The 72,089-nt window shown below is 42.6% G+C and overlaps 2 protein-coding genes and 1 long non-coding RNA gene across 7 annotated transcripts in view; 1 reads left to right on the plus strand and 2 right to left on the minus strand.

Annotated features, from left to right (window-relative positions):
* Positions 1 to 4,670, minus strand: part of LOC128143164 (uncharacterized) — an 8,035-nt gene extending 3,365 nt beyond the window's left edge. Inside the window, exon 1 of the long non-coding RNA XR_008235661.1 lies at positions 2,775 to 4,670. This is a non-coding gene — a long non-coding RNA (uncharacterized LOC128143164). The remainder of the gene's footprint in view (positions 1 to 2,774) is intronic.
* A 2,496-nt stretch (positions 4,671 to 7,166) lies between these two features.
* RIMKLB (ribosomal modification protein rimK like family member B) lies at positions 7,167 to 57,325 on the minus strand. 5 transcript variants are annotated; one of them, XM_052790126.1, is made up of 7 exons: positions 56,957 to 57,325; positions 55,075 to 55,588; positions 48,518 to 48,738; positions 16,459 to 16,689; positions 14,471 to 14,557; positions 11,316 to 11,519; positions 7,167 to 9,865 (listed from the first exon to the last, which is right to left on the minus strand). In XM_052790126.1, the coding sequence occupies exons 3-7, from the start codon at positions 48,690 to 48,692 to the stop codon at positions 9,402 to 9,404; spliced, it is 1,161 nt and encodes a 386-aa protein (XP_052646086.1). In that variant the 5' UTR covers positions 48,693 to 48,738; positions 55,075 to 55,588; positions 56,957 to 57,325; the 3' UTR covers positions 7,167 to 9,401. The 5 variants fall into 5 exon arrangements, with proteins under 5 accessions (XP_052646086.1, XP_052646085.1, XP_052646084.1 ...); XM_052790125.1 differs by lacking the exon at positions 56,957 to 57,325 and adding an exon at positions 56,936 to 56,954; XM_052790124.1 differs by lacking the exon at positions 56,957 to 57,325 and adding an exon at positions 56,720 to 56,897.
* A 13,422-nt stretch (positions 57,326 to 70,747) lies between these two features.
* Positions 70,748 to 72,089, plus strand: part of MFAP5 (microfibril associated protein 5) — an 11,951-nt gene continuing 10,609 nt past the window's right edge. The window contains 4 exon segments of the mRNA XM_052790418.1: positions 70,748 to 71,059; positions 71,062 to 71,210; positions 71,213 to 71,249; positions 71,651 to 71,713. Coding sequence (XP_052646378.1) covers positions 70,936 to 71,059; positions 71,062 to 71,210; positions 71,213 to 71,249; positions 71,651 to 71,713 — 373 coding nt within the window. The 5' untranslated portion in view covers positions 70,748 to 70,935.

A 72,089-nucleotide genomic window follows, 5' to 3' on the forward strand; every position in this document is an offset into this window, starting at 1 on the left:
AATGCTCAAGATAAGCAAAAGCTGTTTTACTGCCTCATCTCCCTCTCTGCTTAGAGACTGACATATGCTTCAGACTCCTTTGCCTCTACGACCAGAATTCACTTTCCCTCTTTCACATCTCCAGTCTGACTGGATTTAAAAAAAAACTCTCCATGAGCTTCATCTCGTATGTAGACTTTGCTCATTGTTGTATTTAACAAAACTCTCTTCAAATCTCCATCCAAAATATTTTTCACTTTGCACATTTGATCTCCTTTCACTTTGCAGTAACCCAGTTCTGGGATTTCCAGCCTGTGGTCCACATAATACTTTTAAAGGCTGTATGAAAAGTGAGAAGCTACTGAGAAAAGCGCACCAGGTGTCCATAGTCCTAAGTAGCACCTAATGCGCACTGGAGACTATTTAGTGGCCTGAATGTCAAAAACTCAGATCCAGCTTAGTTCCCATAATATAAGCGTTGTTCCTGATTTTAGTGTGACTACCCCAGATAACTACAGGAAACAGAATTTGAAATTTATCAACTAATACTTAGCTGTAAGTGAACTAGAAACACTTATCAAAGTACAAAAACTACTGCTGTGTTCTGCATATTGGTACATATTCTGACCACAGGTTTTTTTCCCCAATCCACTTGGACGCGTTTCTCTGCATTTTCAGTTGATCCAGTTTCAAACTTCCCGTATGCCAGACCATTCACCAGTGCTTCGATATCCAGCTGTTCTTCCCTTTTTACTTTCTTTTCAGAAAGAAAAGTCATCCTACTAGAGGTCAGCATTTTAATCTCTGGTAGGAGACTTACTTAAAATGGAGATATTGTTATGATGGAACATACTAATCACGTGTGCAACTATAATTCTTTAATAACGTCTAGATCAGTGTTCTCCAAAGCAGAGTGCACGTTCCCCAGGGGGTTACGCAAGACAATCCATAGGACTGGAGGAAGAAAATTTTTTTTTGCACCATTAATAAATACAATGAAATAAATGTTTAAAATAACGTTCATTTCATCTTTATCTCATCTTCTTTAATTTCTGTTTTTGTATATGTTTTATAACGTACATAGTAGTACATGTATATAACTTATAAATAAACATACATTGGGGTGCATGCTCAAAATGTTTTTACTGATAGAGATGTGCAATCAAAAAATTTGAGAGACCACTGGTCTAGATAACTGAAGAGGTGGTTGAAAGTACTAGCTGTTAGCCATTAAGTCAGAAACATTATATACTTTGTGTTTCCCGTTTTCAAAAAGAATTGTAGCTGTTGGTTCTTGAACATTTTTTCTATCTTGAGATACATGAAGTCTGCATAAAGAACACTGTCCTTTACTATCATGGTGTTTCTAAGGCATCTATCATTTCATCTATATGGCGCTCTATGAATACCACTACAATGTAATTAGTATCTACATAAAATTCACAGAAGGGAATAACGGATCTGGGTTTCAGCTTTTCCTGGTTTAGAGTTTTTACTTAAATTTCCAGGTTTGGGACTGATAGCATTTGGGTGCCTGAGAACATTCTGTACTTTTACTTTGTTCCTCTATCAATATCTTAACTCCCCCTTACATAAAAATCCTTTAACATTATGTAGAAACAAATTTTTCTTAAGTGTTATGTAAAGATATTTGAGCATCTCAATTAATAAGTTGTCCTTAAATCCTTTTCATTATATTGTAATGGGCTAATGACTGGTATGAACCTAAGAAGCAATTTATCTTCTGTACTTACCAGTTTGGATTTACTCATATGACTACTTAAACTAATCAAAAAAAGGCCAGGATTCAGAAACAGAGAGGAAAGTCTCAAAGAGGCTTTTTATAGATAGGAAACTTCACACCAGATTTTTTAAAAATTCATCTAGATTCATTTGACTAAGTGTGCACCATTGTGCCCTGCCAGACAAAATTGAGATGATTTAAGGATATGATTTAGACTTAATGCCAAACCTATTTATTTGTTATAGGTGAATCCCTGCTGTTGTCCCTAAATCTCAAGTAACCCCCATGTACCATGTGAAAATTCTGAGTTCTGAAAGTGTCATTACAGCATGAAGCTGGTTGCTTGTTATATGTATTTGTAAACTATGCTCCTTGCACAAAAAGAATGCACGCTGACAATACTAGGATAGAAGTTCTTCACACTGAAAGTGGTACCAGGCTTTAGATTCAAAGGAACCAACATTTGATGTGAAATGTTAAATTTATGATTATCACCAAGTAGCACTGTAATAAAATACTGAAGAACATTTCAAGAAGAGACCTATATGTATGAGAAGTACATAAGAGAATCACCCCAAAAGTAGGATTAAATAGCAAATGGGCAAAAAAGGAAGTAGCAAAAAAAGCAGATGGGCTCTCAGCCTATGAGGTTGACCACTGGCTGACAGTAAGGATGCTTTTTACCTTCATAAAATAAAATTCCATAGGTAAAGACTGCAGAATCTTCCTCATTTATTCCTTGGTTTTTATACCAGGTTAAAACAAACATGTCACCAATGGCATAACTGACTGATCTTCTGTGGGGCAGAGAAATGGATGGACTAGATAAATTCCTTCCAGTCTTGTTTTCCAGTACTCTTAAGATGTGGCAATTTTGGTGAAGGTTAATTTTTAAGGCATATACTGTGCCTTATAGGGGCAGTGGGGAAACTGGAATGTTGAATCAAAGATCAGAATTAGGACATCAGGTAAGCAAACACCAGATAGATCAATGTGTCTACTGTACTACAGCTAGTCTTTTGATGGTTAGAATTCTGTAAATTAGACTCACCATTCAAAGAGACAGTTCAGGGACTCTGCCTCTCTCCTCCGTCCCCCTTACTTCAGTTAATATTTTGCAATCCATTTCTCCCAGTACTGGAGGTTTGTCAGGTCACAGTCACATGAGTTTCTTCTGCTGCTGCTGCCACCTACCAGTTTTATTACTCTGTTGCAGCAGAAGGGCATACAGAAGAAGTTCTTGTTCAGCACGCACATAATCACCATCCTCTGTCTAAGATGTCATGGCTTATTCAAGTTCTACAACATTTCCCCATACGCTAGGCAAAGCACTGGGCACAACCAAGATCAATACAAGGATTTGAAAGCCATTCCGTAAAGAGGAAGGAGCATGATATGTAAAAAACCCACCTTTCCAGCAACATTAAATATTAAGACATTAACTTCTGCAGAATGCAGTAAATTTTGATCAACTCTCCCCACCAAAGGTAATTTGCAGACACTGCAAAGAACTAGCATTGTCTTTCTTTCAAGAAAATCTTCATGTAATATATATAAAATCAGGTCAGAGATGCAAAACTGTGAGCCAACATGAATTTGTTCAACAAATTTGAGGAAATGAAATTCTTTTTTTTAGACATTATTACAAACCCAGAAATCTTTCCCCCAAAAAGACACCCAACCACATGCCTGAAAGCGTTACACCCGTGTCCTATAGCAGCTGATGCACAAAAATATACACAAATAAAGGAATAGGCCTGCCCAGTGCTGAGACGCAAGAAGTGGGTGTGTCTGAAAGGAAAAAGCATTGGAAACATAAGTATAACAGGTCTGTAAAATTATCTTGCAAGTAAAATTAAAGACACAAATTAGACACTCAATTATACCAGTCAAATTGGATATCACTCCACTGACTTTCACAGAGCGATTCCAGGTTTATCTCAGTGTAATTGAGAGCAAAATTTGGCTCTAAAATTATCCCCTCCCACCTTAATTTGAAGCTGCAATTTATGGTATTGCTGATAAATTTGCTGTGTTTCAGGAAAATATAAATTGAGAATATGAACAGTAGACTATTTTATGCTGATATAGAAGAGTTATTAATGTACACAGAAAAAAGTCTGAAACAAGTGCTAATTCTTTACAGGTGTCACAGGAAATAAAATACTGCATCAGGAAACTTGGAAGCCTGTCTGTAGGCTCCTATTCTTCCACTTTGAATGGTATTCCAATTGTCTGATATTTACCTCTGACTAAAATACAGATTCTCCTCCTTAGACGAAGTAAAAAAATATTAAGTTCCCAGCACTTTTAAGTGGTTTGAGATTAAGGGAGGGAGTTACCAGAGAAGGATAAAGTGTACAAGTACTTAGATATAGCAACAAGGGCAACATAAAACGTGTCACCCCATCCTCCACAGACAGAAGTAATCAGCCCCACAGTCTTTTTGTTTAGCACACATATTTTCCCATCTGTCCTCTTTACAGGATCCTGCTCAATTGAATTTTAATAGATTTAATTTAATATTCTTAGTAGTAGTTTAGTTTTTCATACCTATCAACTCCTAATTGATGCAGTTATATTTTATGTTCACTTGGCAACTGGAAAGCATCATATCTTTCAAAAACCTAAGCTAAAATAGTACACTTGAAGGCAAACTACCTTGAAGTGATAAGGAGGAGGTGGAATTAATGTATTACAAAACTATCCCTCATATACTTACATGAGGGGACTCATTTTTGTCTCACCTGAGTAAAGCAAAGGACAATGACAGTTTTCTTAAAAGGTCAACATATATAAGGAGGGGAAATAAAGAAGAAAAGTAGGATTTTCTCTAAATACCGCTGTTAAAGAAATCATTCAAGAAGTCTCACCAAAATGAACTGATGGGAAGAAAGGAAGGCAAACAAGTTAGCAAACTTATGAAGGTTACAGTAAAAGCAGAAAAGAGTCAATTTACCTGACAACAGGTCGGTTTTGGATGTCACCAAACTGCTGCGTTTACCATTTTACCCGCTTGCATTACTGGGGGGAAAAGTTTAGGAAGGAACATTCTCAAGGACTTTTCATAAGTTCTCACTCTCGCCATCAGAAAGGGGAGAAGGGAAGGTTTTCTCTGGATTGTTTGACTTTTTTGGCTCCTGAAAAGTTTTGCAAAGAACAGTAACAAAGTGTGAACTGTTAGAACACATTTCTGTAAAAAAAAGGAGAATAAGTCACACAAAATAGAGCAACAACAAATCCCACCCAAAATCCACGCATCGCATTTGTGTCATTGGTTTAAACAAATAAACAAAACAAAAAACTTTGCAACTCAAACTGGAAATATGAGAGGCTTGGAGGCTTCCAACAGCAGGCCAAGATCCACCATCAGAATGCTCCAAAAGTCACCCTCAAAGGTTAAGAAAGATTTAAAGAAATAAAACAAAGGAAAAGGCAGCAAACATCTGGTTATAAATCCTGCAGTGTTCAGTTTAAAACAATTCCTAGAACAGTGAAAAAATTAAAAATGAAAAAAGACAGTAACAACAGAAGTTACCTGTCCGAGCACCTACTATTCCATAGAGAGAACAGGAGTGGGTCGTGTGTCTCACACCAGCCATAAAGCCCATAAACCTTCTCAAAAAGAGTCAGCCATGAGAAAGATACTGTACACGCGATTTGTTTTCAAAGTCTCTCTAAGCCCTTAAGGTCCCTTATGTATTTAACTGACAGATTTTTGCAACAAGGGAGAGAAAAGATTTAGCAAACGTCACTCATTTCATTTGTTGGATTTTGAAGTCCAGTAGAATATCTGAAGGAGTATCTCCTTTGTGTCTGACATACACAGATGTTCCAAAGGTTATTTCCTGAGTAAGTATCACACATGAAAGATAGCACACGAAGTGGGAGAAAATGCTCCAAGAGTGACCATCAGCTCAGAACAAAAATGTTAACAGTCCACATATGCACCAAGCATTGACATTGTGTTACAGATGAGGTGTTGTAACATTTCAAGAAAAGATTTTATAAAACACGTTAAAGCATTAAATACAAGGCTTAAGATACAATCCGTACATTGACATAGCAAGACATCAACATCATAAACATGGCAAGTTGAACAGAAAAAAAATCTGCCGTGTTACAAAGAAAAAAATTTCATCAGATGTAGTTCAGAAGACTTATTCTTGCAAACAAGAGTTTCTAACTGGCTCTTTCAAACATAAAAATATACAAAAATAGTTTTATCACCATTAGCTGTATTAGTACTATTGTAATCCAGCACTACATTGACCATTTTTTCAGCACATGCTTCCAAACCCACATACGGAGGTAGTGGTAGTGCAACTGTATGAAAGTTTAGCATGTGTTTTTCACCATACAGAACTGAAGGAAATACAGTGTATAAAGCTGATGTCTGTAAAGTTCACCTTCAATGAGAAACACTGCCCGGTTGCCACAGGCTAGATTTGTTGGCTTTTTTTTCCTTTAAGTAAAAACAAGACACTCCCCTCGCACCCCCAGCCCATTCTATACATTTCACTATTTCAGGAGCAATGGATAAGTAGGGAGTAATACACGAGACAAGTGTGCCCATTTGTACCAATGAACCCTCAACCGAGGTTTTCATGCAGTATCAATACGCAGTGTCCGAACAAATGTACATGATGTTTCAAATCCTGTCTCCCTCCCTGAACACCATGCATAGACTTATCTCCAAACTACAAATGGAAGCACCAATCACAGAGGAGCATCTTATGCCAAAGGAGCCAAACTGTAAACCTCTCAATCCACTGTTTGTCTTTCAAAAAATCTGATGTTTACTTCACAAATTTTACTGCTGTGAGGTGTAACCTGGACATTCTGAAAGGGTGATAGAAATGTAAAGTTCCTGTGAGCCACAAAGTACTATGGAGACTCAAAACTCAGTCCAGAATTTTCAGTTACTAGCTCTTTCCTCTAAAAGATATTTCCTGTGATAGAAATACAGAGGTCCCACTATACCAACTAGCACATGTTTACTCCCTGCTGTTATTCCACATGTGCTCAATGCGTGCCACAGCTGAAAAGGGAAGGATTGACACTATCAGCCTCTCAAAGAGTGCAGGCACCTACCAGTAAAAAAACAAAAAGAAAAAACAAACTAACAACAACAACAAAAAAACCCCACCCAAATAAAACCCCAAACCACACCACCACCCAAATTCCCCTTAAACAAGCAAGGGGAGAAGAGCCTCTGGAAGAGACAGTTTACTGCTCAGTGACTATCAAATTAGGTTTCTTTCATGTTCTGTGGTTCTGCAACTCTTCATGGAAGTTAAAGACCTTTATATTCTTCAGGTATAACCTGTGCGCTTGAAGGCTCAGGAAGAAAGATTTGAAAATACCTTTACTGCTGAAGCTCCTTTTGTTGCTGGACCAGGTGGTCCACTCTCCTGCTTAACACCAACAGTCAACCTTTCACTTGATTTTAATAATAATATTTAATTCTACAAAAAAAAGCCATTTTATTACATTCCTTTTAAAATAAAAAAACCAAACTGTACAAAGAAGCATGATCAAACCTCCATAAAGCAGGTTAATACTGTTCTGTTTATTGCCTCTTGAAGACTCTCTGCATAGTGTCCGTGAGTTGTGTTTAAGGTCCAAGTGAAGATAAAACAGCAGAGCAGCAGAGAGGTGAGGAAGGGCCACAGAGGTGGGCAGTGCAGAGCTTCAGAGGGTACATGGGACATGCTCCATTAAAGTATCCAGAAAACAGCAGCATTGCACACACACAACCCCCCTCCAAACAAACCCTATTTTCACAAGATTATTTTTCAATTGTAAACGTTTTACTTTTTGTTTTTAAAAAAAGAGGCTTATCTTTTTATATATATATATATCTCTATAATTCCAGGGCTTTATGAACCCAGAGAATGAGAAAGGAATGAAAAGGGAGGGAGGAGAAGGAGGAGGAGGAAAAGAAGGGGGAAGATAGGGACTGAAAAATGGACTCAGTATCTGTTTTGGTTATCTGTTTTCCAAAACAGCTCAAGGCTAATGAGAAAATGCACAGCCAGAAGGACTAAGGAAAATCAGGCAGCCTGGAAAAAAATTAGGAGCTAAACAGCCAAAACCCAAAAAGAAATAAAGCAAAGCAAATGCACACACACAAACACACACAAGTGTGTGCACTCACACCACACACACGTAAGGGTCCAGGATTAATTTTTTAATTGTTTGTGGACCTAGGTTATATATTTTTTTTTTTTTTAATTCTGGCTGAGCTCTCTTTTTTTTTTTTTTCCTTCTTTTTTCCCTTTTTTTTTTTTTTTTTTGATTTTTCTTCTTTAAATCTGCTGCATGTTTCCCAAAGCTAAGAATTGAGTATTTCTCCCCAGTTATACTCTTTGGATTTCTGCCAACATCAGCTTTTATGTTCAGTGGGGAAAAAGTAAGCCTGGTAAGTATTGTATAAACTGCAGCTTTAGCATAAAGTACCTCTAGATATTTAATCATTTTTAACCAACTTTTCCATCCTCCATACCTTACCACGTTTCCCCCCCCAAAAAAGCAAAAAATAAAAACAAACAAACAAAAAAAACCCAGAAAAACCCACCACCCCACCAATGTACAGGCTTTAACTCAGTGTTTTCTTAACAATACATCTGCAGTGTTTTCACTTTGGCCACTGTTAAAGATGCAGGCATAGAGAAGGGAGTGTTGGACTAGCATGTATTAAAGAAAAAGGAACATTAACATTGCAGATCTCTCTCAAAAAGACTAAAACACTAACAAATACAAGTCGATGCACGTTTGCTTTAAACTAGTGTAATTCTTTTTCACATTGGATTAAACATTTGTATACCAAACATTACAGTGCTGTTTATCTCCTCCAATCATGCAAAAAATAGTTAAAACGTGCCACTTCTGCCACAAATAGAATATGACCAATCCCCAATCCCCCTACATACCTTCCAAAATTAGGATTTGAAATGAGAAGAACTTTATAAAGAAATATAGACACAAAGCTGCCAATTAATACCAAGATGGCACAAATTACAGATTTGTACAGAAAGCTCACGTTAAGTCAACTGACACTTCTCTCAGCCTCATCATTTGAAAGGCCATAATCCTGCAAGGTCAGAAAGTGGTGACTCTCAAAGGATCCTGAACTTACAGCTCCCATCTACAGCAGTAGGAACAGTAGGTGTCCAGAACTTTAAAAACCTGGTATTTAACACCTTCAACTCACGTTGAGAAATTGAGGCACTCGGCAGTTTACAGGATCAAGCCTTACAGAGGTAGAAAAGACTTAACTGGTGCAGTAATTCACAGAAGTTTCTAGAGAGCTGCCAGACAGCTTTCCGAAAATCTTCCAAGTGTGAATCATGCTTCAATGCTTGCCTGTGAACACACATGAACTGCAATATGTCTGGGGACCAAAGCAGCATCCAAATAAAATTCCCACTTAGGCTGTGAACTGAGCATCTTCATTAGAAAACTGATGCTGAAGAATGAACACAATTTTATGTTCTGCAAAAAAGGGCAGCAACCACAGCACGTGTGCCTTTCACTCTTGCTCTCTTGATTGACACATACCCCCCCCCCTTTCCTCATCCCTCTGAGCTTCTCTGATAAACAGCATTGCAAGTTGGTTTAAAAAAAAAAAAATTTACAAGAGAGAGTTCTGTTGGTCATCTATTTACATGTGGCATCACTCCACCAGAAGTTTGATCTCATTGGCTAATAGCTGGTTCATGTTGAATAGAGCCCCCGGGAGCTTGGTGAGCAACTCTCTCTCCGTGGTCTCAGGGTCGCTGTCGACAGAGCTGGAGCTAGCACTCATATTGTCGACAGCGGCACTAGCTGGAGGGCCCAGCTCTGGCTCGCTAGTCTCGCTTGCCGTGGACACCACAGAGAGCAAGGACATGCGCCGCGTCAAGCGACCGGGGGTAAGGAGAGAAGCGGCATAGTCCGCTATGATACCAGCTACATCTAGATTACAAGCCTTGTCAAAGGCAATGAAACCTACATTTGCATTGGCCTCGCAGACGTAGAATGAACCGTCGTCCTTCATCAGCAGGTCAATGCCACACACGTCCATCCCCAGGATGTTTGACACTTGGACTGCCAACTGCTTGCCTTGTTCACTCAGTGAGCACATCATCCCTACGCCACCTGGAAAAAGTGGAAAAAAAAACTTGCTGTCTGTAGTCTGGTCACAGGTGACTGACATCCTTCTCAACTGGTTGGTTCTTTTTGGTTCGGAAGCTCCAAAGCGAGCTTGCAAGCATATTGCTGCTGACTCAGAAAGCAACCTCCTTTCCACAGTGACTACTAATGAACTTGAAGCCACAGCAGGATTTCAAAAGATTCTGACCTGCCAAAGCCAGGTCAAGATTATGACTTGTTTAAAAAACAGTTAAGTGCTGACTTTTTAGTCCAGAAAGATATCATATATTTTTATGATCCTGGGATATTAAAAAGATGACCTAACAAACCACCCTTGTTCCTTCTAAGGCAGAGGCTTTCCGTACATATTTCTAAGTTATCACAAGAAATCTTTCAGCAAAATTAAAGCAAGTGTTCCTGACAAGACTACAGCTCTAACAAATATAATAGAGAGGGATGGGGGCTGAGACATTGTCATCTGCTCATGTCCCTCTCAGCTTGCTATCATAGGTTGCTGTCTCTAAAGCAAGAATTAGGGATCATATGTGTCCGAACCTCAACTGGTCCCATTCACAGTCTGTCGTCTAAGTATTAACCGACTCAGACTTCATCTATCACAACACTTAAGTTTAAAAAAAACAAACAATAACAAACCAAAAAACATTTAGCAGAAAAATCTTTCAGGCTGTATTTCCTCAGCATCAAGTAGTAACTAAAACCTCTCAGGCATTTTGACTAACCAAAACTGTACTGCACATGAATACATTTTATCCCACCCCTGGTCAGGTTCCATACAGCTTCAGCCAGGCAACCTCAACCCTCCCTCCTCCTTCTACCCCCAGAAACTTGCTTGTCCTACATCCAAAGCTATGCAGAAACACAGTTCTGAGTATTCTACAATCAATGCAGTAATCTTCCTCTTCCTCTTCCTCTCAGACACTGTCTTTGAGGGAAAGGGTTGCAGGCAGGAGCCTGACAGACATAAGGCAGCCCAGCAGCTGCACAATGCAATCCATCTCTTTATTGCCTTCAACAGTTTCCTCCCTTAACACTCTCTTCCACCCTCTTGCCAACTGACTGTCTCCTCCACCTCCCTCAGTCTCGTCTTCCATCTTCCTTCTTTTTCTGTTCCTCTTAACAGGATGAAATGAATGGTAACACGGCATTAGCATGACATTGCCACTACCACATCGGTTGCTCCGTTCGTGTTCCTAGAACTTTCCCCTCCTTTTCATCAGTCCTATCCATCTAATATTTTGGGCGGAGATTGTCTCTCCTTCCATGATTGCTCAACACACATCTCACTTAATCCTCACTCTCGTGTTTCCTCTGTAAACCTCCAACAGTGAGCACAATTAATACAAAATAAAACCTGCAGCTTACTTCAGTTGGGTTTGTGATTTTTCAACTGGATTGAAAAATTCTGATCAAAACTATGAACAATGATTTTTCCTACCAAGTGAGCAGTTACTCTGCATCCTCCCATCTGTTGAGCAGCGGAGCATGGTGCCCACCACACGGCCTCCTACTACGATGACACGTACATCCTTGCCATGGGACTCTTTAACGTATTTTTGAAATAAGTAAGGGGCATCATGACGAATCAAATGGCTTAGGTCTGCCAAATGGTGCTTGTCTCGTGCCAGGAACACAGCTTTACCTGTATGAAGAAAAGAACATCGGAAGATTGGAAGAAGCTATGGATTTGAGCTGTGTCAATAATTCAGCACATAGAAGTAAAACCTCTGACCAGTATGCTGCCCGTTCTCACAGGCCCCATCTGTAGCTTATACCCATTTACAAATTCTTCTGTGGACATCAGTGTTCCACTGCTTCAGTGCATTTAAGTGTTCAAGTACTGACAGAGTTGAGGAGGCATATGAAGAGTGAAAAAAAAAAAAAAGAAAAGATAACAGCTTTAGATAAAGGACGTGGTCTTGTAATTTCAACTCCTTTTGGTACAAGTCCTTAATGAGGGGGGAAAAGGAAGAAATACTTAAAGAGCAGCAGACATTTAATTAATAACACAGTTTTGTTCAGGCACAAGAGGACTGGACCCTCAGCCTACAGCTTTCACACACAGGAACGAGTGACATGAAACTGTTAAACACCAGGCAGCTAAGAACTCTGAAGTCGCTAGTGTGCCACTGCAGAACCAACTGCCTCTCTGCTGCGAAGTTGCTGAGAGCTGCTCTTCCCAGTACTTACAAGAGCTCACAACTCCAGAATGAGGCTTTGCAGTGGAACAACTACATTCAGAGGAAAACACTAGACTCCACAATATGCAAGATAATTTAGCAGAAGATTCCACAAGACACAAACTGAATGGAACGTACTACAATTTTGGAAAAAACTCTTTAGAAATCACTAGCTTTTCTGCAAGCAAACATCTCAAGGACTTGGTTTTTTTAACCTAAAACAAGTCATTTCATTCCCCTTCATTTCTAGAGCACACCAAAGACTTCTTTGTTCTTTTCCAATTTGACTAATACTGATGAAAGCCACTCCTGAAACAGACTCTACCACTTTCCACCTCATTTCTAGTCTCACAAGATGGCATCCCTTTCCATCTTTACCTACATTTCCCAACTCCTCTTCCCCTTTCTTAAGGACTCTTTCATGTGTCATATTAGATTTGTTTTGCAATATGGCTGCACAATTTTTTTTGTGGCAGAATTGTCACTCAGTTTTGCTACAATGCTAACAGAGTACAAAAATCAATTGATAAACTGCCTATCTTAACTAAGGCAACAGAAATGCAGCAGTAGCAGAACTAGGAGAAATAACGTGTGAAGAATAATTCTACCAAGTGCTACAAAGCCCAACTGGAGCAGCCTCTGCTTCATCAGGATTTAAGGTCTCCGTAACACAGAACACTGCTTAAGGAACATGGAAGTTCTCATCACAAACAGTATCAGAATGCAAACTTAAAAATCATGACAAGAAAGCAAAAACCTCCATGTGCTTTCTCCCATTCCCAACTTTAGCTCTCCTACAGGCACTTAATAATCCTACTGTATTCATAAAATGGGATAGGAAGAATGATGCCTTGCAGGGGAACTACTTAGTTCTTGGTAATTATGCAGCATCATGACATCTTGGCAAAAAAATAAGATTGGCACATTTGCTGCAGCAGCAAACTACATAGAAAATGGGCCTAGAAGAGTATGACTTTTATTCATCAGCCAGTACCTATGACCATGTTTGCCTGTTGTTTTTTTTAAATACCATTTGCAAATGGCTGCTCTTCAATTAATTTGAAAGCTTCCCCAACTCTCTTAATGTGAAAGGGTATGTACTGTGCAGAAATTTGCCCTAAAACGCCTGGAATTTAGAGTGCTCTACAGTAAAACTTGTAAATGGAGATTTACATGAATTCTGGCTAAAAAGGGAGAAGAAAGTCAATAGCTCCAAACTCTGTAATTATTTAGTAGATCTTAACAAGAGGCAGTATCAAGTCAAATCCACTGTCTTGGATACTCCACGGTTGTCAAATTCAGCTTGCTGCAAAGTCAAACTCCAGCTTGGCTTCATACCTCCACAAGCACTTTAAAACCCTATAAACAGGTATTACTGCCAACAGAAGCAGGTCTAACCTTCCTCTGCCCCAGCCTTTTGCTCTCTTCCATTACATCAACACAAGCATTGTGCAAGTAAATGATAATTCATGTAAGTAATTAAACCAAGTAAAAATAACCCAACTAGATTCATTCAACATCAGTTCCTGAATCCATTTACTACATGGCTACAGAAGCACTCATGCTAGCAGAAGAGATGCACCAGAGCAGCACAGAGGGGGAACAAACTGACAGACAATAAGAAGGAAGAAGTGGCGTCTTTTTGTTACGCTTTTGTTTAAGGTAACTGCTGGTTTATGTGCTTAAACTTCGGTTTCAGTCTCTTTTTACTTCTAGTATTTATTAAATTGGTTTTAAAGTAAATTAAAAACACTGCAACCTCCTGTGCAAATAACCTCTGAAATGAATTTTAAACCTGGTTTCCTTTAGTAGATCACTATCAAACATTAAACGAAATTGATGTATGGTTTCATATTCAACACTTAAAACAAAAGACTGATAACAGAACAATTTAATCTGAACCTGCTGTATTATCACCAGCACTGTCAGAGATCTTTTTCTGAAAAAGAGATCATTTGACAAACAATACATGAGATTTTATTTAAATCAGAATCCTAATTACAGACAAAGTCAAGTAGAAAAAACGTCAAATTAAGACTGAATTAACTAAGATTTCATTTCTTATGCCTATTTAGAAACATCCCTAAAATCCACATAGGCTTCTCTCTACTTGCTTAAGGCCAGAACTTCCATTATTCCAGTTCAAAGTTTTCCTCACAGAAGTCACCAATGCACCACAATTTTGAATCCCTATCCCCCCTGCTATTGCAAGACTAGATTCTACTAAAACTGCTTCCCATTGTTGCAGCCTACTCAACATTCAGAAGTCGAAGGATGGTAGAATTCAGATGTACCGCAAAGAAGTCCAACACCTAATAGAAGACCTTCTTAACTATCATCCCTTGACGAGACAAAATCTTTAAAGAGTGCTGCTCAGAATACTCCTTGCCCTCACCCCTGACCTCACACCCACCTCGGTGACCCCGCGTGTTCTTCACCACCATAGGGAACTCCAGCACTTCCGCCTCATCAATCATTTTGGCAAAATTCTCATGACCACCTGGCAAAAAGAAAACCAACAACATTATGTGCCACCCATCTGGTGTGGCCAAATTGGGGATGTAATTGCCACACATTCCTCCCACCCCTACAGCTTAGATAATGCAGAAAAAACTATCAGTTAAGAGGAACTTGGTCATGGAGCATGATCAGAGTTTGGAGGTGTTTGTGATCTGTGGGATACTAACTCCTACTTCCTTTGAAATGGAAGACACAAGTTGACAAAGGCCTCTTGATCACAACCCCAAAAGGCTCAATCCAATCTTCCAAATCTGAATGCCCCGATTCTACCATCTCATTCCATTTTATCCATTTTACTTTATCAACTCCCACCTTTTCAAGTGTCTAGCAGGAAAATAGCACAGATGTAACACCAGTAACAGTTCCATCCAAACTACTAACCAGGAAAGCAACATGGAATACAAAGACAAGGCATAATCCAGACAGCAGCAACAACCCAAATCTTGTCACTCCACCTCCCCCATTTCCAAGGCTTAAGTCTCCTGCATCTCATTCTCCCTATTTCCTGAAGTAGTACTTCAACCTTTTCGTCTCCTTGCATCTGTAAGGACCTTAGAGAGTAGCTTTTAACTACCATTCACATGATTACGGTTGATACGTCGAGGTTATTTGAGTTCAGTTCAATTCACAGAAGGCTGACCACAGTACAAGAAATACAGAAGAGAAAGTCAGCAGACAAAAGGGATGAGACTCCTCTAACAGCATGGGCAGTAAAGCGCGGAAGTCAAGCCAAGACACTGGTCACAAAGCCAGCAGCAGCCATCACTACCCTGCCATGGATTTTAATGCGTGTCATGGAATAACATGTCATTCAGCACATCCTGTTTTTCTTGGCAAAGCCAGCTCTCACTGATAACTTGATACTTGTGTTAAAAAAATAAAAAGGTCATGCTTCTGTCAAATTCCAGAAGCAGGCATTAAAAGAAGTGGTAGGGAGTTATGAACAGAGATGTTCTGCAATTACCCCATCATTCGTGGTCTCCCCTTCCCCCCCAAAAAATTAAAAACTCATTCCTTTCTCAAAGAGCTAGAACAACCACATCTATAAAGAAAGGGTATGTTTCTTCTCAAATGTGTTTTCAAAGTAATTGATGGGAAATAGTAATTCATAGTAATTGATGGAAACCCATGTTTGTGTTTTTATCAAGTTGTTTGTGTTTTTGTCAAGTTCCCATTACAAAAAGCCTATTGCTGCAACCACACAAAGGGGAGGAAAGCACTGGTATTTCCCAAGAAGGATATCTTCAATTCTTTAATATATTGTAATTAAAAACAGAAATAGCATCAGGGTAGCTCAGGCAAATGGTTCCTCTAATCTAGCACTCTTGTCAGGAACCACAGACTCCAGAGGCAGGCACAAGAAACATTAATAACTAACTTCTCTGGTGGGAAACAAAACCTAAACAATTGTTAAAAGTTGAACACAAGGGCTTGTACTCTTTCTGTCCTTTCATAACTAATATATTCGCAGATATTTTTATTCACATAAAAGTTTAACCTACTTTCAGGTTTTACCAAAGTCTAGATCTTTATAGTATCCTGTGACATTTAGTTGCCCAAGTTGTTGGCTGCTGTTGCGGGCAATTGGAAAAAAATAGTTCAAAGTGGTTTAAGCCAAAATTAGTTGCTTGGGAGGCTGAGGTACAGTTAAAGTACTCTTCCCAGAGCATCACAGCTAATAAACAAAGCCAAAAACACCAAAAATAGAATCTGAGTGCTGTGACTTTAATTTCCTTTCCTGGTTACTGAACACTTATCTGTGGAACTAGCCTCATGCTATTTAATTTTGTGGATTTCCAAAACTTGACTCATCTCTTCTGCACTGCAAAAGCATACATTATGGTAGGTAACTATGCTATCCTTTTGATCCAAAAGCCTTACCATATGAAAAAGTGTCTGGAAGAGGCACACCATGACCAGCAAGTTCTTGAAATGTCCAGAACTTGTTGACACAGTTGAGGATGGCTTGGGGACGATTCATCAATCGACAGCCCATCTTCTCTAAGTGGCGAAGGACTGTGATATCGCTGTCACTCTGGACCCAAGGTGTTGGTACACGCACAACTACCACTTGCGGGTAAGCAGTAATGAGCTCCCCATTCACCCGGAGACCTAAAGAAGGAAGAGAAAAACACCCCAATCAACTACAAGGTCTTCAGGAGAAGGTAAACAGGCAAAGAAATACTGCACAATATGTGATCACAACAGAGATACCAGACTTCAACAGTGAGCATTAAAACAGCACAACTCTCCCTAAAATGCATCTCATCAGTTGTGCTGTTTCATACATGTCACTCTTAACCCACTTAAAACTAGGACTAGGCAAAGGACAGACTGTATTAGGGCACAGAATCTTGGCCTCCTTCCTAAGGTGAAGGAATTTTTTTATAGGTTGACACATCATCTTTTCTATGGGTGTTAGCTGCACACTACATTCACATCAGCAGTATCAATAGCTCAGGAGGTTCCTGCCTCACACTGCTGGTTCTTGCCTACATGATACAGTTCATACCTTTCCCCATTCCAACTGTATTGATCCCTCTGTTTGTGGTACCACGTTACACAACATACTGCCAAAGTAACAGAGATTAGATATGACCCTTAAAAAACAAAACAAAACAAAAAGCTGCAATATTTTTAACACAGATAATTTCAACAATCTGATTTATACTAAGTAAGTACTCAGAAATAACTTTATCAGCTAACAGGGCAGCACCCCATGACATTAAGGCAGGAACTAGAAGGAAAGCCAGCTTTGCCACCAAGACCAATGTATTAATCATGACCTATAGTTTTACAGACTATGTCTCTGAAAAAGAAACACTGAAAGACAGGCTGCAGGAATGGGAATACGATAGGATTGGACGGGAAGGCATCAAGCTTGATGAAGACAGCCTGGCATCTGAGGATGGGAAAAGACAAATAGGATTTGATATTCACTTTATTTGCCTTATGTTCAAAGTAAAGCTTTCTGACTTCAGTGTAAAATACACAGCTCACACTGTTGTCAGCACCTTAAGGGTTAAAAAGAAAGAAGGTGAGCTGAGAAATCACAGTGCATCTGCATTTCTGTGCCTATGAAAAGCCAGCTGTAACTATTCAGAACTAGCCCAAATTAATTACCCGATTAGTTCTATTCCAAAGATTTTACTTTTCAAATACAGACTTGCATCTACTCAACGTGAAGACACATACTACCAAGCAATATATTTCATTTCAAGATGCATTAAAGGCCAGGGGGGGCAAGAAGGAAGGGTGTCCCCCTCTCTGTACTTCCCCTTTTCTTCTCCCAGCCAGGATGTATTTTAGAGCTTGCCTTAAATATAATGAAGCAACCACCTAACTCCCAAAAGGGAAGTAGAAATATGCCACCCAGTCCTCAGGAGTACACAGAACCACACTCTGGAAAGGCCAAAACAGAGCCATATCCAATCCAAAACCCTTTTTCCAATCCCCATTGCCATAATTGTACAGAGATGAGAAAACATAAGCAGACGGGTGCTCTGGCTGCTCACCTCATTAGCACCAAGCACTGCCGCATTGCAGCTGACATGACTTGCGTGTTTAAGCAAGCAGGATTCAGACACACGCACAATTTTAGAGAGGCATCTCAAGCAAGATTAAAAACAAGACACTGCTAAAAAACCTAAGCAAAATGTGAACATCAGGAAATGGACTACCATCTCCTTTAGCCAGAAAAGGAGTACAGATTCAGCAAGCAAAAGATTTTTAACTTATTAGTCAGATTCCACCTTACACATGTATTTTCTCGTTTAGGTGCACACTCAACTACACCCACTTTTTGCCACTGTAATTGCATGCATGTCCTGATCCACATGCAAGCTGTGTAATAATCATTTTAAAAAGGACTGCATTTTCTACGGAGCTCCAAAATTGCCACTGTATCTTTGTTGTGAACCAAAACTACATAGTTTTCTAATTCATGATCTGTCAGAGTCTATTTTGTTGTTTTGCTTTAAAGTCACACCACATGCTGAAGTTTTGCACCATGGAGCCTGAAAAACAGCAGTTTGAGGAGATGTATATGCCTCACCTGGGATTCTCCTGAATACCTGCATTAGACTTGACCATCAGACTGGTGTAAATTCAGCCTGGCCACCATCCCCCCTGGAGTGACTTTGGAAGTACAATGATGTTATCAACAGAATAATCTGAGCTTTTGTTCCAGATTCAATCATTTTCTCTGGTCTGGATAGTGTTCTCCCCAGAACAAAAAAAAATTCTCTCCCCTCATAAAAGGCAGTTTACAAACAAAGAGAAAAGCTACTCAATGAAATGTATAATTTGAATCACTACTACTGACATGCGCCATAAAAATTAGCTGCAGTCTCCCAGCAACACAGCACTGCAAACAGAAGCAGCTTCATTACAGTAAAAAGGAGAGCCAGATTCTGCCATTTTGGAACAAGCTTGTATTCAGCATTCCATCTGAGACCCAGCAGTTAACAATCAGGTTAATGGTCATTATTGCCGAGTGGGCTGATAAAATATTATTTATTCACTACGATGTGCTGAAAGCAGTAACACAGAAGATATTAATGCATACAATTAATTTCTTTTCCAAAGAACCAATTCGTGAATGCAAAGAAGGAGGAAGGAAAAAAAGAGATGTTACAGAGATGTTACTTAAAGAATGGTTAAGAGGTAATTAAACTTTTTTTGAAAATGGAGATGAATGAATTCTCTTTCTTCCACAGTAACAGTACCATCCTGGTCCCAGAACAGTAGTAGTGAGGTACAGTCACAGTTGCCTGTGGACAATGAACCGACCTCACAAACACGCAGAAGGCAGATGTTCAAATCATACAGAATTACCTTGACAACAAGTTGGTCCATTTGTTGGCTTTCTCAATAGATGCCCATGACATTGCACACACGGCAAAGAGACAGCTATACAGTCCTCTGAAATACCAATACTGACAGCCAGGAAAGGGAGATTTCATGTTCTCTAATACTACACTAACTTTACCAACATAGAACAACCATTTTACCAGCGCCTGGGGAACAATTTCTTAGGTTACCATAAAACTTTTGGGTATTCTTTGGCCCCATGAGATAGACTCCTGAGTTAGAATATCACACTATAAAAATAGATGTAAATCCTGCACTTGAACAAGACCTGTTCTTTCACTCAGTACTAGCTTTCTTTGTTCTTCCTCTGCAAGATGAAACTCTCCAAAAAGAACATGGTAGACTTTTTAACATTATACAGCAACCATCACAGTATTCAGATGAAAGTGCAAAAGGAGTTTTTGCAATGTGAGCTGTAATCATTTGGGAATGAACTTGACCAGTTACATCACATCCCTCAAATAAAGCCGAAAAGCCTCAAGATAGCTCAAAGCAGCACATGATAGAACTGAGTGGGTAAATGCATGATTCCTCATCAGCTGGCCCAACTGGTCCTGCTGCTTGTCATTCCCAAAGAACAGCAGGTGAGCTTGAAGTACAAAGTAGCTGGTCTCTGCTAAAAAGGCTTATTTTGACCTAAACAGATAGAAGCCATCACATGAACCTGTGAAGTCCACAGAAAACGGACGCAGCATTAAACACTAGTGAAGATGGAAGAAAGAGGCAGAAACTTCTACTGCTGCTACCAGTGAGATCAGAAGACATGTATCTCTACCCTAAGAAAGTTCTTGAGACAGTAATACCTAACATGGCAGAGCCTATTTGCATAGCAAGATACTCAGGATGACAGTTGCCTCTCAACAACCTGATTTAGTACAATTTTAGGGTGGATACACATACTTCAGAAACAACACAAAATTCTGGAACTTCCCAGCCCTCATTCATACATGTGGGGATTTTTTAGTACCTTCTGTCTTCTTCCCTATGACAAATTTATCTCACAATCACAAAAAGCCTACCTCTTAAGCGGGTTATCATTTAGGTGGCACACATTCCAAATGAAATGCCTCAAAATACAGACATACAAATGAAACAGTTACCATGACTTAACAAGTTGCTGCCTGTCAGCTAAGACTCCTAAGCTGACTATTTGCTTGTTCCCACCCTACAGCAAAACACAAGGCAAATGCTTAACCTTAAGGATCAGTAAAGGTATTCTACAATAATGGATCTCACTACACAACTGGGACAAGCTAAGTGCCCAAACACAGGCATTGTAACAATACCCCATAAAGCTTGCAAGCCAAACACACTTCTGCAAGTCAATCACATCCACAGCCAGAACACGTAAATTCTTAAACTGCAGCCTCAAACCTGTTACAATCCATAAGCATTGGTGCTTCATCTACCCAGTGATCCTACTTTCTTGTGCTTTAGCAACTCTAAGAAGCACTTCTGCGATGATGGCATTCTGTGGCTTCTGAACATCTTAATTCACACCTGTCCTGGTTTTGGCTGGGATAGAGTTAATTTTCTTCCTAGTAGCTGGTACAGTGCTATGTTTTGGGTTCAGTATGAGAAGAATGTTGATGACACACTGATGTTTTCAGTTGTTGCTAAGTAATGTTTAGACTAAGCCAAGGATTTTTCAGCTTCTCCTGCCTAGCAAGAAGGATGGAGGGGCACAAGAAGTTGGGAGGGGACACAGCCAGGGCAGCTGACCCAAACTGGCCAGAGGGACGTTCCATACTGTGTGATGTCATGCCCAGTATATAAACTGGGGGGAATGGGGCTGGGAGGGGTCGCTGCTCAGGAATTAACTGGGCATTAGTTGGCGAGTAGTGAGCAACTGCTTTGTTCATCACTGGTTTTGTATATTATAATTCTTTTACTATTATTATTGTCAATTTATGACCATTATTATTTTCTTCCTTTCTGTCCTATTAAACTGTTCTTATCTCAACCCACAAGTTTTACTTTTTTTTCAATTCTTTCCCCCATCCCACTGGGTGGTGGGGGAGTGAGCAAGTGGCTGTGCAATGCTTAGTTGCCAGCTGGGGTTAAACCACAGCACCCAAGCAGCATTTTAAATTGCTAGACATTTTTTAAACTCATTCTGTTCAGTTTGCACTCTACACAAATCCCTTCCAATCTCTACAAGAATCAGTTCATCAGCAGAGTAACAGCTACTGCAAAGCAATATCTCATGTCCAGTTCGCATGTTATGAACAATTGTCCTTTCAGCTGAAACAATGCAAATGTTTTCACAGAAGGAACATGGTTTCAGGAGATAGGTCTCAAACCTCAAAGATTTGCAATGACATCAAAAATAATTACAGAGCTTTTATAGCTCTCATTATAGCAAACATTAGGCATTTTTAACGAAAAATAAATCCCAGCACTATCAAATAAATTGATAAAAGTATTTTCATTCCAAATTATAACTTTGGATAACAGTCAAAAAAAGCAACCTGAGTCACCAAGACCACAAAGAACTTAGGAGTCAAATTCAAGTCTTCAAGTACAGTCTGTAACCGTAAGAACCATAGCCAACTTCTTCAATAAAATAGTATGACACAGAGCTAAATGCTTGAAGTATTTAATACACAAGCAGAAGGAGACCTGGGTAGGCTTACATGTAAATCAAATTACTGACATCAAGCTTCTATTTTTATGCAATTTCAATTATCAGTATTAACTGATAGACTATGATAGATGAAAAGACTAAGGTAGGTGGAAATGTCAGAAGCTATGGCCTGGGGAAGAAACCGAACGGACATTGACATAAGAGTAATGAAGAAGAAACTTTCTCAGGGAGAATTACTACATTTACTTTTACTTCTATATGTACATTAGAAAAACCTAAATCAGTAAACAGGTTTCCATGATGAAAAACACCAAGCCTTTCAATCCATGCCTGAAGGCAACTGATAATTGTCTTGCTACCCGTGGAAGTTCATTCCTACCATATCACATTTCTGATCAAATGGATCAAAAGAGCAGGAATGATGTACAAAAGGTGGGTTTGCAGATGTTCCCTGTTCAGCGCTGCCATGAATCCAGCAACATGAAACATTCTAGTCATTAAGCCTTCTTCTTTCAAACTGATTTCCAAACATACACATTTTACAGAATTTATCTGAGAACTGTGTGACTATAAGAAGTGCCCAAACGTGACAACAAAGTTTAATTATTCCTTGTGGAGCATGGATAGCTACAAAAGGCATCCTTGCCTCTGCGGCCCCAGCTGCCATAAGCAGCCACTTCTCAGAAGAATCTAACTTCAGTGACTGCCTCTGTCTTTGGCAAAACCCCTAATAAATGCCAACTGCTCTGAAACATGTAAGTAAAACAAAGCAGGAAAAAAAATGTTTCAGTATTCAGACAGCTCCAGTATGTGGAATACATTTCTAACAGGCATAGCAAATGAGTGGAATAATGCATGGTCATTGTGCATGCGGCATTTGAAAAATAAAATTTGAATCAAATTTTCAAAACCACCAAACATACACTAGCTCCCATCACATTCCCAACAGGAGCTAACGGGGACTGAGAATTTCCAAAAATATTACTGAGATTTTTCCGCGGAGATCTGTATGCTACCCTGAAAGTCTCCAGCTCTCTCAACTTCGTTACACCAATTTATTCATCCATCCATCCATGGAGTTGCTAACGTTTCCCAAATGAACAGTCACTCAGCAAGCAGGCTATAATGAATTCAACTTAATTCAGCTGGGAAAAACAGGCTAGCCTTTCAGCACACAAACCTTTCCTCATATTTTGAGGACATCACATTCTGCTACCTGCTTTTCCCAATTATCAGTTGTTCTAACAAAAATCACTGATTTTTTCTACAAACCTAGATTCACACCTGTTCTCAAAGCAGTGCATTCTTATTTTTGGTTCATTCATCCTCCCGACATCCATCAGCCGCAAGACACTGCATAATATTTGTGTTAAAGTTCTAAAGTGTTTAATAATTACTTACAGCCTACTTGCAGAAAATTAAATGTGTTTCATCCTAATTGCCACATAAAAGCAATCTTAAAGCACAAAAGGGAAATGCCCAAACTTTAACAGCAGATTACTGGCAATAACAAGACATGCACTCCCTCACCAAACTCAAACAGAACTAGACCTCTAAAATTTTTCAAACTCAGCATACTTCAAACATACATTCTGCTAAGAGAGTGGCAGAATTTAGGAATAATTAACAAAGTAGAATTAACATTAACAAAATACTATTGTATACCTCAAAAGCCTGCTGCAAAATGTTGATTTAACCTTACATATCTATCTTATAAAACAAATGTAAGCAACATAAATGCCCACAAATTGGGTGATAGGTAGTAAAATACAGCACTTAAAACACAAATTTATTTAAACTAGAACTTAACCTTTGAAGAGCAGCTAAGCGCTGAATTTTTAGAAATTCACCAATTTACTAACACCAAACTAAACTTCCCCCTTGGGAGTTGCACGGGCATTTTCTCCTCTGCATCACTCTACCACCTCACAGCCACAGTTTATTAGTCTGAACACTAAGTTGTCACAGTTTCTCCAAAATTTCACTGCTATGCAAAAGCCCCTTTGGTATCCAGTATTACCAAGCTATTTTTTTACTCTACACAGAAACAAGATTTCTACAATAGTTCTGTGCTGGGTGTTTTAAGTTCATATTCTCTCCCTTTCTATCCTACTTACTCATTTTTCAAACCAAATTAACAAGTTCTGGCACTTAACCCTATGGGTTTAATACGACCTCAATCTCCTCCTCCACACAAACTTAACCAAAAGGGCTTTCTCGCCAAGATACACTTTCATAGCTCAGCAGTTCAAATGAAATCACACGTAGCAGAGACAAAACTGATCTCTCTAGAACAGTACTACGCCATTCTATTCTGAAACAGAAAGCAGAGAAATAAAGAGGAGCAGCTTCAGCTTCAATTCATAAATTCCTAACGCAAGCATTGTGAAAACTTTCACAAAAGACCACTGCTGCAGCTCCAAACAGAAGGCAAGCAGGTACCCGAGTTAAACCAGCTCTACTTCATGTCCCTTCCTGGACTCAGGGGATCTCTTCCCTTGCCCAGGAAGAACACGGCATCATTCTTAGAAATGCGTGGGCTACTGAAAATGGTCGAAAACTTGGGAAGGACAATGATGCTCAAACTGATTACGGCCATTCTGGATTAGGGGTTCTTTTGGGGCACAAGGGGGAAACAGACCAGATGCCTATATGCGTACCTCACTAAATCAATACTAAGCAGAGTGATGATGGCTAGATCTGTGTTTCTGAGCTACATTTCTAGTCACAATAAATTGTTTGCTTATAATCCCAAACCACAAGCACTTCTTTAGAATCATGCATAAATGTGATGTGAATGGACCCAAATATGAAAAAGTATGTAAAAGGTAAATAAACACAAATTAATTCTAGACCACCATCTTGCTCTGAGAATTGCTTTTATGGTAGGTATATAAACATGGAAACTATACTGAAATAATGTTAAAACCTTAGCTACCATTATTGTATCTATATAAAAACTCACACAATTAAGAAACCGCATCACTAACAAAAAAATACATTTCCAGAGACTACTTAAAAGGCATCCAAACAAGTATAGAAAGAAATACACAGTATTTTAGCCCTATTCCCAAACATGGATGCTTTAGTGATATTAACTGTTAAGATGCATTTTAAATGGAGCATTGTGAAAAAAACTGTGAAGAAAAACGCCACAAAAGCAGAATCAAAAGATTCATTAAACAAAACAGTGTTGGAAAAGATGTGATTTCAAACACCTTGAAAGTCAATTTCTGCTTTTCCCACCGAGTTTATTCGAAGGTCTCATCACACATCTGCTTTTCTAATTTGCTGCTGGGCAAAGTTAGAAGAATTTTAAATATTTTCCATAGCATAAACTCAAAGATAAAATGTTCAGGCTGAGATCCATTTAAATTTACTGAAATAAAAAATGAAGTGTAGCTGTTGATCAAAGTTCTAAATTATCTGAATTATAACAAAGGGAAGTCTCTCATAGCTCAAGTTAATGACTGAGTGCAAAGGAGATGGTTTTGACTTGAATGTTGCAAAAAGGTCCCCCAATTCTTATACAAGTATATGCATGTACACATGCTATATGTAGCCACTGCAGTGATTAGATTATCTTTTGTCTATTAGATTTCCCAACAAAGCTCTCAAGGAATATAAATGACTCTTCGTATTAAGAGAAAGCTCAGGCTCAATAACAGGATTTATGTATCCTGCCCTCGCTCACTATATGCCTTTAAAATTTATTTCTAGCAACTACACTAGAAATACTTTTTCTTGTTTTTACATATAAAAACCAAAAAACCTTGGGTTTCATTATCAGTTTAAGCTGATCTAAGCTAGAGCTGACATACGTAAGGACAATCTTGTCTTTTACCACACTACCAGCACTGTGCTCCCATCATCTCTCCTTTGTCCAGATGTTGGTGACCAAGAGGAAGCCAATTTGGGGGAGGGAGGGGCAGTATTAAGTTTTCAGCTTACCATAGCTTTGCAGTTGTTAGTATCAACACTGTGAAAAAACAAATAAGGCATGATGAGAGGGAGAACACCACTGCCTCTTTGAGTAATAGAAACATATTAAATCAGCATAAGCCAAAAAAAAGTGAAACTAACTTTGGAGTGAGGTTTCACCAGATAGCCTAGAGAACAAACTTACCACTGAAGCCGAAGGAGGTGTTCATACTGCCCTGTTCTGACCATACAGTTCCACTGTCCTTTGCTCCATTTCTGGCACTCGTCTCACCCTCTCAGTGAGTCAGGTCAGATAGCTACATTTGCAGAGCACCATTCAGGGTTTTTTGCGCTCAGTTACTTTACTCAGTTACTTACGTTTTGTGAGGCAAGACCTCAGTTAACCAGATCCCATCCTGCAAGAGCAAAGGGTGGGTATGCACAGAGAAGGAGAGGTGAGGAGTAAGACTGCCTTTTGGGCAGTGCAAGTCCAATCAGTTGTAACACCTAACAAACCACCACCCTCAGACACAAACACTATAAATCAGCAGAAGTCAGCGCTACCACCGAAAGAAACAGTCCTGCTCTTTTGCTACTGCAGCTGCTGCTTCCAAATCCCACGATGCCTCTCCACTTTACCTGCAAAAGTATTTGCACACCTACACGATGACCTGAATCCACAGGAAAGAGAAGGCAGCACAGAAGCAAAAACATGTAAGTAAGGATAATAGTGAAGGCTTTCCTCTACTTCTTTCAGTGTCAGTGTCATCTTAATATCTTTCAGATGACTTCTGAAACAGACCAGGATTTTAGAGATTATTATTTGGACTAGCAACAACAAGTTCATCAGCCACTGCTACTACCAAGCTTGTTGCAGCATGCTTAAAGTAACTTTTGCTTTCTTGAAGGAATCTCAGTCCAAAACAGAAAAAAACAGGACAGTCTAACCTTAGCAAGAAAAAAATAGAAAAACCCGAAAGCATTTAGTGTCTTTTATTATCTTTCAGCTATTAGCTTCTTCTCTAAAAGGAAGGAAAAAAATCTTGGCCGGAAGAAAAGAAAATGACAAATGCAAAATACAAAAAGGTAACGGGGAAAAGCAACATTTAAGAAACTATACGAAAAGAAGCTCTCAAAAGGAATTTAAAAGAGGTTCTAAGTCAGCACTTTTGCTATTTGCTTTATCAGCTTCTTGTGTTGCTCTCCCCAGTGATTAATGGTGTTAAATGCTGTGAAGTAATTCCAAATTTTAAGCTCAAAAGTTTGCTAAGAGAAAGGGTTTGCGTCATTCCTTTAATATATTAAGACCATAATATTTAATAAAACAAGGAATGCCTTTTTGATGCCTGATTACAATTCCCAAGTTTGACAGTAACACAGACTGTTAACAGTAGTATCCACAATCAGGAAAAGCTTGCACATCAGTAGTAGCGAGACTGTTTCAGTGCTAACATACGGATTCGAAGTCTGACTCTGTAGATCATGGGAGTGGAAAATGCTGTGCTATAGCTTCAGTAACCTCACCTGCTCAAAAACAGTACAAAGAAATGCTGATGGATTGGGGGGGGGTTAATGCAGTTTCTCCAAGAATGTCTAGAACATGCTGTAAGATATCAGTCTTCCCTAAAGATAACAGAAAACTTTCTATGTAGGGAGACCTCATAAAACATGGATAAGACTCCAGAAAAGAGAACTGTTCAAATAAAATACACAGTTTCACGTGTAATTTAACCTCGTTCAACTGCATGCTGCAGCAAAAAGCAGTCACCTCATCTCCTCTACCCCCATACTCCCAATTCTCACCTTGCATCAGACCTAGAGATCATACAACCATACAGGAAGTCAGATCAGCTTGTTGCTCGGGGCGGGGGGGGGAGCAGAAAAAGAAAACCAGTGATTATTTTTGCATTTGATAACTAGCTAACTCAGCTCACGAATTCAGTCAGGGGACAACAGGACCATTTCTTTCAGCAACAGTCTGCATTTATGTTAGGAAGCATTTTATTGTGTTTTTCACTTAATACTGTAGCTGTGTTTTTCACTTAATACTGTAGCTGTGGAGTCGTAAGACCCGAGTTTGCACTGGCATTCAAAAAAGTGGTCCTATTCTGCTCCTAGTACTCACACTCTGTCTCCTCACACTGCTCCTTCTTTTGTGCTAGCAGCAATGCTCAAGCAGCTGTAAAGTGAATCAGATAAGGCAGTTACTCTGAATTAATACCAAACCAGCAACACTTCCTTTTTTACCCCAGAGCAATTTCTAAGTTTCATTTGTTACATAGCCATAAAAAAAAGTTTGAGCCAAGTGTGGAACCAGTGTGACAATTGAGATCTGTCTGTATCTACCGAGAATACATATCGTGCAGAGCAGGATACCACTGAACAAGACTTTTCAGAAACTATAACAGAAAGCTGTGAGAATAGTCAGGAATACAGTCCTACATTTAAAGATTTTATTTATTTATTTACAGAGGACTCTGTACTACTTCCTTTAGATTATGTTTTGTCTTTTACATTATGGTTTTTAAATAACATCATCAGTTTAAAAAGATATTCAGATAATCTGCAGTGAATGTGAATATCAAATTAATATGCTATCCTGACAACTGAACATTGCGTGAACCGAAGATGTGTTGATGCGTCTCTCATGTCTCGTACCGACAAGCAGGAAAAACCCTAAACACGCACTGAAAATTGTACCATTTCAAAATGGTACCAAAACCATTTCAAAGTTAATATTTATGATAAATACTTTGTACACAATTGTAATGGTCTCAGAAACTCAGTGTTTTAACAATCTGTGAATACGCTGAAAACACAGATTAGCACTCCCAAACGAAAAGCAAACATCATACTAATATGTCAAAGGCAGCGTGAACCAGGTCTAAGAAAAAAGCAGGGATGAGAAAGAAAGGGAAAGTTACATATCTATAAAACAGAGATGTGACTGGAATAGACCCTGCAAAACTTAGTATGTAGTAAAGAAACTTAAAAGAATCATTAACCTGAGATCTGAAATAAAAGCTGTCCTCTTCCCCCCTATTTACCTCTCTCCTGCTTATCTGCCTGCTTTAGTTGACAAAAGCAGCAGGGTCCTAACCCAACCAAACACCCATGAGTTACAGAGACTCAGCAGTAGCCAGAGCTAAGATAAGAGAAAAGTGAACACACAGCAAACATAACAAGAGGAACATGCTCTGTCATCAAAAGAAGATATTCCTATACTCATCTCCCTACTTCTTGCACTTAGAGCCAGCTCTGGTACCCACATGCTTGCACCACTGGCCACTTCAACCAACCTGAATGTCAGAAAATTGACAGGTGGAAACAGGTTAGGTTTTTTAGCAAACTTAATTAGCCTGTGATTAGCAGATGAGTGGAAGTGCCTGCACAAGGAAGAAATTATGGCATCACTGGGAACAGGGGTGACAGAGGGAGACAAAGGCTCCCCATTTTGGAAGCCAGGAGCTTTAAATTTAGCAAGGCTTTATGATGAAACCTTTACCTAAAACCACTGCTCAGCACAGACCACACTTCAAAAGCAAAAACAGACATCTGTTTATAATCCAGACATGATCTTTTAGTTTCTATGTGGCTGTAGGTGAGACCTCTTGTATCTCATCAGGATTTTTGTACAATGGCTCCCACTATGAGATCTCAAAACACTCCTGGGTCACATAAGCATGCTTTACAGTGTTTTAGAAGTCTAAAGCATCCTCAACTGACAGAACACCCATTTGTGGCAGATAGCTGTCCTTGTGTATCATCTATCCAGAGCCCACCAACACTGAGAGCCTTAGAAATAACAAGTTCTGGAATCCCCCCACCCTCAAATGCAGAAAGACATAAGCATTGAACAATCCCATCCTAAAATGCAAGTCTTAGATGTTACAGAACAAGACTAGAGACTAAATATATATATATAAACTAACATTACTGCAAACTGACTCCCCTCTTAGCAGTCAGTCAGTCTCTCCCATGGTTTAAATGTCCAATTTCTGTTCATTTTAAATAGCAGGTGAAGAAAAAAATTGAGGACACACCTGGAAAAAAAAAATTGGTAATTGGAAAGGTCTTTCCAAAAGCAGAAAGAAACCAGAGAAAGAATTCAAGCAACCCAGAATAGCAGAGGGTTCTCCTCCCATCTGAGATGAATCTAAAATTTTCCCTGCAATGCCAAAAATCTACTAAACACCTTTAAAATGCATAACTTATGCACCTCATCTCTCTCTGCTACCAAACAATACCTTCTTTCATCTCAGTAATTCATACTTCTATTACTGAAGCAAACTGCTGAATGGAGAAGCATCCCAGGTGAGTTTTCAATTTGTAACAGACATGTATCCTTCATTATCTCTCATAACAGAAAAGACATCTAGAAGCATTTCTATATTGTCAGACACTTTTAATAAATAATATCCAACTACCTGTCCTTTCCAAGTGTTCCTAAACATGTTTAACTGAGCCTGAATTCTGGGGAATGGAAGGACCCCCTCAGCTTACTCTTTTGAACTGTCATTGCAGTCTAAGGACTTTCTAATCAAAATTGCATTTAATTTATGAACTGGAGGCACTTATTTTGGAGAAAAATGTGTCCGTCTTAAAGGAAGGAATTTAACCGTGATATTTCAGGAAAATTTTGGGTTAAAACTGACTCTAAAGCTTGCAGAGATAACATCAACTCCCATCTCCAGGGAGATTCTATATCTCTCCCTTTTTTTTTTTTTTTTGGTGTGTCAGATTAAAACTTTATTTACTCAGATACACACTATACAGCAGTTTCAGGTCTCTTTTTCCTACTCAGTAAATAAATCAATAAATAAATAATTGTTCTAGACCAAAAGCTATAACCCAAAATTTCTTAGTTTTGACAGACATTAATGTAAAACCATACACAAAGCAAAGCTAGAGAAGGAAGAATTCCCTTTATCCCACACCTCTGTAAGCTCACTCACTGGACTTGCTTCCTCTTCCGAGCTTTAGAGGGTGAAAACTACACTGCAGTAGCTGCACATGTTCTCCATGCCCTTACTGTAATGAAAATACAAGTACAACACCACAGTATTATTTCTCACCTGTTCTGGATGCAGAAGCTTCCACCTAGTGCCAAAAAGATATTAACTAATTAAGACATTTGCTTAGTATGTTCCCTAATTAAGACACGCCACACAATCTGTAAGTATCTTAAAAGAAAATGCTCCTCAGAATTACACAGGTATACAGTCCTTCCAGCCAGACCAGTCAAATGAAAAAATCATGCAGTGGTAGTATTGTACTCACAGACAGCAGACTAAAGCAAGCAGAAGGGACATCCCCCCACTGTCAGCTTGTTTTGACCTTTGAAGGCAACACATTGAAGAGATTAGCTATCTTACCACTAATCTCTAGATTGTAAATGTAGCCCTGAGTTTACCACTCCCTACAAATTGATAACTATCTTTATATGCACTTACTCTGCAGTGCAAGGTCTAAAGCTGTCTTTGTCTTGTCTTTTCTGAAACAAGCATCTGCCCAATTTACAAAGAAACAAAAAGCACTAAGGGGCTACTGATCTCGCCACAAACGAATCAACAGCAGAGATAGGAAACGGAAGCTTTTTTACCAGCATCAGGTATGACAAGTCTCCTTCGTTCATTTATCTCACTCCTCCACAGATTCCTCTAAGAATCTCCTTTAAACATTTGCAGATTACATTTTTCTTCAAGTTCTTCCACTTTACAGCAACACAATCATAGAAATCTCATTACCAAATGCCACTCTTGATCCCTTCTCAGTAACAGAATTGTAATTTACATTCAATCTTCAGTCCTAGACTCTGCCTCTAACAATTTAAAAAGATTAAAAATTCTAGAAGAAAAGGTTTAACTGCATGCTATGCACCTTGGAAGACCCAAGCAAGAAAGGGGAAGAAACGAGCGCCTCTTTAGAAATCCCCGTGTTGGACAAGACACTCACGTAAGGTTGTGGTTCGAAGACAACTGAAGTCACTCTGTTGCTGCAACAGTCCTACTCTCCAGGCCCATGCAACCCTACAGTGGCATGTAGTAACACCCACTCCCTATCACTCATAATAGTGCTCAACAGACCCACCAGTAAGCAGGTAAGCTTCCTACACCAGCAGGAAGCTATTCTGTTCTTTTGTGGAATTCGTTTTCTGCCGGTATCGCAAGCTGAACCAGCTCACTGTAGGACCTGATCAATCCAGGTGTCAACTGCAACAGAGGAGGCTGGATCACAGCAATGACACCAATGATCTCGACAGCTTAAATTGTCAAGATAGTGCCATTTTGAGACTGTAGAATCGTCTATAGTGAGGTGGGGTGTTTTTCTTCCTGCATTTACAACTCTATGGTCACTATGCTAGCCCAGCTTCCAACTTCGTAAAAACAAGCCTGTCAGACTGATTTCTGTTCCTCCAACTCTTGCCCTCCTGTCCTGTGCAGATAATACATTCTCCAGTGGCTCCTACTCCGTCAGGTAAGAAAAAATTGCAGCAAAATTGCTATAAAGACCCAGCTGCCAGCCTTGTTCAAGCACGACAAACAATTACAAGCATTAAGACATGCAGTTTACACGTACAGCATCCCTTTTGCCTGCAGCCACAGACCTTTTTCACCTCAAAGCATCCACAAAGGGCATGCAACTTTCAGAATCCTGCCTCACCTTTAGTCCCAAGCATGTAAGGAGGAGTGCACAAAGAACCTCTTAGGCCAGAATGATCCTGGGAAGATTGACAGAAAAACAAAAGGAAGCAGGATATGAACATGCACATCTCAAAAACTTCCAGTCATTATTAAGTCACTTCTCTCTACCTTTCTACCTACGCTTACACCATGACTCCAGCCCATAGTCTCTCCTCATTGGCAGCTGGACAGTTTGTGTGCCTGGAGTACTCTGGTGAATGGATAAAGGTTCTTTCAGAAGGACAGGCTGTGAAAGTGAGGAGCGTTTGTGCTCCACAGAAAGGAGAGGATCACATACATGCATCTTTGCTTTGGAGCGCACAGAGTTAGTCAAGAGACTAGCAACAGATACAACTTGCAAACACAGCTGTGACCATATATTTGGATTTCTTCCCCTCCTCCGTGAGGGTGGTCAAACTTTGTGACAGATTGCCCTGGGAGGTTGTGGAGGCTTCATCCCTGGAGATATTCAAAACCCAACTGGATATGCCTCAAGCAATCTGATCTAACTTCAGAGCTGGCTCTAGCTTTGAAGTTGGCCACTTTGAGCGAAAGGTTGGTCCACATGACTCTTAAAGGTCCCTTCCAATCTCAATTATTCTATGATTCTCTGTGGCATTCTCTTGCAGTGTGTCTGGCCTCTTATGTGGCTGCAACAGTAAGATGCATGCTCCACAATGCACTATTTCACAGCTCAAACTGGATTTGTGGGTTCACTGGGAAATGTACTTTCTTTCTTTTACACAATCATCATCTAACAAGTTTTTACAGTCATTAAAAAAATAAAATTCTTCATGCTGAAAGTGGAAAGTGCACCTATAGGTTTGACAGCTGGGGGGGGGAACCACAGCCTGATTCCTTGACCACAGTGAAACTTGGAAAGAGATTTAAAAAGAAATTCAGTATATCGTAAAGGCAAACCCTGTCTGGAAAACAAAGTAACGAAGGGGGGGGGGGGGTGTGAAGCTTTTATTGTTAATCTATAAATAAACAACTGAAAACAGGTCTTGCCCACCATTCCATCCTCCTGGCGGAAGCAGTCATCCAACAATATAGTCCTTCATAGAAAGATGCAGACACAGAAAGTTATCAGGGGCACAAAGGGTAGTCCCCTTTAGGTCCTGAGTTGAGTTTAAATCTAGTTTTGTGAAACAAGTAAGAACTACTGTAAACCTTTAAAGAATTTTTAAGGTACAACTGCCAAAACTCTGTCTCACTGAGAATAAGCAGAGATGGATTGCAACCCAGGCAAAGGAGAGCTAAACCTTTCATTTTAGTCTACAGGATATTCACAAATATCATCTGAGTCAGGGAAACAGGGACACATAGTAAGACTAACAGGAGAACCTGATATGGCCTCTTTTGTTACTAATAAAAACCTTCTTCAGTGAGAAGGAAAAGGCATGATACAGGAATGAAAGCCACCCCTCAACAACACAAAGAGGTAAGATTTAAATGGCTCTGCTTTCTAGAACAGTGAGCTAAAAGATACATGTGGTCGGTGCAGGAGATCCTGGAACTCCTAAAAAATAATTTCAAGATCATAACGACTGACTGCTTCTACCATGGCAGGCTCAGTCAGGTTCACTAGTGCTCCCTTCCTGCTTCATATTAAGAAAAAAAACTCAACTCAAAGCACGGCATCCTGCCTGGCCACAGAACTAAGAACATAGCTCACCCTGTGGGTCTGTTCCTTGTCCAAGAACAAAAAGTCCAGTACTTCGTGTTGGTATCCAAAAGTAACATATTATTTTATATATATATATATATATGAAGATGTTCTTAACCATGAAAAACAGCCTGCAAGGCACCTCATAAAATATGAAATGCAAACACTGAAAACAGTGCTGTCAAAAGAACCGAAACAAAAAGAATTCCAGGAATGGAGTAAACCATTTTCCAAAGCAGTTGAGAAGTACAATAACAACGGGGACATGCCAATTTACATATCCATGAAACAAGTATAAGGGAGAACAAGGCACAAGTGCAACCTCTCCAGGTATTTAGACAGGTAAAATAACTCCTCAGTCTCACTGACAGGATACATATGTACATATCTTGACTGTAAATGCATCCATGGACTACTACTCAAAGACAGAGTATTGGGTTACCCAAGTAATTGGTTATCATTGCATCAGTCCTGTTTTTCCCTACATCCACGTATTCCAAAGCCTGGCTAGTAAACAGTGTTGATGCATCCAGCACAGTCCCTGTGTGACTGCACATACATTATTTATAAAGAATGTGTGTATACAATATTACATTAAAAAGCTACATTAAGAGAAAACTATTGGAGCCACAAAGTCAAGCACATAAATGTTAGAAAAAGCCACAACTAAGGATATGTCTATAGCATTGATCTGCTACCCCACCCACATACTGTCTTCAATTACACAAACAAACACTATTTTTCCCCACAGCATTTATCTAATGTGCACAGGAGGTACAGCACTCACCTAACAAGCAGCTACTCAGCACTGTATTTTCTTTTATATTGTTCAGTGTGTAGTCCACGGATTGCTATACTGAAATCCTTGCTTGAAACACACCATTATTAATTTCTTCTTGAGTTTTATTTAATGTGCTTATCACAGTAGCATCTAAGTGCTTCACAATCTTAATTTATTTTGTCAACACCACAGGAAACCAGTGAGCATTCTACTGACTTCCCATATGGTGAAGGGAAACCCAGTGGTAAGTGTTAAAGAAGGAATTCTAGATGCCACGTTTGGGAGACCATGATTTCTCAGTTCTGATGCTGCTCCGATTGATTTTATTTGTGGATGCAAGTATTCAGCACTTTCACAAAGCTGATCCTAGTATCCAAAGTCTGGACACTCAGAAAATGCAAAAACTTGCAATTAAAGGCAATTTCTGAACAGTCCAATTTAAATCACCAGACTAACACTTTTCTTCCAGCAATGTTCTGCTTCAATTGTCACAAACTGCTGTAACGACGAAGAAGGCATCCTACAAATTGTCCTCTCCTTCACTATGCTACAAGTTACGTTTCCAGAGCAGAACACCCTGTACTTTAAGGAGGCTGATGAAAAAGTAGCACGTGATCAAGTAATTTAAAATGTAGTATCTGAAAACAAATACACCACAATGGAGTCAAAAATGCAAAATTTGTTTTTGCCAGTTTCTAATTTTGGGGTATTTGCTGTTGCTGCTCACACTAGTATTTTATCTTTACATTTGCAAATAATCAAAAACAAACTTCATCACTTGACATCTAAGTAACACATGCATGACACTGGTGGAATAGCACGTGAGGGTTAGAAGAACAGTTTCATCTACCATACAGACCTTTGACACTTGCTCTGACAGCTAAGTGTCAGCAGCCTCTATGCAGACCAGCACTTAAGGTGAATGAGCTCCACTGTCAGCAAATATTTGTGTAACCAACTGGCAGAGGAATGTCTCTCTGTAGGAGAGAAAAGCTCTGGACAGTTTGATTCCACTTCAGGCATTAGAAGTCAGCAACTACTGCGTGCAGCTTGCTTTGCCCCAATTTCTCACTCCCCACTCACCCCCCATAGGATTCATCGCCCTAGATGCGACACCTGTGCTTCCACTTCCTTTCTGTCCCACCTTCATTCTATTCTCCTTATTTTTCCAGTTAACTTCCAAACTACAAATTTCTCCTAAATCTCTAAGGAGTCAAGTAGCTCCTTTGCCTGCAATTTTGAATACCACCCTAACCCCTCAGTTTCCTGCCTTGTCTCTAAATGCATTTTCCATCTGGGGCTCCTTGTTCAGTTTGCACCTCTTCCCAAGGAAGTTACAACACACAACTGTCCTGGTTTCAGCTGGAATAGTGAATTTTCTTCCTAGTAGCTGGTACAGTGTGTTTTGGATTTAGTGTGACAATAATGTTGATAACGCACTGATGTTTTAGTTGTTGCTAAATAGCGCTTATGCTAAGTTAAGGATTTTTCAGTTTCCCATGCTCTGCCAGCAAGCAGGTGTTTTAAGAAGCTGGGGCAGGGAGCATGGCCAGGACAGCTGACTTGAACTAGCCAAAGGAATATTCCATACCATATAACATCATGCTCAGTATATAAACTGGGGGGAGTTGGCCAGGATGGGCAGATAGCTGCTCCGGCATCAGTCAGCGGGTGGTGAGCAATTGCATTGTGCATCACTTGTCTTTTCTTGGATTTTCTTTCTCCCCCTTTTTTTTTTTGTTAAATTACTTTTCATTACTATTATTATATTTTATTATTATTATTTTATTTTACTTTAGTTATTATATCGTTCTTATCTCAACACACGAGTTTTACTTTTTTCAATTCTCCTCCCCATCCCACTGGGAGAGGGGAGAAGTGAGCGACCAGCTACACAATGCTTAGTTGCTGCCTGGGGTTAAACCATGACAACAACCCATGTTCCCACTGGTTTCCAGCTCCAATTTCTTTCTTGAGGAAAGCAATTTCTTACGTAGCAGGAGTTTCACTGCCATCACTTCCTGTTACCATTTCTTGCTCCAGCACGTTTGCAAAGCACACTGCCTTCACACCAGATTTTTCCCCACTGACATCGCAGTTCCCAATCCCAAACCAATTTCACTCTTCTTGTCCCCGCTACATTTGAATTGAGTGATTTACTCCATTCAGGCCTTTGTGTCAGTGAGAGGAGGTATAACCAACATGAAAGAAAATCTCCATTTTAAAACTGTGTGCTCAGACCAAACCATAGCCCATCCCACAGCAGACAAGGCCACAACACCAGAAGTCCTTTTTTTGCATAATACAGGGGTATGTTTCAAATGTTTTAGCTGTGAAGCTTAAACAAGCCTCTAAGATGCTTAACAGACTATTTTTTGAAAGGGTAATAATTAGGGACAAATTTATGTCTACCTTCACAGGTATAACAAGTAAAAGCCACTTCAGCCAAATTGAGTTCCTGTTCCAAGCTAGTTCTTCCAAAAACATCCTTACAAACTTAGGGAAAAATAGAAAACCATATTCCTTTTTCCTAGAAGTTCCCTCCCTCCACTGAATCATTTGGCAGAAAATTTACAAAACTCCCTCAAAAAGACATTTAAGACATATAATGGAAAGTTTTGGCCTATTGTAATGTTAAAATGGGTGATATGAGAGCCATCCGCAACATCAAAAAACACCTCAAACAATGTTTCATCAGATACTGTATGTCACTTAAGAACAGAATCAGTACTAAAACCCAAGATTTCCTCACCCAAACTAAGCAAAGTACCAGTTTTGTATCAGCACCACCTGCCTGGCCAACAGATGAAACCATGTTTTTGTTTTGTTTCAGACATTAAGAGAGAAAGAAAGCAATATGCTCTTCTTACTGGAAAGCAGGGAAGAAAGCATTACAGATTAGGTCATCTCATCCATTTACCATCTTGAGTGTCTGAAATTATACTTTTAAATAAATCCTGACTTTCACAGGAAGTAAACATAATGTCAGTACATCAGCAATTTCAGCAGTTAGGTCACCCATTCAGATGTCAAAGCATAAACTGAGCAAATTGAGTTAGAAACACTGGTCTTAGTACACAGAAGCAACCAGCTAGCAGTCTAGTCGCAGGCATAAATCAAGTCTTCTACTTACTGCGGTGCCTTAGACAAATCTCTTAACTTTCCTATATATTGTTCCTGCATTGGTAAACCCAGCAAACCATTGCACTCATACTACAAGAATATTACTGAGGATTTAATCTGTGTTTTCAAAAAGCCCTAAAATTTTCAGATTAATATTATTTGGGGGCTAGTAAGTAAAACAGTTATACAACTGAAAAAAATCTGTGATCTCAATCTCTAAAAACTATCCACTACTGATAGGTCAGACTCTTCTATACTAAAACAACATATACATTTATGCTCCATCATGATATATGGTACCGTCACTTCGTAAAATACTGTTTGAACAAAAGGTCCCAACATAGCAAAAACAAACTAACAAAAACACTAAAGGCCATGATTCCCTCGAGTACCAAATTTAATTCATTCTAATCTATTTAAGCAATGCTTCTACCAAAAATTAAATCCTCAGATGATTCTCAATTGGGTGGTCTAAGCAGCTTCAACAGCTAATTGAAAAATGCAGTCAGTAATTTTATTGGGGGTGGGGGAAAGCAAGAGAATCAATTCATTAATTCGAGACCTTCACAGTACTATTTAGAGCATAAAAAGAAACTTGGAAGAAGCAGGTTGCCTTTTCACACTAAGTTCAGAAAGGGATTTTGGCACTTTTCACAGAAAGCATTTGGTGGTGGTGGAGATATTCTTTTTACCTCATCATTCACAGACAGTTACTTGGATATGGAATCCAAATATTGACAGTCATTAGGCTACATGGTCTTCTTAAGTCGGTCTCTCTCTGTTCCTATCAATCTGTTTTGTGTTACATAAAGCAAGTATCTACCAGGTCAAAGATGAAAATATTACACCTCTAAGGTCAGGGCATGAACCTGGGAAGAAATACACTTCGTATTCCATTACTTCCTCCACCTAAGGCAGAAGTCGTAAGAGAATTCTCTTACACACAGACAAATGCCCCAAACTCCAGATTCTATACGCTGCCAGCTCTTCTCTCCAGGTGATGGATCAATAAACTCCTGAGACGGCTCAGTGGAGACAGGCAGGGGTGATGTGCTTGTGAAGCTCTGGGAAGAATGTGGGAAGTGACTGACCACACCTGTGGCAAAGCAAGCTGACCTCATACTATGACAAAGGGGACCGGAAGGCGGCTTTTAAGATAAAGTCTTGGAACAGTTAGGGGGATTGGCTGACTCTCAGTTGAGTGTATCAACTGGCTGTGTAAATGTTTGTCCAGGAAAGCAGCAAGAGCATGAATGTCTTCCTGAGAAACTAGACCAGCACGGGGGAGCGTATACAGGGGTCAGCCCAACCTAGAGTATAAAAACAAGTACCCAAAAGGGCTTTGAAGAGAGCAATGGACTTGAGCTGGCTTAAACCCCCTTATGCCTTCCCAGTGACTGCCCAGCGTCGTGATGGTGAGCGTATCAGAGAGACCTGTAATGAGAATCACATTTGTATTGTGATCCACCAGCTCTGTCTATGCTACTTTACTTACTTCTATTCCTAAACTACCTCTCAAACAATAAATAGTTTTATATTCAAACAACTAAAGGGAACACTTACACAACCTTTTACAAACAATTTCCTCTTCAGTCCTTGCAAAAACTTAGAAGGAAATCCACCACCACACCCCCCCCAAAGTTCCAAAGCACTGTACCACCACCACAAGACAAGAGGCTCAATAACTAGAGGACACTTTCAAATCAAGTTCTTAGAACTCAAGGGAGATATTTATTGATCTTCTGACTGCTACATTTCCCTATCAGATCTAATTCTTCTTTAGACAGAAATTGCCAAGAAACAGGATTTGATAGCATGGATTTTGAGCATATTATTTCAGTGATGTTACACTACAACTATTACTGTAAACAAAATCATCTACCCTATTTACCATGTCAGTGCAGCCCACTCCCCTTCTCACCTAAAAAAAAACCCAAGACAGAACAAACACTGGCATATTTAGTCTTTTTACCTCACCCCTTGCCAAAATGGATCAAATCACTAGTCTTGTCTCTTCCAATATGTTCTTCCACTATGCTATTGAGTTCTTCCACTATGCTAGTACTGGGCATGTTCAGTTCTCCAATATTTCTATCTATATCATGCAACATCATGTGTCTGAAACAGAGAACTTTCTTCATGTTAAGCACACAGTACAAGTATTCCATTGGATTTATTACTTTTTTACTTTAGCTTAGAAAGGAGCACATTCCTCTCCCCTCTCTTTCATGAAAATATATTCCCAGGGTCTGGAAGCCAAATTTTTCACTAGTACAACTTCACTGAAAGAAAAAAAAAAAAAAAAAAAAAACCACACCACAAAAACCACACACACAGAAGCATGCCCTCTCAGGAAAAGTGTAAAAAAAAAAAAAAAAATCCACATTTTACTTGCAGATGTGTCGAGATGAGTAACAAGCAGAGCAACAGTCCCCAGTTCAATACTTGCACTATATGGAAGTATAAAGCAAGAAAACCTTTCTGTATGACAGGAGAAGCCTTCTATTAGTTAAAGCAGTTAAGCAGTTAATTAGTGTAATTCTAGCAGGGTTTCTCTGACAACAGGAGCAGAACACCTTTGTTCTCAGGTATTCTTCTTATGCTGTCAGAGCACATAAAACACACTCTGCTTACCAAAGCTTGCTTAAACTTTTGACAATTACAAAGGCATTTTAAAACTCCGTATCACACTTTTAATCCTAAAATGGACTGCACCTTTAACAGATATAGAAATCATGTAAGTTCTTCCATTCAAAGAACAATCATTAAAAGGACACCATCACAGATTTTTGTGACATTGTAAATGTTAATTATTTACAATACAAGGAAACAAAAAATGAGTGATAGTTTCATTAGTAACACTTTTTTTTTTTTTTTGGTTCTCCTTTTCATGCAGCAAAGGCCAGATATAAATGAAAAGTGTAATTCTTGAAAAGTGTAATTCTTGAAAACTGTATTTCACCACATTTTATAGACAAAGTTTGTAAGAATAAGAAAATAAAGGGACTTGTCCACAGCCACTGGCACTCCTAGAAGTCCGTATCAGTTAAAACACAGGTCTGCACACTGGAAGACCCATCTCAACAATGAACAAAGTTCAGTAGTACCAGTCTCTCTCTTATTCACAGTCACTGAGGATCAATCAGCTAGCTGCCCATGATCACAAATGAATAACGACACTTGGAGAAAAGGTGGAGAAAACCAAAGCTACTGTCATTGCTTAAAGAACAGGTAATAGAGTAATTCTCTGATCACAGATCTAGTAAAGCAAGCATAGTTGTCAGTTTCATAAAATAAGTTTTTCACATCAATACTTGTGGTATCTCTCTCACACCCCAACGCACACACTTTGCCCTCCTGATTTAAGTGCTGCAGCACACTACTGCAGTCATGTTGTTACCTGCCTCAGAGGACTGATGCAGCATTAAAAAACACCCTCCACCAAGGAGAAGCTCATTTGGTATAAAACTACACCAAGCATGCAGACCTGGTTCACCATGCATTGCTCAGACAATTGTGCCAGCACAACTTGCTTAGCACTGGAACAAGGATTGTTGGAAAAGTGACCCAGAAATCCCCAGCCAGTTAAAGACTGTCTTGTAAAATGTTAGGCTAATCTTCATTTCTTGACTGTGATGTATGGAAACACCTCTTTCATCTTGCTTTTGTCTTTTTTACATTGTTTTTCCCCCAGATGGCCATTCCTGAGAATTCTTGCAACAATTAAAAACCTGTCAATGCTTTCTGGCATTTTCAGATATGATGACATGCACGTATGTTCAAGATGATGTGCCCTACAACTCTGATTTTCCTGGCTGACTTTCTAGAACATGTGCAAATTAAAAACTTCAGTCCTTAACATAGCCCTCTGAAATGACCATAACAAAATATTTCCATGAATAAACATTCCTACCTCTCCACCTTGCAAAGGTAGCTTTGGACTGAGCCCATATCTACCACTGACAACATACTGACATTTCCTGAAGAAACAGAACGATTTTGAGAACATCAAAGTCATTGTTAGCCTTTGATTTTTAGCATCAGCTTGAGATAACAGGCAATCATTCACATAAGAATAGAAATCCCTGATAGCAAGGAAGAAAACTGCAAGGACACCCAGGGTCACACAGTATAAATCCTTTCTTCCCATATGCATCACAAGAAAGTTGTGTTTGGCATCACGGTTCTGAAGCAAAACAATTCTTTCTAAAACATGTGGCAGCTGTTGAAATGCACCATTATTAAAATATCTTTCTATGATGATAAAGCAAATGTTTGAATTGCTGTTTTTTCTACTAGAGATGTGTTTGTCTGAAGTATCTAATGTTGGGGCGGCCACATAGTCACTCACCTCTAAACACAGCCACCATTCCAGAATCCCCTCTATATAGTCCATAACTGCCTACTAGTAATGCTTATGGCTTAATAAGGTTTAACATCAATCAGACTGACAGCTGATTGGTTTTCACAGTGAAAGAACATCAGAAACAGTTTCAGGTGGTTCTGAGCCCAGCACTTTCAACAACACAAAATCCACTTCATGTCTAACCACCTCCCAGTCCTTTGCACACAATGCGGTTTCTCCTCCAGCTCTCACTATTGAGTTACAAACCAATTTCCCAACTCTGCAGAGGAAGCAATGGCTGCTCTGGCTGTTGTTAGTAGAAGGAAACAGGCCAACTCTGCAGTGCTCAACAAGGCACCTTGCCAAGGCCACTTGCCTCTGCTCCATCACTCCCAGAGCCATTGCTGCACACCGCAGGAAAAGCTCTTACAGTAAGGTGCACTGCTGGACTAACAAGTGCCAGGGGACTGCTGAAACAGTCAGCAGGAAGAGGAGGTGATTACGTTCCCTATTGTGCAACAGAAGACAGTCTTTAGGTGACTTAAGGATGATTCAAAAATATTAAGAGTTGTGGTATTTTGATATAGCAACCATTTCGTAGATGTAAAAGCCCTCTTATCATGGATCTAGCTGATAAGAGTGCTTTTTTTACCGTTACACTAAAAACACAGGAATCTGTTATCCAGCCTTACCTTTCTTCCCCGGCTTCCTACACTTTACAGAAATCTTTCAACAATCCCAATTCCTCCATGTTTTTTTCTAAGCTATCTAACCCGGGGGGGGGGGGGGGGGGGGGGAATCAAAGATCACAACTATTTGTTACTAGTTCAGACCAAATTTGAAATGAAGGACAGATCATGTGAAACAAAATCAGATTTTGCAAGATTAAAGACTTAAACAAAATAGTGACTAATTATTGCAAATTTCAGTCCCACACAGGAAACCCAGATGGCTAAACCAGCACACCAGGAACCTTTACCAAGTTAAAAGATCTATCTTCTAAATACTTCCTCTGCAGAAAAAATGAAGAGATCAGTTCCCAGATGTCATCCATCTGACTTAAGAAAAGCCAGCTTACCATGCACAAAGTATTACTGTTTAATAACAGATGACTATTATGTCCTTTTTACTCCTCACCTAGGCTGGTCACTTGCTTTTACATTCCCAAAGAAAAAGCCAAGAAAGTCTTAGAAGTTCACACTTTTGTTTTATACATTAGGACCCTCCAATTCCACTCACTCCGGCATCTTCAATAGGTGAAAGTTCATGAAAGCAACCTTCCTTAAAACTATTTTCCTTCACAGGACAGCATCAGAAAACATGGAGATTCCAAAAACCTACAATAAAGGAACTGGTAAGTTGCTGGCTCAGTACCTCCAACTTCTGCTATTCTGGTAGCGAAGAATTTTAATAAAGATATTCTTGTATAAAATTTTAATAAAGGAAAGATCCAAATTTCCCTAGCACATTCTTCACCAACAAACAGTTCCTGAACTGTGTTTCCCTACAGGTAAGGTGTGTAGTCTGTGGGGAAGGTTACTGCTAAGTCCTAGACACAGGTGAGAAGAAAAAGAGTGCTCTATTCAGAAAAAAGACACAACCAATTAATTATGTAGGTCTCTTGTCCACTACACCTCATAGCATGCTTATGCCCTACAGGCTTCCTCCAACCTCCAGCCCCATGCCACTCCGCACACGCCTGCTCACAAACTTCATTTGTCTAGTTTCAAATTCCCCAAGCCTGTTCTATCCCTGCACTAGCAAACTTAGACAAATAGTTTAAAATTACACGTTTTAACAGGACTCGCTGTTAAGACTTCAGATGTGTGTCTGAAAATGTCATGCAGAGTTTTGTTAAATTACCTGCTATATATTTAAAATGAATATAGAAATTGCCAAACTAGATTAGGCAGCTAGCCATTTAATTTTGTAATCCAGCGCTTTTCTTACAGCAGTAAATACCAGATGCTTCAAAGAAACACACAAAAAATCCTGAAGCTGACACTATCAAGCACCCCAACCATAAGAAAATTCCTCCATTTTAAAGTATGCCTTGCAGCTACAACTAAACACAAATATGAGCCATTCCCTAGAAGAGCAACCCCATTCTCCCCTGCCCTCATGTACTAGAGCTAGCAATTGTATGACCACAAAATGGGTTGATGTAGCAAGCTATTCCAAAAGAAAATTGTTAATTATTTGGGCGGAGTTAAGTGTTCACTGGATTAGCCAACTCAACTCGCACAAATGCCAGATCCTGCAAACGAGCAGAGAATTTGGTCAACCTTTTTTTTTTTAATTAGATTAGCTTAGCTACAACATGAAAGCAAGCCAAGAGAGACATGACGTGCTTATACAAGGCAAGCAGCAACAGCAAGGCTGGAAAGAGGCAAGAGAAACATGGCTGCTGCATTCTGCAGTCAGCATACTAGACTGGTTTAGCTTCGAGAATTTAGCTCTTAAGAAATATAGCCTACAGCCACACCATAGCTTGAGCCAGTTTAAATCAGAACAGCTGCAATATCACCCTTCACTTTTTTCCATACATGCATTCCTGTTCATTCCTGTGCACCAATGCTGTGCATGTCTGACTCAGTAACCATTTCAGCAAGTTCAGCCCACTAAAGAAGCGGAAAAATTGTCATTGTTTTATGCAGCTGGACTTTTCCACTTACTTTAACTCAGCTTTTGCCTTGGAGATCTACAGAGTACTACTGCCAGTGTGCAAAGGAAACAGGAATGCATGGCTCAGGTAAGGAGGCACTTACTTAAACAAGACTGAAACCATAGTTATTTTCAAGAACTATTTGTTGAACTTCAGCTATTTCCAAAACAGTTTAAGCATAAATCAGTTTAAGAGTTTCCTTCTAAACTTAAAGGAAGAACTTTAATTCCACATCTCTTAACTTGCATTTACTATCATTTTTGGACTGACACTGTGTTGAGGCACCTAACATCGATCTTGAGTGGCATGCAGCTTCATCATGTGGCCAGTAACACTGGGGCTGTGGGGGGCACTTGGGATGCTGGGTTATTCCCAGTTTCAGCCGCGGAAGAAAAGGAACCAGCACAACTGCTGAGGCTACACTGTTGGCTTGCCTGGGAACCCAGCCACACTTCCCATCTAGCCCTGCAGTACAGCAGAGTAATGCCCCAAGGAGTCACCACTGCTGAAACAGTGACTGAACTGACTGAAACAACCCTACCTCTCCCTCTGACCACATCAGGTACACAGCAAATCTTATCATTCTCTGACATACACAGATTTTGTAAGAGTCTCAGCATCACAGAAGTTTTCCACATGCATCTTTGGCTCTGGGCTTCAGTGATATTCAGATCAATGTGCTCTACTGTCAAGGTATACACCACATAATTGGTGGAAGGGCCAATTTTCAATTTTGGTATGTATCCCATTGTTCTGCTCAATTTTCCTAAGTTTAGAAGTGCCTTTTCCGCTCTACTTTACCTCTGTGAGGTAAATCATTTCAATCATTTTTAAAGTCCTATGCCAAATTTTCGGTCTCTGAAGTCTTCAGCCATGTTCCTGACAGTCAGCAAGTCCACAAAGAAGTATCACTGATTTTATCATCTACAGAAATACCACATTTTTAAAGTTTTAAATAGCATCCCATAATTGCCAACTTGACTTTGTAAAATTAACATTCTTTTAACAATTTAATTAAGAAATTGCCTAGGTTTAAAGGACAAAAAAAAAAAAAAAAAAGTGTGAGTATGTGAAAACCTATTACTTCCTCCAATACCATGTCAGTTTGAGTCCTGTATTGCCAAGCTTTCAACACAAATAACAGTAGAACTGGAAGCAAAAGCAGGTTATTATCCACTGAAGATACCCTCTCTTCATCAATTCCTCTATGTTGTACAAAATTTTACCCAACCCGGACCTCTCACACAACAGTAGATAACAGAAAGGGTACAGAACGCATTACCTCCTGGATTTTGTTCCAGGACACCTTTTCCTAGGCCAACTGAGGACTTTAACAAGGAAAATGAAACACAAAACTTTTGCTTGTGTATTCCACCAGAAATCTGTATCAAAACATGTAGGCAAGGACTAGGAAAAAGAAAACTGGAAAATTAAGAGGGAAGATTTTTCATGTCTCTCCAAGAGAAAGAATTGTTTGATGTAAGACAACTCCCCCATGCCCCACCCCACCCCAGCCCTCCCCCCCCCCAAAAAAATCACAATTAGCCAGTCCAGATTATTTATAAGGAAATTCCTATCCGCATCTTTATCTCGCTCCTTTTCAAAAGGTCAGTTATTTATATTTATTATGAACACTCTGTATGAAAATAACTTCTTTTTTTGCATTCTACTTCTAGTCATTTCCTTAATTTTTCTCATTCTTGTACTACACATTCCTCAGTACTAGTTTTCCAACTTGCATGCTTTATCTTCTCTTCTTGCAATAGACGCAGCATTAGGAGACATTACATAGAAGACAGCAGAAAGGCCCACAATTCATGCTTGCCATATTTAATTCCCAAAAAACAGGCAGAAGACAGGGAAGAAGAAAACATCACCAAGAAATAAAAACAATACTGAAATGCTAAAGGACCAATTATGCATCTTGGAGGCTGCAGCTACAGTCCAGGATGGCTGCCTTCGCATAACATGCTGTCCAAAGGACAGCATGCCTCAGAGCAATAAGATGTTCAGACTTTCTGACAAAAGTTGCCTTGATTTGAAGACCTCCTACAGAATTTCAAGTCTCAGATAAAAACCATAGAGAACTCAAAATAAAAGACAAAATATGTAAATAAAAGTTTAGTAATACCACAATCAAAAATCCTGTTTTCCTATGCATTTGTTTTACGCTTGATTGATTCATGCTACAATAAGGTTCAAATTCTGACCAATGTTCTTCCCCAGAGTCAGTTTTAAGATTCCCCTCCTAGATAGATTCCCCAGTAATGAACGAGGTATAAGATCACATGGCAGCCTCTTCTACAGGGCTGAGGGTACTTCTATATTTTCTTCCCACAGAGAATTATTCTAATACACCTTTCAGAAATGCAATTCTTCCCTGGATCTCCAGTGATATTCTTTTTTTTGACTGATATATGGGGAGGAGAAATGGAAGAGGTAAAGGTACAAAACAACACTGCAGTCTCCTTCCTTTAGGAAATCCAAATTAAAAAATTGAAAAAAAATACCATAATATTAAGTGTTACACACCTTGACATTGATGGTATTAATATTCTTCCTATGACATAAACTTACTATCTATAGAATCATCGTACTTAACTTCTCTAACACACCTCAACGTCTTGCTTTTCCTTTTTAATCGCCAGAGAAAAAAAAAGCTAACAGGAAAACAGAACAGAAATCTTACAATTTAGTTTAAAACACTGTAATTTGCAGTAATGGTTCAAATTATTCTGATGCACATACTTTGTTTTTCAGCCCCGTTCTTTTTTGGCATATACGTAACTACATGTCCGTACAGCAGCGTGCTTTAGTTATGTCACATTATTACCTCTAGCTCCGTGACAATATGTACTGTCCATTGAAAACTCCTTTTAGTTTATTTCAAATGTGTTTGCTATCTTGGAACACAGAAGAAAAAAGTCCCCCTTAAACTCTTAAATATGACCCGTAAACTTCAAGTACCTATGCAAAAATGAAACTCCGTCATTTGTTCTTTATTCAGACGTCCTATAGTCCTTATCCCAGAATCAACAAACTAAAGCAACCCTCCTCTCTGTTCTACAGAGGGAAGGCAAAAATAGTTCTAATGCAAATTAACAAAGTTAACAATTATATTTGATTATCACAATAAATGCTAAAGAACATGAAATCATGTACATCGATATGAATTGGATGATGTATGGCAGTCTGGCACACATGGAATTCATTATTAAAGAGTACAGATGCTCCATTTTGCAATCTTTTTCCAAGTACCCTTTCAGCACATTCCCAGCCTTAGCTCATTCTCACCAAGATTTCCATCCTCAATGGTCAGCACCACTTCATCCATCACCAAGGCCCGGAAATCTAGCTCCTCTTCACAGCACTTGGCCTTCAGCGCTCTCAGGATCTCCTGCTGAGGGTAATCTTCTCTGATGCGACGGTCTGTTAAGAACCACAGCCTGGGAGCAACTGAACTGCACATCTTGGACTTGTCTTGCAGCCTTCAAGGTTTCCTTTCAATGGAACTTCTAGATGGTGGAGAAGATGAGACTCTGTTAGAGTACATATGCTCCTATCTTCACGTTCCCCACTGTACCAAGTCCTACTCCCTCTGCACAAGTCAGTCCTTTTCAATGGAGTGCAACTTCCAACCTCCAAGTGGGAAAATAATGTCTACACCCAATCTGCAACAGACGCAACAACAACAGAAACAAATCCACTTACATTCAATGGAATGTAAATGCTAAAAACCAGGCCTTGGTCCTCATCCTAGTTCATCCACAAGAAGTACACACTTGACGTAACTACTGATACTGGTAGTAGCATCCCCCTTTTCCTGACTGTACTAAGATGCATTCCAAGGAAACGTTTTGAATGACCATCTCTGAAGGCCATAATTTCAACTTCACAACTGGGATAATTCCCTACAATTGAAAATAACTCAGTCCCTCTCCTAGGTACAGCTAAAACACCAGTGACAGACTTGATGTATCCCTTTTCACCATATATGGAAGACAACAGATTGTGCCAAATTCTTTACATTAAAAAAGCAGTCCAGAAGAAAGGAAGAAATCCACTAGAACAGGATTTCCCACTTAAGTATTTCAAGATTGATTTGCTCTTACAAATACTTCACATCTACTGTGAAATATATTTAGTATTATCCAGAACATATTAATGGAAAAACCAATGGAACAAGGAGCATAAACAAAATGTTAAGAATACCAAACATTAATACATGTAACCTAAAGCAAAATCAAGGTTTCACTCTCAGTGCTAGCCCTTTCTTGCTCCAAAAAAAATTTTTAAATTAGCCTCTATACAGAAACGGCACTAAATAATTCAGCACCAAAAACAAAACAAAACAAAACAAACCCCACACTTCAAATTGAAGAATTTCAATGGTGTTATAAGTGGTAACAGCAAGGTACTGCTCTTTTGGCTTTGAATACAGAGGACTTGAACTATTTTTGACTACACACTAAAATATTTTAAAAGTGGTAAAACAATTACAGGTACATTAATGGACTACTCATTTACACTCAAGAAAAACAAGCAGCAGAATGGTGTAGGGAGAAAGAATTCTGGAGAAAAACAGCAGTTTTCTGCAACACGTTTTAAACTTTCATATTAAAGAGGCAGAAATCATTGTTTTCACCAATACAGCTCAGCTCACATGAGTTTCAAAGAGAACTGAACTCTGGGATAGAAACAGGAGTTTTGCCTGGTAGTCCTAATGACAGCACATGGTGTCAGCAGAAAACACAAATGCAGAAAGACCATAGGTATACAACTGCTTTCATTTAATATTGCAGAGAATTTTAGTTTCTGCAGCAGCTCTTGGGACAAAAGGATTGTTTTGCTACAACTGTAAGAACAAGCTGATTTTTTGTGTAATTAAAAACCAAGTTTTTTCTATTAGTACAGCTTTTTCTTAACAAGAAGGTAAAAATTTAAGTGGCCATTTTTACTCCTGGTAGTGAGAACCATAATGACAACAAGCAAAGACTGTGACTTTTTTTCCATTGCTTTGGTAAATGAGGAGCAACAACAAAGCCAAGGACTAAAGTTCTTCATACCAACAGATTGAGAGAAAGCAGAAACTAGGGAAAGGCCATCACAGACAGCAGTCGAGATGCTCAATCAAGGTAAAGCAGGAAAAGAAGTGTTTGCTCCCTGGAGGAAAATGGGTATTGGAGGTTGTAAAGAGTATCTTTTGATATCTCAGAGAACCTCTTTTTTTTTTTTTTTTTTTTTTTTTTTAAAAGCAGCTGAAAGTGAAAAGGGCAGGACGAGGCTTGGGCTTACAATGGCTGACAAATGTCAGATCCTGCCCCACTTTTGGCTCTCTCAACAATGGATTTCTCTACAAGGTAGTTTACAGAAAACTTCCTGGGACAACATCCTCGGCTAAGAATTGGGACAAGCTATATTCTTCAGAAATGGCACAGCTATGGCACAGTTCAAAAGGCTTCTTGTCAATCTACCTTTATTTCTGCAATTTGCATGAATGACTGGGGAGACCAAACAGCCCCACCTACCGCCTCTCTTTTGAAAAGCAGCTCTACCTAACAGGCTAGTCTATCTCATTTAAAAAAAAAAGCTATACAACATTGACTACATAAAAAAAAAAAAATATATATACTGGACAGACTTGATCATAATTAAAACAAACAAACAAAAAAATCAGAACCCATTACAGATTTTCAGCCTGTTTGGGTTTTTTGGTTTGGTTTGGGTTTTCTCCCCCTCAGTACTGGTTCTAACACTGGTGCAGAGAAGCAAGTATTTTCTCTCTGGCAGCCTTTTCCCCATTTTTGCTTGCTACTAACCCTTGATTTCTCTGCCAACAGGGATCTGCTCCCATTTTTCTCAAATCTCTTTTCTAAGTGGCCCCACCTCCACCCCCTTAAATCTGCAGAGACTCTGCCATCATCTCTCTCTGATTGCCATTTCAGCACTTTCTTTCTTAAGAATCAGCAAAGGGTTGAAGAAGAAAAAAAAAAGTATAGCCTTTTCTTTCCTCCATCTTTCTTCTACTTTTGAAAGGAGCTACAGCATAATCAAGAAGAGCCATCCAGCTATTTCACAATTAGCACATTAAACCAACAGGCATATAAAAATGCCCTGGGTATGGGTATTCATCTCCCTCCTAATACTACATCTCATTTCCTCTCAATCTTCGAAGTTTTATAAATATATATATACAAAGGCTTGCATCTCATCATGAGGCAGGCAGGTAGCAACCTCAAATCTGGAGGTAAAGATTAAGAAACTCACTTTAGGTCAAGCTACAAGCCAGCAGCAGAGGCAGAAACTCGTAATCGTAACTATCGATTCCCTGACCTCCAACCCAATACCACATCTTTCTTCCACCTGGAGAAATACCATTTTCACACTAACATTCTGCTCCTAAAAACAGAACCTACTTATCAGTTTCAGCCTCTCCTTATAATCTCTGTTTTGATTGTGTAAGAAGACTCACAGAACACAAAACCTGCAATTTACCCTATTAACCCAAACATCTTAACAATCCCTCCCACATTCGCAAGAAAATGGTCTGTAGGAGGAAAGCTTGCCTTGCAGTCAGATGCACACAAGAGCATTAAGCTCTCAAGTTGGATATGATTTCCAGAATTTTTCCCTGAAAACCAACTCCACCCATTTCAATCTAAAAGACACAGCCTCAGACAATGCTGGGTGTGCATGGAATGCTTCCTAATCCATGAGAGCATCTATTGCAAAATAAGTATAGTATATATAAGGAGGAGAGCAGATGTTTAAATGTCTTCAAGATGACCAGCTAAAATGTGGTTTTTACTCAAAGCTACTACAGTCAGTGTAAGTACAATCTTTCAATAACTATTTAATAGATTTATGAAACAAAAAGGAAAAAAAGCATCATAATTTAACTGCGTAAAACAGACCAGGAGAGGTAAAAGGGTGGCATCAAAGTAAAAGCTCTATGATAAAAATCAAACTGTGTGTCACGCCAGCCAAGCAGACACTGCTGCATCTGCTTCAGAAAGACGCTGTATGGAACAGATTCTTAGCAATTTATAAAGGGAACAGAACGCTCACCTCAACTTTGGGCTGTGGCATCCCTGTATTGCTTAAGCTAGGCTTTATTCTGGCATTCACACAGCAGCTTCCTCCCCATCACACGCAAATGTATTTCCTCCTGCATTCCTTGAATCTGTAACACACCTTTAGCAGCTGTTCTAACAAAAGCATTCACTGTGCTACTTTTCTACTTTACATCATAGGCAAATTAACAGGGAATTCAGCCAATCAGATCAGCTGTCTAGAGAGATCTGGAAATCTTCTCTGAAGACCACTCTTTTTCTGTTGAAGGGGTCTTCTCTTCACAGAAAGCCTTAGAGACCTGCCTCCAGGAATGGGAGATTGGTCTCCATTGTCCATTTACTCCTTGTCCTGTCTTCAACACCCAAAAGCATGAGAAAAATGGACTAGTCTCTTTTTCTTTTTCATCATGATGTATTTTCCCCTAAGCTGAAACAAGAAACCAGTTATTAGGAGACACTAATTCATTTATGTATTATTGATAAATGTGTAACATAAAAGATATCTAGCATGCAAAACGATCGTTCTGTGTCCTTTCTATTCAGAATGAAACTACTCAATGCCTTTGTAGATTAAAAAGACTATGTTGTTTCTTCCCTATGGGAATGACAAATGGAATCCCAGGTGTTTTGTAGCATTAGGAATCAATGTGATCTAGCTATCTCAGCTGCTCGACTTGTGATCTGATGTTGTAGCAAACTTCCATTGACTATAGTACGATCTGGGAAACAAGTTAGTGGAACAATTATTACCACCGGCCCCTCCCAGAATCGCCTCTGTTTTAGACCTTGGCTGAGACTTTCGGCCTCCGTTACAGCACTGGGCAGCTAACACAACTCCATGGATTTCAGCAGTTAATAGACAGGTAAAACCTAATCTTAGTTTTAGCATACCTCTAGGCATGTTTAATCCCTACAGCTCAGATAATGATAATAAAAATCTCATGGAAGTGAGAAAGAAAGAGCAAAGACACTGACAGCCATGACTGCCATGGGAAATGGAGAACTAGGAAGAATATAGCTCCAAGCATTCACCTCACTATGAACAACACTGCACTTCCATATTTATCATTAACGCATCTCCCTTTATACTTGTTTCCAGAACAGCGTTATTCAAGTTGGAAAAGGTATTTTGCCTTCCTTTTTATTATAAATTATCTGAGGCTTGAAACTGAATGCACACTTCCAATAAACCAATTGTCTCTACCATTACAGCAGCTTCTAGAATGCCATTTTGGAGGCCACACCTCAAGACACTGAAGAGCTAAAAACAGTTGGCAGATGCTCGTAAGTCATCTCCTTTAGGAGATACCTCAAGGCAGACGTGAATTATAAAGTCAATCTTAGGTAGCAGACTGGTTAAACAGCTAACGAAGGGTCGTCTGGCATATGACCCAGCATATGATCCGTCACACGCTGTCATGGAAGTCTCTGTCTCCTCTTAATGAGGGGAGAGCAGTATTTGAAACATCCCAGATATATGACTTTCTATGTCATAGGGAGAGCAGGTCTGAAAACAGTTTACAGCTGTTTCAAGTGTAAAGCACAATTAATTTTCTTCCACGCAAAGATACCAGAATGTCGATGATCTAAAGAAAACCTTAAGGAAATACGTACGGATGATGAATATAACCCATGGTGATACGTACAGAGATAAAAACTGACATCTTGAACCACTTGTTAAAATTGCTTTAGAAAAATAAATCCAAGATATATCAACTCATTCCTGACACTGCTGCTTCATGGTGATGCTTAAGGACATCCTCAAGAAAAATTCCTCTTTTACCTACCAGAGACTAGTTCCTAAGACTGTCACATAACTGTTTGAGAATCTTTGGAAAGAACACATTTTTAAAAACAGAAGAATCAAAAAAATTAAAATATTTATTTAAATGCATTTTATATAATATATTGAGCAGCTGCAGCACAATCTGTCCAGTGTTGCTGCATTATCATCCGCCCTCTACACATGTATTATAGAATTTAAAGTCACTGCAGGCAGGTGAACCCCAAGCACACCTCTTTGAAAGCATATCACGGTATTCACCTCTTTTTCCCTGTGAGATTTGTAGACTGCAACAGTCAAAGGATATGGGAATATATTAATCGTTCCCATTCATTCCCAGTACAACCCCCCACCCTTGCAGACGGGCAACTGCACTCCCTGCGATGGCTTTCATCTGCTTGTCCCCACCTTTGCACCGAGTGATGTTAAAGATGCTAGCAGCAATCCTTCCAGGCACAATTGCCTCTAAAAGGCACGCATCCAGCACCCCCCCCCCCCCCCCCCCCCCGTCTTTCCTCCTCTGTTCATGCTTGCAAGTAGGCGATAACATTCCTCATTCACACACCCCGGTTCCTGATCTCCAGTGAACAATCCATTCTCTTCCCTCTCGGCAACACTAGCCCGATACTGGTCAGCATCAGCTATGCTTCTACTTCGGTCTCAGTATTTTTTTTTCCCCACAACAGGCTCTCAGCTTTTCCGCCCCCCTCCACTCTGCCTGGGTGTGCACGCATGCACGCCCGTGCAAATAAAACACGCGTTTCCTCCCGCATCAGCCGCTTTTCTGAAGAGAGGCTCTTCCACCTCTGCCCAGGTTCCCCCGCAAAGTGGCACAATACCCCCCTCTCCTCTCCCCCCCGATCCGTGCCTACACAGCCCGTTCTCCCTCCTCCCTTCCCCCACCCCCTCCCCGTCCCTGTGCATGCCTCTCCCAGCGCCCGGCGTGGGGGAAGGGAAACGTGCACTGTCTGAATGAATGGGCTGAAGAGACTTACCACAAATTTGGTGAGGACGGAGCGGAAGACGAAAAAGAGACCAAAGATGGGTGCTTCCTTCAGCGTGCCAAGTGCTGCTTCAGTTCTGGCTCCCGTAAGGAGGTCACGTGCCTCGCTGGGTTCCCCTTTTCCTGGATCCTCCACTACCCACCCAAAAAGGGTGGCAGGGAAGTCTGCTGGATGCCTGTCTGCACTGCACTCCGAAGGAGGGAAGGGTGCTACTGAAGCTCCCAAAGCAAGCAAGGGATGATGATGATAACGTTTTCCTGGTCCTATAACGGGCAATGTCTAGCGGATGCTTCGGGGACCAAGGTAGATTTCTGAGGGGGGAAAGGGGGAGTAAATGACTGTTAAAGTAATTCCCAAATTGTCCTCCCCTACGGGGGAGGAGGGATGGGAAGGAGGAAGAAGAGTACTGATGAAGAACTGTAGCTTTCTACGTAAAATAGACTCAATCCTCGTGTCTCTACTTCCTCAGAACTAAACCCCTAAATGACTCTGAAGTCACCAACACCTAGGGAGAAAAAAAGAAGAAACATCCCTATTAGACATGAACAAACATATAAAGGTATCTCATAAACTAAATCCCAACGTAAGAAAAGGTACCATACAACACAGTAAGCAAAGCCAAAAGCAAAAGATGGGATGAACACAACTAGGGGAAATGTGCAACTTTAAGTAATTTACAGAAATATACTACCACAGAAACCCATTTTAAGGGGAAAAGAAAACCAGAAGGTTAAGCAGTTTGTTCCTTTACTGAAGAATGTGCATTCAAATGAAAGATAAATCTGTACCTACACGTGAAGAAATTAAGTTTTAAAACCTACGAAAACTATTCCTATTTATTTGTGTGAGCCTTTAAACCCCTCCCCCAGAATAACATTTAGAATTCAGATGAGGAGACCGGAGAAAAGTATGTTTCAGGTCAGCAGCATATATTCCTATGCATTAGACCCCGCTCTGCCACAGAAAATAAACAGTCGTCTATAAACGGCGACCAAAAAAAAAAAAAAAACCAAACCCCATAATAGCATGTCTAGAGGATGCTTGCTTAAACCATGGAGTTTAATTAAAGATTAACGGTCGCACACTTCGAAAACGCCTAGGCAGTTAAGTCACCAACGCGCAATTAGCTCTTTAAACATCAGAAAACAAAAGAGGAGAAGAAACCTAGTTGGAAAGATTTCGTCGCAAGACTCAACGACAGGCACACGCACACCCCTACATCACGTGAAAAACTGCCCCCGACCAGCGCGGGTTGCCACATTCACGCGCACGGGAGCCGTTTTCCACCCCGTTTCGGCGGCTGCTGGCACACACCAACGCGTGTGAGCGGGCAGACGGCGTGCAAGCCCGGGTGTGTGTGTGCGTGTACGTGTGTCTGTGCCAGGCGGCGGGCACCACCCCCCCCCCCCCAAGCCGCCGCCACCACCACCGCGGCGCACACGCAGCGCTACTCCCCGGCGCGACCCGCCCGCACGAACGCGCTGGGCGAGGCGGCAGCACGGCCGCCCGCCGCCCGGCACAAGCGGCGCGGAGCCACCGACCGACCCCCGGCACCACCGCAACCACCGCCTCCCCTCGGCGCACAACGAGCGGCCGCCGCTTCCCCTCCCCCGAAGCGGCCGCGGCCGCCACCCACCTGGGCGCCCCGGCTGGCCGGCCCGCGCGGGCGCGGCGGGAAGGCGCCGGCAGCTCGGAGCGCTGCTGCCCCGCTCGGCGCCCGGGGATGCACAATCACCATGGGCGCAGCGCGGCGGCGGCGGCGGCGGGGCGGGACGGCTGAGGGGACGGTCCCAACCCCCCCGCCTCCCCCCCCCCACCCCGGGCACGGCGGACCCCACCCCCGGGCTCGCACCCGCTCAGCCCGACATCTCACCCGCCCCGGGCACCGCCGAGCCCGAGCCTGAGGGGACCTGCGGGGGTCCGCGCGCCCCCCCCCACCCCCCCCCCTCCGGCACCGGGCCTAGGAAGGGAAGCCGCGGGGCGAATGAAGGCTCGGGGGAGACTCGCCCCTTCCTCCCCGCCGGCGGCGGCGGCGGCGGTCGCTCGGCGGCGCGGTCCTAAAGGGGAGCGGGCGACGCGGCGCGGCGCTCCGCTCGCCCCTTCCCCCTCCTCGGCGTCCCTGCTCCCCGCGGCTGGGGCGAGGAGGCCGGCTGTTCCCTGCACCGAGACCCCCGCCCCCCGCGGCCGCCGCTCCAGCCACAGCGCGGGCGCCGCCGCCGCCGCCTCCTCCCGCGCTCGCTCCCGCCGCCTGACTGAAGCGGCGACGGCGCTAACGGCCGAGCGGGGCTGGCACCCGCGGGGGGAGGGGGCGGCGAGGCGGGGCGCCCGGCTCCGGGGGTGGGCGCGGGGAAGTGCGCGGGGGCGGCGGCGCGCTCCCGCCTGGCGGCCCGGCGAGGCGCGGCCCGGCCCGGCCCAACCGAACCGCACGAAACCGAACCGCTGCCCGGGCCCCGCCGGACCCCCGGCGCCGCGGGGCTGCGCAGCGGCACCAGACGCGGGCTGAGGCCTCCTGCCCGCTCCTGCCCTCCTCCACCTGCCCCAGCCGGGGGTTTGGTCAAGCCCCCCTCAGCCCGGGCCCGAGGCGAGAGACGCCTCAAACGGCAGCGGCCCGGGCCCGGCGTGCCCGCACGGCTTCACCCGCAGCCCGCCGGCCCGCTGCCACGGGTGACGGGCTACAGGGCGGCACAGGTAGCTGGCAGCCGCGCCGTCAAGTGGGACGTCAAGACATACGACGCCCGTCGGCGCTCGTCGTTGCCGCTGCTGCTAACGCGGCGCGCAAAGGCAGAACCTTCGTCCTTCGTGTGACGGGTAAAGGTGTGACGTGTCCCACGCACGACCTGCCGTGCGCTGTCACGTGTCCGACACACCCAGCGCACAGCTGGGGCTGCCCCATCCCACGCTGCTATCCTTTCTCTGAAATGAAACTGTTGGCAACAAACAAATACGACACATGCCCTGCATTAACCAACACACCTTGTTTACCGGTTTCTGTGGCGCACCTACTCGGTTTCCCCTGTGGCATGCCCTTTTTATTCACTATATCGCATTAGCTCTGCATTCCATATTGTCCTGTGTGCATTTCTCCTTCACCAACCTTCATAGAAGCTAGATGCAGCGCACACAGTCTGCACCCCGGGGGAACGTGTATGTTCCTCGACAACCTGTGTCCCACCAACGGCTTTGCAAATACGGGACGTACCCACTTGGTCATGTCCGATACCCCCCAAACACCCGTCCTGTCACAAATGTAACCCTTCAACCTGCTTTCTTCTGCCTCTTAAGCATGTGGTGGTTCCATCTTAATTCTCCCACCTGAACGACAGACACTTTACATCCCCCTTGCCTCCCCAGTGTTAGCTCATCTACATGTGACACGTCCAGAGCCATCTCAGACAGGCTCTAAAACCTGCAGTTGCAGGATAAAGATGTGCCACCCAAACCTTTCATGTGGCACCCCCGATATTTAACTGGCACGACGGGACTGGTTTCCACAGTAGTAACCCATGTCTTACAAGAGAGAATGCCCTAAAATCTGCTGCAATGTTTATTCATTCATACTGCAGAACGATGTACCGTAGTATCATACGCTCCACCTTCTGCAAAATTATAGCTGACAGCTAAAATACTCGTAACGCAAACGTCACTGAGCATTTCTAAGACCGACTTTACTGAAGGGTCTGCAAACATCGGGGTCCTACTCCCCAAACCTCAGGTGTGATTCAGCCAGCTCTCCTGAAAACTCTTTGCCTCATGAGGCAAGGCTACCTCACAGATGATGCCAGCGGCCAAAATCCCCATTCACCCAGACATCATCTGATGTTCTCCTGTCTGCTTGGGTTGCTCGCCAAGTCTTCTGGCTTCTCATGGCCGCAAGCCAGAGACCGCTTCTGGATTCCAGGTTGCCATCCGCCCGACTCTGTACAACAGTATAAGGAAAACTACGCTATCACTTGCTCAAATGCCAACGGGAATTACAACCTGAGAGCAGGAGGCAAGTCCCAGCAGGGCGGATAAATAAATAAATGAATCAATCACACCAAAATGCTGGACAGTATTTTTTGTTACTATGATAGTGACAAAGTAATACCTTCTTCAACAGAATGACCAGGTTCTAAGCCTTCCGGAATAGACTTCCCACCTGCATCAAGTTCATGCTTCCAAAAGTTGTCATTTCAGGTTGTGAGGTGCCCAGGTTTGTTTACACAGCGAATTTACTAACAGAAAGCTCCTGTGGTATCACTGCTCTGCTGTGGATGTGGGCAACCACTGCACATCATCTAGCATGCACACGTGTTTCAGAGTAAGAATTCTTCTGGATTCATGTATGCTGTTTTTAAGATAGTATAAAGCGAAGAGGAAAGAAAATGTCCATGTTGGGATTTATATAGCTATAACTACAGTGATATACTAATAGCAGATTTTTTTTCCTTTATATTTCCATAAGCAGACAAACTGTGAGGCAGGTGCCTCTACCTCCCGAACATGGTTAGCAGTTTGTGGAAAGAAGAGAACTGCACAGCTGGGAAATTCGGTAATGTAGATTTTTGGCCATACAAATACACGTGGGGTTATAAGACATCCGAGAGGAAGTCATTCTACAAGTACAGCAAAGAGACTTAGCATGGTGACGGTAAGACATCCGATCTGTATCTCAAACCGTTTGGGATATTTCAGCGGGGTCTTATGATTATCAGTAACAGTTTATTCCACCAACTACCATTTGCTTTCCTAGCTCTCTCACATGCAAAGCATAGACTTGCATCCCTTTTACTACTGTTTGTTGAGCTGCTGGAGTTGCAGAATGTTGAACCTTGGCACAAACAAACTTCAAGTACTGAAGTGAGAGTAATGATGGGAGTCAGTTGAAAGAGCAGGTTGGATAACCTGTGTTTCTAGAAAAATCTCCCCACCATCTAGAAACTTAAGTCAGTTTGGAGAGAGTCCTGAAAGTCTTTTGCTATTTCTTAGAAAGGTGGAGCAGGAGAAAGTGTCCTTTTGTTGCTCACGAGATGCCCACTGCTGCAGAAGCTTTGGAGTTCCTTTTAAAAGAGTTGCCACTGCAGCTGAGTTGGATGTAGATGTTAGACTTCCCTAGAATTAGGCAAGACTTTTTTTTCATTTTTCTGTTCTTTTTTGCCGGTGAAGGTGAGGTCTCTCCTGTCATCTATAAATCTGTTCTCAGGACAAAGTTCTTACTATTTGATAGCTCAAGGAGAATATCAGCTATTGCCCTCAGTGTCAATGGTCCAGAGTACCTACCCTTTAGGAAAGAAATGCAATCGTAGTATCAGCAGAGAATGGATGCCTCTGAACACTATAAACATTCCTGGCACCTTTCTTTTGAGATTTTTCCCATGCACTCTGAAATGCATCATGTAAGGACTGGTCCAAGGCCTTAATGTATGCAAAATCTGATTTCACAGTTGATTTCATGAAATGTCTTTTGTCACCGAGTTTGCTGAAAACGCAAACCAGCCGTTTAGTCCTGAAGCCAAAGTCTGCAGGACATCATTCCGTTATTCACATCAGGAAGCTTCATATACTGTGTCTGGCTGGGTGTATGAGCTCGTGATGGAAAAATGGTGGAAAGTCCAGTCTGCAAATGGTGCTAAGCCTGATCGTTTTTCCCAGTTTGCCGGTGTGCTGCCTGTGACTGCAGTAGCTACTCATTTGGTCAGCTAAGTCTCGTAGCGATGTTTCTGCTTCCCACTTGGATGACTGAATAATAAATAAAAAATACAAGGCAAGGTAGATGCCTGTGTTCACACATGAATGCTTGGGTTCACATATGAACACAGATGGTCCCGTGGAGAGAAACAATTTCTGGATTGTGTTTCAACGAGAAAATGGCTGTATCATTCTTGTTTCACACTATGTAAAATGAGGACTATGCAAAATGGTGCAAAATCATCTCTAATTTCGTACAACCCCAGTTTCTCGTTGGTTCTGACTGATGTTACACAAATTCCTGTTCTGAATAACCCACCATGAGATAGCAGAACATGGAGAAGTTACTGCCAACACAAAGGACTCCCAGCTAAGGGGGTCTGCGGGAAGCTCCAGGTTTCACTGACTCAACCCCAAAAGTATTTCGGCCCAGCACCACGCACGTCTCCAATCTCACCGGCCAGCTGCTCCGGGCTCGTCGCTCGGAGACCATAACAGACTCGTCACCAGATGTCCCCTCTCCAGAACACGCAACCCGCCCGGCTCCCAGCGCTTCGTCACACCCAACCCGCTCGAAATAAACCCGGTCCGTTGCCCACCCGCCAAGGCCTCCCCATGGATGGGACCACCCCGTACAGCTCCAGGCCCCGCTGGAGCCGGCACCAGCTGGCGAGCTGCTCCGCTGCCCGCGCCCCTTTAGGCGGTCTCCGGCCGGCGGGGCCCGCCCGCTGCTGCCGGTACGGACGGACCGAGGGACGGCGGAGGGCTGGCGGCGGGAAGGCTGAGGGGGGGAGCCGGGGGGAGCCGAGCCGAGCCGGGCCGGGCCGGGCCGGGGCGGGCGCAGCCCCGGCCTCGCCCCCGCAGCCCGGGCACCGGCAGCCCCGCACCCGGGTCGGGGGCGCGCATGCGCATCGTCGCCTGGGCGCGGGCGGGCGGGGGGCGCTGCGGGCAGCGCGCGGCCTTGGCGCTTCAGCCCTGCCTGAGGCGGCGGCCGGCGGCCAGCCGGCTGGAACCGGCGGCGGCAGCAGCAGCAGCAGCGAGGTCTCTGCAGGCCGTGCCGCCCGCCGCAGCCGGGGACCCGGGGTGGGGGGAGAGGAGCTGGAGGGGGTGCTGCTGGTTTAGCTGGGTTCTAGGAGGCCTGCACCCCCCCCCCTCGGGGCGGGGAGCCGTCCTGCTGCGGAGGTGCGGGCAGTGGGTAACGTCTGGGGGGGGGCGGGCAGGACCGTCCGTTTCCTATACCGGGCGGAGGGAAGGGAGCGAGCAGGATGCTAGGGCGGAAAATAATCCTTTCGGTGTAAATACCGGGATAAAATAAAAGAAGAGAGGTCTGTGCGGGTGGTGGAATAGAAGGAGTGGGAACTCCCTTGTTCCCGGCGTTTGAAACAGGACCGCAAAGGCTCAGGGCACAATCCTGTCGGGAGGAGGGGGCTCGCAGGGCCATCGCAGGGCTTTTCCTGCCAGACAGCAAGCGTTCGGGGACGTAAGGGAGGAGGGCACGCATCTCATTGACTAGGTAACTTCGGAGAAGGTCAGAGTCTTCTGCTGTCCTTATTCTGGGCACCGTTTGAGAACTGAGGGACACAAAGAAGCTCAGGCGGGCAGAGTTACACACAGAAACAAAGGGGTGGATGAATAGCAGCTAGCAGGCTTCAAAGGCTGGGGGATAACCGGCAGCTCCCGGTTACAGAAGATGGGAGTGCATTTCTCCCAGCTAAGTTGCAGTTACACTGCAGGGAAACAGGGAACGGTACTGAGGAGCTGGAGAAAAGGGAAAATGTGCTTCTGATGGAAACTGATTTGGAAGGAAAATGCTTCCTTCTCACTGTATCTCCCTTCTGCCTCTCCTTTTTGTCTGCCTGGCCCCTTCTCTTCTCCAGCAGTTTTTCTCACTCTGCATTGTTCCTTTACCATCTTGAGAAAGTTCCTTTCTCTTCTCTGTCTGCCTGCTTTTGTTTCGTGTTCCTTTCCCTCTTTTTGACTCCTGTTCTGCCCTTTTTATCTGTCTCTTTTTTCCATTGTCTTTTGATGAATGCTGTTGCAGTGATGACTTAGGATTTCAGTGCCTGTTGGGAAGGATCTGATGCAACTGCAGGGTGGTTATACCTTGTAGGCACTTTGCTGCATTAAGATTGATAAACATCTGCCCTGCGAGCTGCAGAGCCGCAGACAGCAGGTTAAATGTCCCTGAGTTTCTCCCGGTCATGCAGCTGTTTTCCTGCTGCGTCCGGCAATTCTCTGCCCAGAGCTGATGAGAGGATGTTGCAGGGAATCTGGTTTGTTTGGTTTTTTTAAGACTTCTCTCATTCGTGGGGAGCAGTTTCTTCATCTAACTCTGATGCTTCTTCTTGCCACTAGCAAGCGTGGTTCTACACTCGGCGCCTGCTTGCCTGCCTTAAACCGACGGAGGAGATTAAGGGGCGGGTGCCTGCACCTCAGATTCGGGTCTTCCCTCGCAAGGTCTGGCACCATTATGGGAGCAGTGTTTAGGGCGGCTCCCTGCGGTGCGAGGGGACCCTTCCCCTTCCCTCCTCCTCCTACTGCGGCCAGGTGCTAAGGGAGGAGGGGGATGGAGGTGCCTTGCAGGGAGGCCAGAACTAGGTCAGTGTAGCTGGAAACTGCAGCTGGTGCAGTGCGATGGCGGGGGGGTCTGATTGCATGGCTGCCAGCACCACCACCCCCAGCTCCCCATCCTCCCCCAGCCCCTCACCCCCTGCACCCGCCACCGAGCACCCGCCGAGCCCCTTCCCCGCCACTCTGCCCTGCCTGCCCTGGGCCCCGGGTGTGCAGAGCGATGTGGTGACATGGCATTTGGCCATCGGGGAAGTAAGCCTGGGGGTGGGCAGGAGGAGGGAGGTCCGCAAAAGGGGAGAGGGAGGGGAAGGGAGGATGGAAGGTAATGCTGGAAGGTGGATTGAGAGAAAGATGTTAATGATGGAGAAAGGAGGCTGGATGGAAACGGAGAAATGGAGAAAAATCTGGACAATCAGTAAGGAACAGATGGAGAAATATATATTTAAAAAAAAAAAGGAAGAGAAGCATGAAGGGCACCAAACAATGACAACTGATGTTTCAGCACTTGTAATTGCTGCAGTGGGGAGGAGGTCATCTGCATTCCTCACAGCGCCCAGGCAAAAGGACGCATCCCCCTTGCCAAAATCCACAAGGCAATAAAGCTGCTGCAGCCGGGCGCTGCCAACATGCTTACCATCACCAGCAGCTTCAGCGGTACAGATGTACCTCGCTACTGTCCAAAGGTCACTGTTATCACCCTTCGGAGTGCAATGAAAGCACATTTCAATACGGTTTGCGGTGTGCCTTGTTTGACCTTTTGGAGTGTTTCTACATCTCCGACGTTGCCGCCTCTGTTACAGCTCCAAGGAAATTCGGATTGCCAGAGTCGTGTTCTTTTGTCGTTGCCATACAACCGAAGCTTTACTTCCTCTCGCTCTGACTTTCTCTCCTTCCTCCCTTTCCCTATTGCTTTTTCATTTTCCCTGCCTGTCTCCCCCACTACCCTCTGCCTCCTGCAGACCTGGGCTCCCCAAATCCGCTCGGAACAGCACAGCCCGCAGAAACGCATACCCTCCCCTTCCCCATTTTCCATCCTTCCTGTCCTGATGCTGCCAGCATGTCTCCTCCCTTCCCCACCCCTCCCTCCCTTCCCCATCCCTCCTTTCCCCATCCCTCCCCCTCTCTCCCCGCAGTGCTCCCAGCCCTCACTGCAGTGCAATCCATCACTCCCAGCCAAGGTCCTCACTCCAGGGGAGGGGGGGGAAGCCTGGCTCCCCGTGAGGCTGGGGGGGGGGGTTGTTGGGGTGGGCAGGGAGCTCAACTATCTCCTCCTCTGCTAAGAAGTGAGAAAAGCTCGCAGAATACAGACCCTTCTGGAACTGAAACCTCCCGCCTGCTTCCAGCTATTTTATTTATTCATTTACTTAGTTAGTCTCTTTGTTTTCAAAGAAAAAAATGTTTCTGCCAACATTCCAGTGAAGGTAACTGAAAGGAAACCAGGGAGACAGAGAGAAAGCCAGAGTCAGGAAAGCTTGTGCAGAGAGAGAAACCGGGAGGAAGAGCACTGGGAGGGGGGAGAAAAGAAAGAAAGAAAAAAAAAGACATACACAGAAGAGGACAGAAATAGAGGAAGAAATAGAGAAATAAAGAGGGGGAGAAAAAATACTAGATGCAGGAAAATGTAGCAAAAAAACGCCCAAGAATTAAATCGGAGAGAAACCTGAGATGGATGGCATGGCAGGAGAATTCGAGGAGGACACAATACATAGCCAAAGGAGCCTTGCTAAAGAGGCTGGGTTGATATGATGAAATAACATTTAGATATTTTAACAAGCAAACCCAGCGTGCTTTGATTTGAATGCAAATATTCTATACAGCTGCATGCAAATGAAGTTCCAGTGTGTTTTTATTCTCAGAACAATTACAAATGAGGGAATAATGGGTGAATAGTTGAAGTCTTTTTTCATAAAAAGATACGTATCAGGGCAGCTGCATTGATGGACAGAGGCAAGAAATGATTAGAATAATATCAGATGAGTTTTTTCAGCTACCAGTGTTGTTGCCCTTTTACAGGCATCTTGTAAAGGTGTTTTTTATGTTGATGCAGAATGGTCTACGTTTGGTGCTGGTTTCATCTCTAAAACTGAGGTGAACTAAATCAGTGCAGGCCCTTCACATATATACATGTATATAGATTTTAATTTACATTGCTTGCCTTGGTTTCAGTCTGCCATCGAGTCAGAATAGCAACTATACATGGGGAAGGTCAGAATAAAATTCAGGTGATCTGGTTAAAGTCAGCTGTACCTACAGGAGAGACAGTGCTTTATATCAATGCAGTTGCAGTAATGCCCAAAATCTTTGTTTGTTCAAATTCCTCCAATGTCAACTGTAGAATAAAACATAATCAAGTATTTAAAAGATAAGTCAGCCTTTACAGTCCCTGTGAAGGTATAGGAAATGGAGGGATAAAAACCTGAAAGGTGGTGCTTCCTAATTTTCCCCACAATATAAACTCTTATCAATTTGTCTGCTAACACGTAGCATTGTTTGCATTTCTTCTACTCAGTGCAGTTGCTGTTCTCCTTTCTTACATCCTTTCAGAAGCAGGGTAAGCGCTGTCAGTGCTGACACTGAGAAGGACTTCAACAGTTTGTGTATTTTGGATGTGGCCAGTTTAAAAAAAAGGCTTTGACAACAGATCTTTTTCTAAATGTTACAGAACTTAAATAAAGCAAATCGCTTTTAAAGTTGCCACTTTTGCCCCCTTCCCTGATTATGTTTAAAAGCTTACAGGCTATCCTATTTTTTAATATAATAGTATAGTATAATTTTATAATATAATTTTATAATAATATTAAAATTATTTTATTTTACTTTATTTTATTTTATGTTATTTTTAATTGCTATTCCTGCTCCCAGTCTCTCTGTGTGCACATGAAACATCCTTTCTGCACACCTACCTCCCTCTTATGCCACTTTTAACTGACAGAGCACATCCCATTCAAGCACTGCAAGCTGTCCCGATTTCATCACATCTTGTAATACCCAGTACTCTCTGTAGCCCCACTACTGGACTCGCAAGGTTGTGTGAGGATCTCAGAGCGATGTACGCCTCAGTGCTGCAACGTTGAACATCAGAGCAGGACTACCAAAATCTGTTCCACCTTGGCAGACTACTAAAAGACAATAAAATGGTATAAAAGGCTGGACCTCCAGTGAGACAGATACTGTATTGTTTGGAAAGCCGAGCTGTGACTTGATCTCCCAGCTCTGGTGAACCTCTCTGTGTAGGTGTAAGACACCTTTCTGCTCCCTAGCAGTGACTTCTTTAGCCAGCTCTGGTCACTGCTCCGGTGCACGATTGCCACGCTGCAGTGGGAGGATTAATCCTCCTGACTTTGCTCCGGGGTTTGTGATGTCCAGAAGAGATGGGAGAAGGGGAGGAGGAATCCATCATGTCTTTACTGGCATTTAACTCATGGCTGCAGCCTCGTCCATATGGAAAACTTGCACCAGTTGAATTAAAGGTGGTGTTTCTATGATGTGGTCCAAAGAATATATGGACTCACATAACTGGGCTTACAGGAGGGATTTATATATTTGTTAAGCTTAAAGTGTTACCTGTCTCCCTGAGAGAGCAGTCGTGGAAAAAATGCCCTGAGAGAAGCTGTATTTGAGCTCAGCTGCTTGGAGAAAGGGGAATGCCGAGGGACATGTGAAATAGCCAGGAGGAATCGGCCCTGAGACAGTACAAAGGACCAGAAAGGAAGGACATTTGTGATAGTAAGAACTACAGAAAGAGCAGAGAAGGAAACCCCAAAGCACAGCGAGGGAAGAAGGAAGGTCCTGGCAACTTCTCACCGTAGCCTTCTTGGCTACGTGGCCAAATCACCACCCAAACAGCAAAGAGCTTGCTGGCTGCCTCTTCTTGTGCTCAGTTCTTCACAAATGAACTGATCTGAAGGAGCTGAGCAGGTATTAATTAGAGTTTCATGGACTGCCTTAGGGTATTTTGCGGCCGCAAGACTGCCTGCCCTCTAAACACTGGCTTGTTGATTTGGAAATAACGGGGTGGAGAATTCCTTGTTCTTGTAGATGGGACAACAGAAAGCATGACCATCAGTCAAAAAGAGGTGAATTGCGTCCAGGCTCCTGTACTTTGTAGTGTTTGCACTTCTACAATGGGTTGGATACAAAGTCAGATGTGAACCTCCCAAAACTGGGGACAGATGGATCAGGCCTTGATCTCATGTCCCTTCCCACTGATGACCTCAGCAACACCAGTGCAACAACTGCAGGATAGCGTCAGACCTCAGGTATTAGTGGAGCCCGTCGGCAGCATGGGTGCCAAGAAAATTCATTTTGGCCCCAATTCACATGACCAGTAGTGCTGCCAGTTATTGACGTGACACATTCAAACATCTTACAACAGTTCATTAATTTCTCGTCACTCAGATGTAACTTAATGCCCAGTTACCATGAGGATATGCGAAGGCCAGGGAAACAGAGGGAAAGAAATCAGCAGGCATTCAAATGCCTCTCCAAGACCTTTACAAATAGTATGCCCCAGGATCACTTACCTGTCTGCTGAGATGCAGTAATCTCTGAGGTGACATGCACCAGGAGATTTTAATTTCCAGGAAGGCTGATTTTTTGTGTCTCATCCAAAATACCACACTACCATCGCTATAGCATCCCTGGTAACATAACGAGATCAGTACCAACTTGGAAGGAAGAGAACTTTTTGCTGAATCACTGTCACTGCTTCTGATCTTAAGTAAACACCATCGGGCACTGGGGTCAGTGCAGCTGAAGGGAATATCTCTATGGAAGTGTTTTCTTTATGAGTCACCCACGCTATTTACTGCGGCAGTTCTCCTTCCCGCCATACAGTGATGATACCTGACTTTTTAGAGGGAAGACTGCTTGACCTTGAGTCATCTGCTGCAGATGTCCCCAAGATACCCTCTGCTGAAGAAGGATGGCTGCATGCAAAGCAGAAGACAGCAACGTGAATGAGAAGGGAAGGAGCAGAAGGATGTTAATTATTCATATCTCCCAGCCGTGAGGGCTGTCCAACTATCTTTGTCAATGTCATGGGGCAAGGATGGGGGAAGAAATAACGAGATTCTTTTCTGTCCCCAAAAGCAAAACGGTTAAACAGTTGTGGATCCAGCAGACTGACAAACAGGAGAGCAAAGAGGAGAAGCCTTCATACCAGACTGGGGCCTGCAGACACAGAGCCACATCTCCTGCAGAATGTGCTTGGACTGCAAGAGGAAAAAAAATGGGGCTTCGCATGCCGGTGTGCTGCAGCTCCCTCCGGTGTCTACAGCAAGCAAGAGCAGCACGAGACCTCCCGTTACTTCACTGCGGTTTCTCTGGCATATAAAATACGGAACTGCTTCCCAGCCAGCGATTCCATCAGCGGGAGCATCCCCCTCCCTCCCCCCCGGGTCTCCAGATGGAGGGGTGCTGCTAGCACAAGTGGTCTACCCGCACGGAGCAGCTGGGGGAGGACACAGTCTTCCAGTTTGAAAAAAGGATTTAAGGCTCAAAAGCAATCAGAAGAAACCTTGCGCAGGACTAGAGGTGAACCCTGCGCTGTATGGGAAATGGTGGTACATCAACAGATTGCTAGACCAAAACATCAGGCATCAATGAAAGTTTCCAAATAAATGTGTTCGGAACTCACAAGGTCTTCAAGCTATTTTAGTTATCCAGTTAAGCAGTAACAGAGGCTTGAATGACAACACAGAGGCACAGAGGAAAACAAAAACCAAACCAAGCTGTGTGGAAAGGTGTAGCCCAAACATACCGCTATGTGGACTTCCAGAAAAAGCCGAGGATCTGAGAGGATTCCTCAAACTGGGGTGCTGTTATAACTTCCATCATTTTCTTTTGGTTGTTTAATCACACCTTTTGAGCGTCCCCAGTGGACTGAGTTTTAGCCAATCCCTGAAAGCGGGAATGATGGTGTCTCGCTCCGGTAAAACAGCGATGGTGCTTGGGTCCGGAGGGCTGCCCTGGCGAGCAGGGAAATGCCTAGCTTTCCCTGTCCCCTCTACCCCTCTTCTGGTACTGCCCACCACAGCTGCTTCCCTGCGAGTCTTGGGAGGAGCAGAAATAAGAAGGAGCAATCCATTCTGTCTTTTCTCTTGAGCACTGCCGCAGCCGATGCTCAGCCACTATTAGGTAAGAAGTGGTGGCTTCAGGTATGTCACACGCAGTAGCACTCTTCTGGGTCTCTTGGGGCAGCGAGGACATAGTGAGGATTTCCTCAGTAACTGTGTACAAGGCATTATAGGATTTTATTTCTAGTCTGCAATTTGTTGAGAGCAACCGAGGGTTACCTGGCTTCTGGGATAAGCTGTAGGGGACACAGCTTTCCCCTACAAGGTTTCTTTTTCATTGCTGCACGAGGGAGGGAGCTTGGTCATTTCCTAGCTTTCTCCTTGGCTTCAGGACTGAGGTTGTGCCTTGAAGCTCGTACAAGGGGCACCGTTCAGCCAGTGCCTCCTCAGGCCCAGAGGAGTAATTCCAGAAGCAGCAAAGGGAAAAGAAATCTCTGAGAAAGCAACAGAAGACGGGGGATCCCGGGGCTGTTGGAGGAAGGGTTAGGGGAGTACGGCTATTCCAGTGGGGCTCATGGGCTTGCCCCTCCCTCTCTCATAAAATGCAGCGTGCTTGGAGGCACAAGGGAGTCTGAAGGATGGCAGGGAGGGTCAGATCTCATTCTTCCTCTTCCTTTCTCAGTTTATGTCTCTCCCATTTTGCTACTTTTTTACTTTTTTTTTTTTTGCACGCTTTTTCCCTATTCCCCACCTTTCCAACACTGGCCAGAACGGCCATGGCATTGCAGAATGGACCCCGTGCCCTGCTGCCTGTTCCCCGTCCCCCCCCAATGCACACAAGCCTGGTCCTGGGGGGAGCCCCATCCCCATCCCATCCTCATCCCCATCCCAACCCATCGCCATCCTCATCCCATCCCACCCCCATCCCCAACCCATCTCCATCTCCATCCCCATCCCACCCAATCCCATTCCCATTCCCATCCCCATCCCCATCCCCGTCCCCGTCCCGCCGGGAGGCGCTGGTCCCCTCCGCCCCTGGCGCGGGGCAGCGGGATGATGTCATCACTGCTCCTGCCAGCCGATTGGCTGCCTGCCAGCCCGCCATCTGCCCGCGGCCGGCGGGGCGCCGCTGCCCGCCGCCCCTCAGCCCCCCCCAAGTCCCCGCTGCCCCCCCCCCCCCCCCCGGTGCCCGCGCTCGGTTCCTGCCGCAGGCCGGGCCGCCCGCACCCCCGCCGGCCGGAGCGGAGAGACCCCGCGGACGTGGCGGCTGGAGGAGCACGGCCCGGTGTCCGCAGCCTGAGAGCCCGGGGGAGAGCCGGGGGGGGACCCCGCGAAACGGGGGGTGCGGGCTCTGCCGAGCGTCCCTGTGCCCGAGGGCGGGCAGGCCAACGGCACGAAAAGAGGACCGAAGGAGGGGGGTGGGAGGAGGCGGCGGCGGAGTGGGGAAAGCCGGCGAGATGTGGCGGCCTCGGAAGGAGAAGAGGGGCTGGGAAGGGGGGGGCGGGGGGGGAGAACGGGGGCGCACAGACCGAAACGGGACCCGGAGGTCTAAGGCAGCGGCAAGAATCCGTCCCTGGTGCTGGGCCATCCTGGGGGAATGGGAGGAGCGGGCTCCCTTCGGAGGATAATAAACTCTGGAATGAGGGTGTGGGCTGCTGCTCCTCGCTCCCCCCCTCATTCCAGATGCATGATGACACCACGTCCCACCATCTCGCTGGCTTCTCCTTTTTCTTTCTTTCTTTCTTCTTTTTTTTTTTTTCCCCCACAAATTCGTATTTTGAAGACAACCAAAAGTAGAACGTGTTCTGGGTGTGGCCGCATGTGATTTATCCAATAGCCAAAGTGGGGGGGACCACTGAAGGGGAGAGAGAGCGCGACTGCTGCTGCAGGGAGTGGAGACCGAGGGCTGCAGTAAGTGATGGGGACCCTACCTATCCTCTCAGTGCTCCTCAAGATCATTTAAAAGCAGAAGAGAGTGGAGGAAGATTACAAGGGGAAACTTTTCTTTGCATGCTGGGGGTGTGTGTGTGGAGGGGGGCTTGGCCACCTGGGTGAGAAAAGAGATGGAGACTGGAAAAAGGAGGTGGAAAGAGAAAGCAAGCAGATGGAGCTTTACATTCAGTCCAAAATGTTTCAGAAACACCTGGAAAACTGGCCAGATTAGGAGGGAGACAGGTGAGAGAGAGGCTGGGAAGACCAAATGGTCTTGAGAGGGAAATGGAGGCAGCAAGCAAAGAGTTCCTGCACTATTGGGGGGGTATCCCTGTTGCTGCCTTAGCTTTCCTCTGACTCCTCTCTCCTCCACTCCACAGGGATGAAGACCTCTGGAGCCTGTATACTGCTGTGTCTCTTAGCACTCTCCTTGTCCCCAGCTGGTGAGTCCTTACGCCGGGGGGAGGATTTCTTCTCCATCCCGGCCCCGCGGAGTTTCCTATGCAGGCTAATGTGCAGTAACCTAAGGAGAAAGACAGAGAAACATAGATGGACAGCGAAGGGGGAAGGACCAAACACGGCAAGGTGGATGTAGGGTTGTAAGGAAAAATTTAGGAACTGGGGACTGGCTCCCATATATGTCTACTCTCCAGTAAGTACTGGGAGTTGCAAGAGACAGAGGTCCACAGCCTCCGCTGCAGGGATGTTTGGGTAAGCAAAACAGCCAGGTCCAGAGCTGAGGAAGAGGGTTAGCTGTGTTTAGTGCTTACTATATACAGCTGTACCACCTGTGTTGGCATGATCTGCAGAGCATTTCCC

The sequence above is a fragment of the Harpia harpyja genome, chromosome 6 (genome assembly GCF_026419915.1).
Source record: "Harpia harpyja isolate bHarHar1 chromosome 6, bHarHar1 primary haplotype, whole genome shotgun sequence".
NCBI lineage: Eukaryota > Metazoa > Chordata > Aves > Accipitriformes > Accipitridae > Harpia > Harpia harpyja.

What these genes read in the sequence shown, in the direction of transcription:
- RIMKLB (XM_052790126.1), bottom strand. Translation starts at nt 48,692, where the DNA reads ATGTGCAGTTCAGTTGCTCCCAGGCTGTGGTTCTTAACAGACCGTCGC. An exon ending in CATTGAGGATGGAAATCTTG is followed by an intron (nt 16,690 to 48,517) that starts GTGAGAATGAGC and finishes TTCCTTCTTTAG; the next exon opens with GTCTCCGGGTGAATGGGGAG. An exon ending in TCCAGACACTTTTTCATATG is followed by an intron (nt 14,558 to 16,458) that starts GTAAGGCTTTTG and finishes TCTTTTTGCCAG; the next exon opens with GTGGTCATGAGAATTTTGCC.